This window comes from Pituophis catenifer, unplaced genomic scaffold, assembly GCF_029215685.1.
Source record: "Pituophis catenifer annectens isolate HBS135680 unplaced genomic scaffold, rPitCat1.0.hap2 SCAF_1, whole genome shotgun sequence".
Lineage (NCBI taxonomy): Eukaryota > Metazoa > Chordata > Lepidosauria > Squamata > Colubridae > Pituophis > Pituophis catenifer.
In genome coordinates this window covers 337,705,576-337,777,462 of record NW_027256881.1, presented here as the reverse complement: position 1 = coordinate 337,777,462, position 71,887 = coordinate 337,705,576, and the positions used below count along the sequence as shown (strand labels likewise).

The 71,887-nt window shown below is 44.9% G+C and overlaps 1 protein-coding gene across 1 annotated transcript; it reads right to left on the bottom strand.

The window, feature by feature from the left end:
- Positions 1 to 25,032: 25,032 nt before the first annotated feature.
- Positions 25,033 to 53,529, bottom strand: MEF2B (myocyte enhancer factor 2B). The gene is made up of 8 exons (XM_070931826.1): positions 53,463 to 53,529; positions 51,501 to 51,704; positions 45,696 to 45,824; positions 42,408 to 42,588; positions 35,103 to 35,242; positions 31,661 to 31,766; positions 31,323 to 31,413; positions 25,033 to 27,661 (listed from the first exon to the last, which is right to left on the bottom strand). The coding sequence occupies exons 1-8, from the start codon at positions 53,514 to 53,516 to the stop codon at positions 27,355 to 27,357; spliced, it is 1,212 nt and encodes a 403-aa protein (XP_070787927.1). The 5' UTR covers positions 53,517 to 53,529; the 3' UTR covers positions 25,033 to 27,354.
- Positions 53,530 to 71,887: the final 18,358 nt, after the last annotated feature.

The following is a 71,887-nucleotide window of genomic DNA, read 5'->3' as shown; positions in this document are numbered from 1 at the left end:
TGGCCATCGTGGCTGGAGTGAAGCGTTTCCACGAATACCTCTACGGAAGACGCTTCACCATAGTCACAGACCACAAGCCTCTCCTGGGACTCCTCGCAGGCGACCAACCAACCCCGACCTTCATGTCCCCAAGAATGACGAGATGGGCCATCTTCCTAGCTGGCTACTCCTATAGGCTCGTGCACCAGCCAGGCACAGCCATAGGGAACGCTGACGCCCTCAGCAGATGCCCGTCGAAGAAGCCGGTCGAGGACCCAGCCCCCACGCTCCACCTACTTCACATTGATGACGACGCCAGCTGCCCGGTGTCATCCGCAGATGTGGCCGTCCACACCCAAAAGGACCCCACACTCCACCAAGTGAAGTCCTGGATCCTCAGAGGGTGGCCAGCGGAAAAGCCAGAGGAAAGGTTCAGCCCGTTCGCCAGGAAACAGGAGGAGCTGTCCACCATAAAGGGCTGCCTGCTATGGGGAGACAGGGTGCTGATTCCAAGCACTCTGCAACGGCGGACGTTAGAGACCCTGCACAAGGGGCATCCGGGCATCGTCCGCATGAAGGCCCTGGCACGGAGTTATGTCTGGTGGCCCTCCATGGACAGAGACATTGAACAATGGGTCTCCAGATGCGACCCGTGCCAAGAAGTTCGCCCAGCGCCGCCGCAATCCGAAGTCGCGAAGTGGGAGACCCCCAGCAACCCCTGGTCGAGGATCCACATCGACTTCGCGGGTCCGATGCAAGGGCGACACCTCCTCATCGTGGTAGATGCTTTCTCCAAATGGCTCGAGGTGGTGCCCATGGCATCTACCACAACAGACGCAACGATCCGAGCCCTGCGCCGCCTTTTTGCCACACATGGTCTACCGGATGTGCTGGTCTCAGACAATGGCCCCCAGCTCACATCCCTGGCCATGGAGTCCTTCCTGGCAGGACTGGGCATCCTCCACGCCCTGTCCGCCCCCTACAGGCCGGCCGGAAACGGACAAGCCGAACGCATGGTCCGACTGACCAAAGAGGCCCTCACCAAGATGGGCCCGGGGGACTGGCAAGAGCGCATAGACAACTTCCTCCTCACCCAGCACATCACGCCACACGCCACCACCCACAAGAGCCCGGCCGAACTGTTGATGGGCAGAAGGTTGAGGTCACCCTTGGACCGGCTGCACCCCCAATACAGCCCGGAAGTGACCGCAACCGCCAGCCGCCCGCTTCGCGCCTTCAGCAACGGAGATTCAATCTTCGCGCTAAATTTCAGCGGCTCTCCTAAATGGCTGAAAGGGAAGATTGCCAGCACAACCGGCCCCAAATCCTACATCGTCGAGTTGGAAGATGGACAGTTCACGAGACGCCACATCGACCAACTCCGAAAAAGGTGGGGGGGAGCACATGAAAACCAGCCTGACGAGGGAGGCCTACAACACCCCGACGAGGTAGGCCTCCAACACCCCGGCGAGGTAGACCTACCACACCCAGACCAGGTAGGCCTACAACACCCCGACGAGGTAGGCCTACAACACCCCTGCGAGGCAGAGCAGCACCACCCCGACAAGGTCGGCCCAGCCCACTACCAGATGCTGTCACATCGACAGCCCAGCGAGGTAGACCGGGGCCAACCGCACGGGGGATGGCACCACCAACCCAGCCAGGTGGGCACCGGGCACAACAGGGCCAGGGACCACCAACCCAGCCCGCAAGTAGACCGGTACCTGCCCAGAGGAGGAGCGGCGCACCCCACCAGTGACAGCAGCCTACGCCAGCCCAGCCAAGGAGACCACGGTTCCAGGCGAGTAGACCGGGACCCATCCAAGACGGGCACCCCCCAACCCATGGGCAAGGGTGGCACACGACTCCCCGGCGAGAGGGACCCCCGCCCATCACAAGAGGCAGCCAGGAAACAACACCCCGACCCGGATGACCCCAGGCACCACCCGACGGTAGACCAGGGACTAGGGGGAAGGGAAAGCCGACAACAACCCGGCCAGGTAGACCTGCACCACCCCGGCAGGGGAGACCTCCGCCGCCCCGCAGAGGTAGTGCCGCAACAACAGCCCGACCAGGTCGACCACCACCGACCAGACGGGGTAGACCAACGCCAGCCCGACCTAGCAGGCCAACACCACCCCTGCGAGGTCGGACAACGCAACACAAGCCAGCACCACCCGCAGCCGGCGGGCCGGTCCAGAGGGCACCAAACAGAACCACCACCCACCCGGCACCAGGCCGAACCGCAACCGAACCGCAGCGCCCGGGAGACCAGGGAGGAGCAAACGATGGACTTACCGAGACTCAGACGCTCTTCCCGGGTCGGAACCGAGCCACCGAGACGAGGCGACAGATCCACAGGCCAGGAAGAAGACCATCAGAACCAGCCATCCAAGGTTTGCGGTCCGGCCGGAGGCGCTGGGGGTGACCCCGCTCACTCGACAGCCGAACCAAGCCCGGTTCCGGAGAGGGAGCCGGGAGACGACAGAGCCCCGTCCATCCAGGTCGGAGACGGAGAACAAGTGAGACTGCGCAGGTCAGCTAGGGTGCCGAGGCATCCGACGTACCTGCGCGATTACGTGACTTTTGTGGACGAGATTTGACAGTCCAGACTAAGGGGGGAGGAGTGTTATGTCCTTATAAGGACATCCGCCCTGATTGGCTGCCAGCCATCGGGCGGGAGATTTGAATCCCTGTCTAGGGGCGGTGCGTCTGCCGGGAGCGAATATAAGGAGAGCTCCGGCAGCGCGCCAGCAGTCTTCTTTTACTTGTTACATTGTAAATAAAGCTGTTACATGTATCGAGCTGGTCACGTCTTCTGTTCCTGCGCCTGATCTAACAACTACTTTCAGTGAAAAGCTATTTGATACTTCCTAGTTTGATATTTGTTCTGCACATAATCTATCCACTTTTTCCATTCACATTCATAAGTCTCTTGCGAGCGGTCTTTTAAATATGCTGAAATCTTCGCCATCTCAGCAAAACTGGCCATCTTCAAAGTCCATTCTTGAACAGTAGGCAAAGCTTCATTTTTCCAATATTTACCTATCAACAGTCTCGCTGCTGTAATCATATACAAAATCAATTTTGTTTCATCCACTGTAAAACCCTTAACTATACCCAAAAGAAACAATTGTGGAGAAAATTGAATTTTTTTCTTCAAAACATTCTGCATGACCCACCAAATTTTTATCCAAAAAGCCTTAACTTTCTTACAGGTCCACCAAATATGATAATATGTAGCATCTGTACAATCACACCTCCAACATTTTGGCTGAACATTAGGGTACATACACGACAATTTCTTAGGATCTAAATGCCATCTATAAAACATTTTGTAAAAATTTTCCCTCAAATTCTGCGACTGTGTAAATTTAACATTCTGAACCCAAATTTTCTCCCATGTTTCCAACATCACTGGTTCTTCAAAATTTTGTGCCCACTTAATCATACAGTCTTTAACTAGTTCAGTTTCTGAGTCCCTTTCTAACAAAACGTTATAAAGTCTTTTAATATGCATTGGGCCTTTCTCTTTTATATGTCTAACCAGCTCTTCCTCATGCAACATAATACCAATTTTTTGGTCCTCTTTCCATCTCAATTGTAGTTGATTATATTGAAACCAAGTTAAATTAATCCCTTCGTCCAACAGTGTCTGTAAAGTCTTCAGCTGCCATCTGCCCGCATCTGTAAAAAGAACCTCTTTGTATAAAAACCCCCCGAGTGACATTATATTTATATTCCACATAATATGACCAAGATCCAGCCATAGCGGTATTTTATAATCCCATTTGAATCGGTGCTTCTTCCAAACTCTCATCAAAGAATCTCTAAGTATATGGCTTTTGAATACTTTATCCACTTTGTTGTCATAGAATAAATAAGCATGCCATCCAAATTCAAGGTCAAAACTTTCTATATTCAGTATTCCAGTCTTTTTCCTTCCAAACCAATCACTTGCTGAGGTTAAAGCTGCTGCTTCGTAATATAACTGTAGGTTTGGAAGTTTAAGACCTCCCCTTTCTGGAACATCTTGCATAATTTTCAATTTCACTCTCGGTTTTTTCTCGTTCCAAACAAACTTATTCACTCCAGTTTGCCAAGCTTTCAATTGTTTATCACTTTTAAGCACCGGAATCATTTGAAACAAAAAAAGAAATCTTGGCAAAACGTTCATCTTAACTGCTGCTATTCTCCCAAGTAAAGACAGCTGCAGTTTTTTCCACATCTCCATATCTTTCTGTACAACTCGCCACAGTACTTCATAGTTATTTTGAAACAATTTAATATTTAATTCTGCAACCTGAACTCCTAGATATTTAACCTTTGGTACAATCTCAAAACCTGCCTTATTTTGAAGTTCATGTCGTCGATCTTGTGTCATATTTTTAACTATCATCTTAGTTTTTTTCTGATTCAATCTAAAACCTGATACTATACCATAATCTTGTATAATGTCTTTCATCTGGATTATTGATTCCATCGGCTGTGTTAGGGTAACAACCAGATCATCTGCAAATGCCCTTATTCTGTAATCCTCTTGCCTTATCACTATACCTTTCAAGTTATTCGAATCCCGTATTGTGTTCAACAAGACTTCTAATGCTAAAATAAATAACAATGGGGATAACGGACAGCCTTGTCTGGTCCCTTTTTCAATATTAAACTCTGATGTCAAACTTCCATTAATAATAATCTGTGCCTTTTGTTCTTGGTAAATTGCTGAGACCGCCTGTATAAATTGGTCTCCAAATCCCATTTTTCTTAAAGTCTTTAGTAGAAAATTCCAGTCCACTCTATCAAAGGCCTTCTCCGCATCCAAAAAAACCAGCACTGCAGAGATCTGTTTATTCTTCTCAAGATATTCCAATAAGTCTATAACTTGCCTTACATTATCCTTCATGTATCTGCCTTCTATAAATCCCGCTTGGTCATCGTGAATCACCTCTTGGATTACTGGCATCAGTCTGTTGGCTAATACTTTTGCATAAATTTTATAGTCATTATTTAAAAGAGATATTGGTCTATAATTTTCTGGTTTTTTAGGACCTACTTGTTCTTTTGGTATCAAAGTAATATATGCTGATTTCCATGATGGGGGTATTTTACCCCCTTGTTGTATATTGCAAAATAAATCTCTAAGTTGTTCCACCATTTCTGCTTGTAAAGTTTTATAATATACTGCAGTCAATCCATCTGTTCCAGGAGCTTTAGCTGTTTTCAATTGTTTAATTGCTGCGATTATTTCCTCAACAGTTATAGGATAGTTCAATCTTTCTTTTTGTTGGCTAGTAATTTTTGAAACTCTTTTCTCTTCTAGATATTTTTCTATAAGTCCATTCTGTATATCATCTTTAGCATATAATTTAGTATAATAGTCTACAAAAACTTCTTTAATCAATTTTTGTTGAGAAATTTCTTTCCCTCCAATATCAATACTCTCAATAGTCCGCAAGCTCTGCTTCTTCCTTAAAGTGTAGGCCAACCATCTTCCCGGTTTATTAGCATTACAAAACATATTATGTTTCGCATATTGTAAATTTGTTGCAGCTTGCTCCGCCAAGAGCATTTGAAATTGATCTTTCAAAAGTTTTATAGCACCAGATATTCTTTCATCTGTTGGGTTTTTAATGAGTAGCTGTTCCTTATTCTTTATTTCTACTTCCAATTCGGATCTTTTCTTTTGTCGATTCTGTTTGTGTTTAGAATTCATATAGATGAGTACCCCTCTCATATACGCTTTACTCGCATCCCATACAATTTCAATTGGGGTACCCTTGTTCAAGTTCATCTCAAAAAATTCTTTCATCTGTTTTTTAAGTTCTGTTATATTTTTTTCATATCTAAACAAATTTTCATTTAGTCTCCATGACCTTCTCTCAGTCTTTCCCATCCCAATTTCTATCCATACAGAGCTATGATCGGTTAAAGTTCTTGGAAATATCTTTGTTCTTTTTGTTTTAACAAGTAAATCATCTGATAACAAGATAAAATCAATCCTGGAAAAAGATCTATGTCTATCAGAGAAAAAAGTATAGTCCAATTCTTTTGGGTTATAAATTCTCCAAATATCTTTTAATTCCAAATCTTCTTTCATGTCAAAAAAAGTCTGTGGTAGTCTGAGCCTTACTTTCGCCAAACTCTTTTTATCTAGTTTAGAATCGATTACTCCATTCCAGTCTCCCATTATTAAAATAGATCTGTAATCCCATTGCAATATTTTATTATGTAAAGTCTTATAAAAATGATCCTGTTGTTGGTTCGGAGCATAAATTCCAATCAAAAGAATTTGACCGCTTGCCGTATGCAATTCAATTGCGATAAACCTACCACCTTCATCTGCTTCTATGATTTTAGCAGACAATCTTTTATTTACATAGATAACCACACCGTTCTTTTTTTCCGAGGTTGAAGCTATAAAATGTGTTCCTAATTTAGAGTTTATCAAGTATTTATGATCTTGAGTTCGAATATGAGTTTCTTGTAAACAAATTATGTCATTATTAAATTGTCTCAGGTATGTAAATAACTTCTGCCTTTTTTGTGGTGAATTTAATCCGTTAACATTCCAAGATAAAAGCCTAATTGTCATCTTGACCTTTCTGAAGCGATGAGCTGCCTTGCCTCGCTTCTTCTGAGGTCTTCGGCCTCGCTCCCCCCATGGCTTCACTTTGTGTGGTGCTTTTAGCTCCCCTTTTATGTTGACTTTCTTGTTGTTGTTTTTCTTTTATTTGCTTGGAAATTGCTCGAGTTATGCGCTGGTCCTTAACTTCAGGGATCCGAGCTAGATCCAAAGCGGCATCTCTTGTTGACAAAATTGGTGAAGATTCTAACAGGGATTCCTCCATAAAACCTCCTCCTCCAACAGCTCCCTGCATTTCCACTAATTCCATCTGCTTGGACTGTTGTTCCCTCTCATGCTGAGGTTGCTTTTCCTTGTCACTTTTTGTCTCCAACATTGTAGATGTACGTGGGGATGATGATCTTTCTTTAAGAATATTATAATAAAAATATTCCGCCTTCTGAAAAGTATTCAATCGATGGCTCTCTCCATTATATTTCAAAATTATACCAGTTGGGGCATCCCACCGGAATGGTATATCTTGCTTTTGCAATTCATTCACTAGAAACCTATATTCTTTTCGATCTTTTAACATCTTAGGTGGTAATTCCTTGTAGATTCCAATTTGAGCTCCCTCCACTTGCACAGAGGAAAGAAAGGATCTTTGCAAAATATCATTTCTTATTCTTCTGTCAGTAAAATATATCACCACATCTCTGGGCAATTTTCTTTGTCTAGCCACCCATGAGTTCACTCTGTATATTTTATCTATTTTATAAACCACGTCTGCTGGGTCAATTTTTAACAATACAGCCAGGGCATCCGAACAAATCTGTCTCAGATCTTGCCTATCATTCTCTTTTATTCCTCGAAGCCTTATAGCAAATTCCATGGATCGAAACTGTATCATTGTAATTTCATTTTCAACTCTCTGCACTTTATTGTCCACATCAACAATTTTAGAATCAGTATCCTTCATTTTAACATTAACTTCTGATTTAAATTCTTCCAGTTTGGAATCCACTTTGGTAATGGTTTCTGCCAAATCAGAAACCACATTTGACAATTTGTCAGACACCTTGTCATAATTTTCTTTCATTGCCTCTTTAAATTCATTAATTTCTTTCTTCATTTCCTGTTGTGATTTTTGAAATTTATCATCCAGAGCCTGGGTAATAAAATCTTTCAAACTTTGTACATCAAAATCCTTTCCCTCACTCTGCTGACTGGGAGGGGGCTGCTGTTCCGGTTTGTGAGTGGGAGATCCCTCCCCTGCAGCCTTTGCTTCCTGTTTCTTTGAAGCCATTCTGCCACGTAAATTAACTTTTCTGAAAAAAGGAAGTCTTTTTTTTCCCCCTTTGCACCTCCACAAAGTCCTTTAAAAAAGTCCCCCAGATTTGATCAAGTTAGAAATTAAGTAAGCTGGAGCAAGCTCAGGTTTATTTTAAAAAGGAATTTTTCTTCCACTCTTCTCTGTTCGCTTGCTACAAGCAATGCTACAATGTAGCTTGTTGAAATAGCTTTGTGAGATCACTCTCCCTTTCAGCTCGTTAACACTGGAGCGGCGCCATTTTTTCAAGCCGTTTCCGCTCGCTCTAACTTTTCCCAAATCAAAAGTTCAAAAACAGGAAAATACTTGCAGTTTCTTGATTTAGGGGTTGAGGTTGTGTTATAGCAAAATTATTTTTTAAATGTTTGCTGCAGCCGGCTTGCTCTGACAGGCAGAGTCGTCCCACGCCGTCCGGAGTCTCCGCAAGTTAAAAGGGAGCCGCGCCCGTTTCCTCCCCAGTAGCAGACTTCTGGGGGTTCACAGGGGCTCAACCTGCCTCTTGCTTCCCTCTTCTCCTCAAATCCTCAGGATTTTGGAGTTTTCAAGCCGCTCCCCTCACTCGGAGCGGCTCTACAGGCGGCGGGGCTGGCGGTCCTTCAGAAGCGACCGTCTTCGCCGGTGGCAGACAAACCCGGAAGTCGCATTACATTCTTGATTAAATTATCTTTCCATTGATATATAATTTTATGGTACTACTCCAAAAAAAAAGTGGTGTTATGAGCTAGTTTTAGAAAATACACTTTTCCCAAAAGGTTTCCACAATTTTGGCCACTACTGTAATTAAAGTTTCCTGAATTGATTAATTCAGTGTTAGGGTTGAATGACAGCTGTCTTTCAGTACTTGAAGGGCAGTCAGAGAGAAGAACGCTGTGGTTGTAACTGTACAGGTAGTCCTCAACTTACAACAGTTCATTTAATGACCATTCAAAGTTACAATGTCACCAAGGAAAGTGACGAAAGGCCATTTTTCACACTTATGACCATTGCAGCATCCCCATGGTCACGTGATCCAAATTCAGAGACTTGGCAACTGATACCCATTTATGACAGTAGCAACGTCCCGGGGTAATGTGATCCCCTTTTGCGACCTTCTGACAAAGTCAACAGGCAAACCAGACTCGCTTAACAACTGTGTAACTAGCTTAACAACACCAGTGATTCACTTAACAAGTGTGGCAGGAAAGGTTGTAAAATGGGGCAAATTTAATTAATCATATTTCATATCAAATGCAGGGGTGAAATGCTCCCGGTTCAGACCGGATCCCCTGATCCAGTAGCGATGGCAGTGCGTGGTTCGGAGAACCGGTAGCAAAAATCCCTGCGCACCCCCACCCCCCCCCACACCATGCCCAGCTGAGCCGCATGATCATCAGAGGCTTTTTTTTTTTTTGTACTTTTAAAAGCATTTTTTCTACAATCTCTTCTGAAGAAAAAATGCTTTTAAAAGTTAAAAAAAAAAGCCTCTGATGATCGTGCGGCTCAGCTGGGTTCGTCAGAGGCTTTTCAAAGCACTTTTTTCTGCAACCTCTTGGCCGAAGAGGTGGTAAAAAAAATGCTTTGAAAAGTCTCTGACGATCCCAGCTGAGTTGCCTGATCGGCAGAGAGGCTTTTCAAAGCATTAGAAAAAATGCTTTGAAAAGTTAAAAAAAAAAAAAAAAGTTGGCCACGCCCACCCAGTCACATTACCCCCACCCCCACCACCAAGCCACGCCCATAGAACTGGTAGTAACAAATTTTACATTTCACCCCTGGGCAAATGTCTCACACAGCAACAGAAATTTTGGGCTCAAATGTGGTTGTAAGTTGAGAAAAAGCTTTCGGGTGTTCAGCAACGCAGGCCAACACATTTACGGCTGTTGGAAGGATCCTGCGCTCACTTGACCACTTTTTACAATGATTTTGCTGAAAAATGAAAACTGGATGTTGCTGCGCCAGAGTGAAGGCTGGGTTTGCTTAATGGCCATGGTTTCCATTTTACAGTTGCTCTGTTGCTTATTGACTGCTGCCCAAAAAGGTCATAAAGTAAGGTTGATCACATCATTGCCTAGATTTCCCTGCGTGCCATCACGAGCCGCTGAATGAAAAACAGGATACAGGCAGTCCTCGCACTTACAACCATTCACTTAGGGACCATTCAGAGTGACAACAGCACTGGAAAAAGTGACGTACGACTGTCTTTCCCCCTTACAACTGGTGCAGCATCTCCGTGTCAGGTGATCAGTGTTCAGAGACGCTTAGCAACTGGCCTGTGTCTTGCTTAGCAATGGGGGTTTTGGTTATGGTCGTAAGTCAAGGACTACATATATAAATCTCATAGAGCTGCCCTCCTCCGGGTGCCGTCGGCCAGACAATGTCGGCTGGCGACCCCCAGGATGGGGGCGTTCTCTGTGGCCGCACCAACCCTCTGGAATGGGTTACCCATCGAGCGCCGGATGGCTCCCGATCTCCGCACTTTCCGCGCTGGCCGGAAGACATGGCTTTTTCAGCAAATTCCCTGACCGACTATGAGGCTTTTAACTTTGGGGATTTTAAATTCGGATTGGTTTTTAGTATTTTATTGTTGTGGTTTTTATTGTGTGAGCCGCCCCGAGTCCTACGGGAGAAGGGCGGCATATAAATTTTAATAATAAAATAAAATAAAAAAATAAATAAAGACCTTTGGGAGCCCTTGGAGGGAAGCTGTGCTGTGATTCCTCCCCCATCCCCGGGCAGGATTTGTTTAACAAATAAACAGAGAGGAGAGGGAGAGAGAGAGAGAGGAAGAAAGGAAGAAAGGAATAGAGAGAAAAGGAAGGAAGGAAGAGGGAAAGAAGGAAGAAAGACAGAAAGAGGGAGAGAAGGAAGAAAGACAGGAAGAGGGAGAGAAGGAAGGAAGGAAGGATGGACGAAAGAAAGAAAGAAAAAAGAAAAAGAAGGAGGAAGGTAGGTAAGTAGGAAGGAAGGAAGGAAGAGGGAGAGAAGGAAGGAAGGAAGGAAGGAAGGAAGGAAGGAAGGAAGAAAGAAAGAAAGAAAGAAAGAAAGAAAGAAAGAAAGAAAGAAAGAAAGAAAGAAAGAAAGAAAAAGAAAGAAAGAAGAAAGAAGGAGGAAGGTAGGTAAGTAGGAAGGAAGGAAGGAAGAGGGAGAGAAGGAAGGAAGACAGAAAGAGGGAGAGAAGGAAGGAAGGAAGGAAGGACGGAAGGAAGGAAGGAAGAAAGAAGAAAAAGAAAAGAAAGAAGGAGGAAGGTAGGTAGGAAGGAAGGAAGGAAGGAAGAGGGAGAGAAGGAAGGAAGGAAGAAAGGAAGGAAGGAAGAAAAGAAAGAAGGAGGAAGGTAGGTAGGTAGGAAGGAAGGAAGGAAGAGGGAGAGAAGGAAGGAAGACAGAAAGAGGGAGAGAAGGAAGGAAGGACGGAAGGAAGGAAGGAAGGAAGAAAGAAGAAAAAGAAAAGAAAGAAGGAGGAAGGTAGGTAGGAAGGAAAGAAGAAACAGGGAGAGACAGAAGGAAGGAAGAAAGGAAGGAAGGAAGGAAGGGAGGGAGGGAGGGAGGGAGGGAGGGAGGAAAGAAGGCTCCTTCAATGTCCCTAATTAATCAACGTTCTTAATTAATGCCTTTGGATCTCACTAGCTTCTAATATGGGAGCTGCTGAAGATTTTCCAGCAAGCTTTTTGCCTTGCACCAGGGTCTCTGTTCTTCTGTCCTAAGGGAGAAGGAATTATGGGGTTGGTGGGTTTTCGTGCCTGGGAAGGGGGTTATTCATCCTGGTGACAGTGGGGCTGCCAGGGGTCTTTCCCTCCCCTCCCACCCTCTTCTCGCCCCTTGTTCTAATTACAGACCGGCTGAAATGTATGCTAATGAGGAATAACGGCTGCTCTCTGAAGCTGCAGTTAGCAAAAGAAGCCAGTTTATCATCGGGGTGGCTGCCAAGACAAGGCCTGGGTCACAGACAGCCCTGCCCCTATTTAACTATTTAATAATCGCTCCATCATCTATCTATCTATCTATCTATCTATCTATCTATCTATCTATCTATCTATCATGTCTTTCTGTCTGTCTCTCTCTCTCTCTCTCCTATCTATCTATCTATCTATCTATCTATCTATCTATCTATCTATCTCTATATATAAAATTTATATTTCGCTGATAAAGAAATAAAGGGAGACTAATATAGATCTATTTCAAGCTATTTAGCTCTCATCAGCTAGCCATACCCTTACTTGGATTCGAACTTGGGCTGCCTGCATATCTATCTATCTATCTATCTATCTATCTATCTATCATCTATCTATCTATCATCTATCTCTATCTATCTGTCATCTATCTATCTATCTATCTATCTATCTATCTATCTATCTATCATCTATCTATCTATCTATCTATCATCTATCTCTATCTATCTGTCATCTATCTATCTATCTATCTATCTATCTATCTATCTATCTATCTATCTATCTATCTATCTATCTATCTATCATGTTTTTCTGTCTATCTCTTTCTCTCTCCTATCTATCTCTATCTCTATATATAAAATTTATATTTCGCTGATAAAGAAATAAAGGGAGACTAGTATAGATCTATTTCAAGCTATTTAGCTCTCATCAGCTAGCCATACCCTTACTTGGATTTGAATTTGGGCTGCCTGCATATCTATCTATCTATCTATCTATCTATCTATCTATCTATCTATCATCTATCTATCATCTATCTATCTATCAAATTTTCATGTTTCTAGACTGCCCATCTCCCTCAAGAAAGGGGTCCTATGCGGTGTACAATATAATCAAGATACAATGCAGCATATAAAGTTAAACCCTGAAATCTTAAACTGAATTTAGGATTAAACCTTTTAAAATTATGATATGATGCAGGGGTGGGTTCTACTTACTTTTTCTACCGGTTCGCAATGGGATCGTTGTTCTATTCTTTTTTTTTTTTAATTTGATTTATATGCCGCCCTTCTCCAGAGATTCAGGGCGGCTTACAATGCGTTAAGCAATAGCCTTCATACTTTTGTATATTTATACAAAGTCAGCTTATTGCCCCCACAAACTGGGTCCTCAACTGGGTCTTCTACTTTCACTTACTCAGGAAGGTTCCACATCCTTTTAAACTCTCATTTGGGTCACCCTGAGGATGAAGGTAAATCCCCAAGTGGCCTCAACTACTCTCAGAAACCTAACAACCCACCCTCAGAGTGCTAACGACCAGAGGATTGCAAAGAGTATAAATCCTTCCATTCCTCACCAGTCAGTTAGAACTGAAGAAGCTTCTGGGATGAGAAGTGAAACATTTTCAAAGAAAAAATAAAACAAGAAAATCCAGTTGAGATTTTGGAAAAGCACCTTTATGTGTGGTCAGAATGAACTCCAAAGATCCCCCAAAATGAGATGCAGAGGCTCACCCCTTCCCCAGTATTAAACCATTATTTACTTAACAGTGGTTAATTGAATAAACCGAGTTGCACAATGTGTTAGGTTATAAGTCATGATTTACAAAGTATAAGGAGTCCTTGATTTACAACAGTTTGTTTAGTGACCATTCAAATTTAATTTAATTTAATTTAATTTATCGCATTTCTATGCCGCCCAACTCCCAAGGGACTCCGGGTGGCTTACAGCAAAAAATAATACAACAAAGATCATAGGAAAATTATTAAAAAACATTTTTAAAACATTTTTAAAACATTAAAAACACATGCACACCATTCATGGCCGGATCTCGCAAGATTGCGACAGCGAGATTAATGGCCCCAGGCCTGCCGGAAAAGCCAGGTCTTCACCGCTTTCCGGAAGGCCAATAGGGTGGGGGTGGTCCGGATCTCAGGAGGTAACTGGTTCCAGAGAGCTGGGGCACCCACAGAGAAGGCCCTCCCCCGTGGGCCCGCCAGCCGGCATTGTTTAGCTGACGGGACCCAGAGGAGACCAACTCTGTGGGATCTTACCGGTCGCTGGGAGCTATGCGGTAGAAGGCAGTCTTGAAGATAACCTGGCCCTGAGCCATGTAGGGCTTTAAAGGTAATAACCAACACCTTGAATTGTGCCCTGAGATCAATAGGAAGCCAGTGCAGCTCACAGAGAATTGGTGTAATGTGGGTGTATCTAGGTGCACCCATGACAGGTTGCGCAGCTGCATTCTGGACCAACTGTAGTCTCCGAACACTCTTCAAGGGTAGCCCCATGTAGAGCGTGTTGCAATACTCTAACCGTGAGGTGACAAGGGCATGAGTGACCGTGAGGAGAGCCTCCTGATCCAAGTAGGGTCACAATTGTTGGACCAGGCAAACCTGTGCAAAGGCCCCCCTAGCTATAGCTGCAAGATGTTGCTCTAATCTTAGCTGTGAGTCTAGGAGGACACCCAAATTGCGAGCTCGTTACTAACGGCAATGAAAAAAGTGAGTTACGACCGTTCTTCACACTTATGACTTTCACTGCATCCCCGTGAACAGGTGATCAAAATTCAGACGCTTGGCAACTGGTTCATACGTATGACCGTTGCTGTGTCCCAAGGTCATGTGACCCCCTTTTGTGACCGTCTGACAATCAAAGTCACTGGGGAAGCCAGATTGACTTAACGACCTTGTTACTAACTTAGCAACTGCAGTGATTCACTTAACAACTGTGAAAAGAAAGGTTGTAAAATGGGGCAAAAAAACTCACTTAACAGAGGTCTCACTTAACAACAGAAATGTTGGGCTCAATTGAAGTCGTAAATTGCAGATTACCTGTAGTAGTTGGATTCACATTGCACCAGATTGAAGGAAATCACCTTATGATTTGCCATACACTATTGAGCCAGGGGTGAAATGCTCCCGGTTCAGAACAGATCGCCCGATCTGATAGCGATGGAGGCTGGTGGTTCAGAGAATCCCTGCCCCCCCCCCCCATGCCCAGCTGAGCCGCACAATCATCAGAGGCTTTTTTTTTTACTTTTAAAAGCATTTTTTCTACAACCTCTTCGACCGAAAAAATGCTTTTAAAAGTAAAAAAAAAAAAGCCTCTGATGATCGCGCGGCTCAGCTGGGATCGTCAAAGGCTTTTAAAAGAAAAAAACCCCTTTTTTTCTTTTAAATGCCTCTGACGATCCCAGCTGAGTTGCCTGATCGGCAGAGGCTTTCTGCTGATCAGGCAACTCAGCTGGGATCGTCAGAGCCTTTTGAAAGCATTTTTTGAAAAAATGCTTTTAAAAGTAAAAAAAAAAAAATGGCCACGCCCACCCAGTCACATTACCCCCCCAAGCCACGCCCACAGAACCGGTAGTAACAAATTTTAGATTTCACCACTGTATTGAGCCCGACAAGAATTCCAGAGCAGAGATGGTATTTTGAGGTGTGTGTGTAAAGGCAAACACTTTTTAGTTCAACAGTTAAGGCCAATGAAAAGTTTCCAGCTTAAGAAAAGGACCTCATTGGATATAAAGACAGGTTTTTTTTCTGATCACAGAAACTAGAACTAACCACCAGACCAGAATTTCCATTGCTAAGCAAGGTGGTCGTTAAGTGAGTTGTGCCCGATTTTATGACCTTTTTGCCACAGTTGTTAAGCAAATCACTGCAGTTGTTAAGTGAATCATTTGGTCATTAAATGAATCTGGCTTCCCCCGTTGACTTCCCTGGATATTGCCGTTGTTGTAAATACATCCCAGTTATCAAGCACCTCAATTTTGATCAGGCGGCTGTGGGGATGGCTGCAATTGTCATAAGTGTGAGAACCAGTTGTAAATTCCTATTTTAACTGCCATTGTAACTTTGACCCGTTGTTAAACAAATGCTCATAAGTCGAGGGACTCGCTGTACTGAGCTTTTGTTTAAATATAAGGAAAAAACCTTCCTAACTGAAAAATCCATTCAATAGTAAAACTTCAACTCAGGGGGCTTATGGGTTCTCTATCCCTGGAATTGTTTAATTAGATGATGGTTTATGTAGTTGTCCTGCCCAATCAGATACCTGAACTAACAAAAGAGGACATGGACAATTGGGAAGGAGGGTACACACAAGTTGGTTAACTTACTTCGCATCGGTGACAAACATTACAGTGAAAAACTGTAGAAAAAAAAATACTTAGGCTAAATGTGTATTTTTGAGCATTAGATTGTTTTTTTCAGATGTTCTTAAAAGACAAAAGCCCCTCCTTGAGCCTTGGTAGTACAGTGGTCTAAGGCAACCTGTTATTAAGCTGGTTATTAAGACCAGCTGCCGGCAATTACTGCAGGTTCGAATCTCGCCAAGGCTCAAGGTTGACTCAGCCTTCCATCCTTTCTAAGGTAGGTAAATTGAGGACCCAGTTGTGGGGGCAATAAGCTGACTTTGTATAAATATACAAAAGTATGAAGGCTATTGCTTAACACATTGTAAGCCACTCTGAGTCTCCGGAGAAGGGAGGCATATAAATCAAATTAAAAAATAAAATAAAATGGGAGGTCTAGAAATACAAAATATAAACAAACAAACAAACATAATAAATATATAAAAATAAACAAACAAATAGATAAGTAAACAAATAAAACTTGAATATATATACAGAAAAAAACCCCACACATATATATAAAGTGTTTTTCTGTCAAAGCATCTGGTCTATCCCAATATGTGGCAGGGAGCATCCTGCTTCCCTTTCGCCTTTCAGCTCCAATCCAGGAGCCCTCAAGCAGTCGCATTCACGACAAACCATTTTATACCAAATTTATATTTGCTGATAAAGAAATAAAGGGAGACTAGTATAGATCTATTTCAAGCTACTTAGCTCTCATCAGCTAGCCATACCCATACTCAGATTTGAACTTGGGCTTATATATATGTATAAGAAACCTTCCGCCAGTAACTGATTAAGATCTTGTCACTTTCAGGCAGCTGGAGAAGCCATCCGAGGCTACTAATCGACTAAATTCAGGTCAGAAAGCACAGCTTGCTAACGTGCAATTAACACTTTTTAGCAACTGCTTTGAAGCAGAGAAAAGCTGCTCAGGAAGAGATGCTCAAAACGCCAGATAATATTTGATTTTTTTTTTTAAAGCTATGTCTGCTGGATAAAGGACATGAGGACAAAAAGGAAGACTTGTCCTTTTGCCTGACATCCAGTAAACCCTATACACAATATAAAACAATATTGTTGAACCTTGGCAACTTTAAGGTGTGTGTGGACTTGAACTTCACTGCAGAATCTAGAGGGGCATTGCTGGCTGAGGTTGGTATATATCCAGTGGTGAAATTCAATTTTTTTTACTACCGGTTTTGTGGGCGTGGCTTGGTGTGGCTTGGTGGGCGTGGCTTGGTGGGCATGGCAGGGGGATGATACTGCAAAATCTCCATTCCCACCCCACTCTGGGACCAGCCAGAGGTGGTATTTGCTGGTTCTCCGAACTACTCAAAATTTCCACTACCAGTTCGCTAGAACCTGTCAGAACCTGCTAAATAGCCCCCCTGCATTATTAGAGCAATGTTTCTCAAACTCAGCAACTCCCAATTGGATTTCAACCCCCAGTTCCCAGCTGGGGAATTCTGGGAATTGAAGTCCACACGTCTTAAAGTTGCCAAGGTTGAAAAACAGAGCTTGAGGGTCTCTGCCTCAGCCGGTTTATAAACGTATGAAGAGCAGTTAATAAGAGAGCTACTCACACTACGGTCGTCTGTCATCAATCAGATTTATGTTTTAATCAATCTAAACATTCCCACCCAATCCAAGGATAGCATCTAGGGATGAATTTGGGGTCATATATGGAAGATACAAGCAGGCCGATAGACTCTGTAGTCAGAGATGTCATAGGGGTCAAAAACAAAATCAAGATGGCAGTTGTGACCACATAAAATGCCACCTAGAAGAGCCCCAGAGAAAGATAGGCATCCAATAAATTTAACAAATAAATAAAAATAACTGCCATTTTCTATACAGTGTGTCATTTATGTGCCACGTGCGTAAAAACATGTCAATGTTATGGTGTAGTTACAGCCGCCATCTTATACTTCCATTTTACCTTAAGGTAGTCCTCAACTTACGACCACAACTGAGCCCCAAATTTCTGTTGCTCAGTGAGACATTTGTTAAGTGAGCTTTGCCCCATTTTATGACCTTTCTTGCCACAGTTGTTTTTTTTTGTTTTGTTTTTTTAATTTGATTTATATGCCGCCCTTCTCCGGAGACTCAGGGCGGCTTACAATACTTTAAGCAATAGCCTTCATTCTTTTGTATATTTTATACAAAGTCAGCTTATTGCCCCCACAAACTGGGTCCTCATTTCACCTACCTTAGAAAGGATGGAAGGCTGAGTCAACCTTGAGCCTTGGAGAGATTCGAACCAGCAGAAATTGCAGGCAACTGTGTTAATAACAGGGTGCACTAAACCCTTGTACTATCAAGGCTCTTGTTAAGTGAATCATCACAGTTGTTCAATTAGTAACACGGTTGTTAAGTGAATCACTGCAGTTGTTAACTTAGTCACCCAGTTGTTAAGTGAATCTGGCTTCCCCATTGTCTTTATCTGTCAGGAGGTCACAAAAGGGGATCACATGAGTCTGGGACACTGCAACCGTCATAAATATGAGCCAGTTGCCAGGTGTCTGACTTTTGATCATGGGGAGTCTGAATTTTGATCACGGGGTGCTGCTGCAACGGTCGTAAGTGTGAATAGTGGTCATAAATCCCTTGTTTCAGTGCCGTTGTAACTTTGAGCTGGTCACTAAGCAAACTGTTGTAAGTCAAGGACTCCCTGTATTCTGGCCAGCCCCATAGATACTATTGTACAGGTAATTCTCGACTTTAAAAAATTCATTTAGTGACAGTTCAAAGTTACAACGGCACTGGAAAAGTGGCCTGTGGCCATTTTTCACCCTTATGACTTTTGTAGCATCCCCATGGTCACGTGATTAAAATTAAGACGCTTGGCAAACTGACTCATACTTACGGCCATTGCTGTGTCCTAAGGTCACGTGATCACTTTTTGCCACCTTTTGACAAGCAAAATCAATGGGGAAGCCAGGTTCACTTAACAACCGGGTTTCTAACTTATCCACTGCAGTGATTCACTTAACAGCTACGGCAAAAAAGGTTGTAAAATGGGGCAAAAGACCCACTTAACAAAGATCTCACTTAACAACAGCCATTTTGGACTCCATTGTGGGCGTAAGTCGAGGACTACCTGCATATACTTGGTTCCACTTCAACAAAAAAATTTAAAAGCCAAATTAATCTTGAGAACTCCTGTGGCTTACAAATAATAATAAATCCTATTGAGCATCATTTCCATGAGATCCCCTTTTTCTCAAGGACCGTTTACAAAACGATCAAAGTGAAAACCGCTCTGCGAAAGAAAGCGGAGGGTCCACAACGTGCGAAAAAGGCCTCCGAGACAGAGGACGAAGAAGGGGCGCATTGGATGTGCTTCCCTGCCATTGTTTTAGAGGCATGGAGGCTACCTTCCCCCTTTTCAAGACCGTTTCTTCTCACAGTCCCCCCGCGTGAGCATCCCCGACCAGACAAGGCGCGTTAGTTGCCCTTCGGGGCCTTCACCTCCCTTGCCAACCTTGGCTTTATTTAGTGCCTGCCCCGTTGCCATGGCAAAGCCGGGCTTCCCAGCGCAAACAACAGCACGCACCCGAGGGGGAGTGTGGGAAAAGGCCTGATTTGAATATATGCTAATGACAGGCATGCAAATGGAGGGGGGGGAGGCCATCAATCAGCAGAGGCAACCCTTTTTCAGTTAGTGAGGAGCAGATTGGCCGCCAGCGGGCCCCCCCCCTTTCCCTTCTGCCCTTTGGAACCCCCCCTCCCCCCCCCCGCTAGGTTGAGATCAAACAGAATGCCAGGCGGGCATTTGCACAAAAACAGCCCCCTCTGTCTCTGCCCCCCCTCCCCAAAGCCCACGGTGGTAATCAGAAAGCCGTCTGGATGGCATCATCACCCATCATAGGTGGCATTCATATCCTTCCCCCCCCTCCTTGCACTGGGCTGTTTGTCTCCCCCCATTCAAAACTGCCAGGATGGTTTTCCAAGGGAAGAGGGCGAGGGCAGGGAGGGCAATGTTAGCAGGCGAGGCTCTTGGGCTGCTTATTGATGGAGGATGCGGCCTGAGAACTCACGGCGGGGTTTTCTCACGACGGACGTTTTGTTCTTACAAAGAGCCCGTGGGAGGTGGGCAAGGCTGCCAGGGAGGGAGGGGAATGCAAGGTTGTCTGCAGAGATGCTCTCATGTGAGACCCTCCTGGCCTTGGGAGGATGGGACTGGCATAAGGAAAGCCAAGCTTTCTTTTAAAACAGGCACACAATGGGCAAAATACCTTCCTTCCTTTCTTTCTTTTCTTTCATTCTTTCTTCCTTTCTTTTCTTCCTTTCTACCTTTCTTCCTTCTCTTTCCCTCCCTCTCTTCCTCCATCCCCCTTCCTTTCTTCCTCCCTTCTTTCCCTCCTTCTCTTCGTCTCCCTTCTTTACTTCCTTCCTTCCTTCCATCCATCTCTTTCCCTCCCTCCCTCCTTTTTCTTTCTTTCTTTTTCTTTTTCTTCTTTCTTTCCCTTTCATTCTTCCTTCCTTCCTTCCTTCTCTTTCCCTATCTCTCTTCTTCTGTCCCCCTTTCTTCCTTCCTTCATTCCTCCATCCCTTTCTTTCTTTCTTCTTTATATGCCGCCCTGAGTCTTCAGAGAGGGGCAGCATATAAATTGAATTAATTAAATTAAATTAATTAAATTCTTTCCCTTTCTTTCATCCTTCCTTCCTTCCTTCCTTCCATCTCTTTCCCTCCCTCCCTCCTTTCTTCCTGCAACGGTCGGTTGTGTGAAAAACGGTCAGGAGTCACTTTTTTCAGTGCTGTTGTAACTTTGAACGGTCACTAAATGAATGGTTGTAAGTCAAGGACTACTTATACCTACGGTTCTAACAAACATCATTCCAAGCATTTGGGGTTGCAATCTTGTGTGCCCCTAAAGCAAAGGGAACTCGTAGGATTAAGTGTACAAGATCAGGCTGGATTCTAAGTCAGTCTCTTCTTTTATGTGGATGACAAAGATGAGCATTGAAAGATTTGGGGGTTACTATGTGTATATCTGGAAAGAGTGGCGTGGTGGCCAAGTGGTGAAGATGCTCGCCTTCCACTTGAAAAGTTGAGAGGTCAATCCTAAATAGTAGATATTTCTCTCCTAGGGCACAAGGAAGAAATATTTGCTGTGAACTCCATGTAAGGTGTCAAGAAGGGCATCTGGCTGGTAAATGCTCAATTCCATCCAGTCGCCCTGATTCTACCCCGAATTAAGGGATTACAGGGCCCTAAAAGGGGTATCTAGTAAGGACAATCCCAGATTGCATCAAGGACGATCAGCAGAGGTTCAAAATGGAAGGAATATGAATTACAACTTAAATGGCCCAAATCTCACAAGACAGATAAATTTCCATGAGATTTAGGGCATGGATTTAATCTTGAGTATCTATGCTGATCCTTGAAAGATCCTATTTATTTATTTATTTATTTATTTATTTATTTATTTATTTATTTATTTATTTATTTATTTATTTATTTATTTATCAAAGGTCTTCCCATTTATTAAATAGAGGAAAAGAAAGTATTTAGAAGCAAGAAGCAAGGGAGTTGAGGAAAACTATTATTCCTTCTAATTCTTTTTTGATCTAGCCCTCTATTAATTCTTGCTGGGACGAAGCAACACATTTTGGAAAGAAATGCTAGATTGCATCCTTGGCAGACAACTGTCCCCTTGGTTTCCCGTGGCGGTTGTAGATTTACAGAACATCCCATTGTTTCGTGGCATTTCAAAGGTTAAACTTGTCGGCTGCGTTCACACAAGCTTAATCTGGTTACTGAACTATGCTGTTTTCTGGATCCGCAAAGTGCACTGAACCATAAACTCACCAGAGGCTGAGTTTGCACAACATACTGGATGAGAAAATGTGCAAATGTATTACCTGACGTAGCTGACAGGGCTGTTCAAATGTGGCAACGTTATTTTCTGGGTCACGTCTAATTCTTCCGAATTAGGCATCCTTCCTAAATCCTCCCTTTTTGAATTGATCTGTGGATGTTAGAACTTGTTTCCGAAATTGTGTGATTGTGATGTTTGGACTCTGCCCAGCTCCCAAATGTTTTAGCTCCCAAATATTGTCCACAGCCCCTCACACTGAGGAGAAAACCTGACTCATTTTTCAGTCCTATCCCGTTTATCTGTGTCTTATACCCAGGGGTGGGATACAGAAATTTTAGCAACCGGTTCTTTGCCCGGTTGCTGGGTGGGCGTGGCTATGGTGGGCGTGGCCTACTTGGCCTCCTTCACCATGGGGGTGGATTTGCCCTCCCCAGACTCCGGAGGCTTTGTTGAGCCTCCGGGAGGGCGAAAACGGCCTCCCCTGGGCTACGGAGGCCTTCTGGAGGCCGGAAATGGGCCTGTTTTTGGACTTCCGGTACTACCAATAGGCCCGTTTTCTGCCCTCCCAGAGCCTCCGTGTGGGCCCTGCACTTAACTGGCATCCAAAATGGGCTGTGTGGAGACTCCTGGGAGGGGTGAGGCGGGGTGGGCGGGATCAGCCAGTCCTTGCGAAAACCGGTTCGCCGAACCAGATTAAAATTAACATCCGGTTCCAAACCGGCTGAATCCCACCCCTGCTTATACCTCCAAAAGTGACTAATGACCAGTCTTCAAACTTACAACTGTTGCTGCGTCGACCTGGTCACATGATCAAAATCAAGGCACCTGGCAATCGACCTGCGTTTACAATGGGTTGCAGGTCAGGTGATCCCCATTAGTGTCCCTCACCACCTACTCCCATCAAGCAAAGTCAAATGGGGAAAACCAGATTCGCTTAACAACCGGAAGATTTGCTTAACAACCATGAGAAAAAAGTTCATAAAAACCGGGCACAATTCACTTAACAACTACCTTGCTTACCGATGGAAGTTCTGGTCTCAATTGCAGTCATAAGTCGAGGACTACCTGTATGTTAGCATGTAGATTAAAAACACCACAAGAAGGCAAAATAATTTTGATGCGACTATGTGTTGTCAGCCTTTACGCCTGATCTGTTATCAACGTGCAGGATTTTATGGTTGTGTATGAAGAATTTTAACGCAATCATGTAAATGATGGCAATAGCACTTAGACTTGTATATTGCTTCATAGTGCTGTACAGCCCTCTCTAAGCGGTTTATAGTCAGCCTATTCTTATTTTACCGACCTTAGAAGGATGGAAGGTTGAGTCAACCTTGAGCTGGTCAGAATCGAACTGTCGAACTGCTGGCAGTCAGCAGAATTAGCCTGCAATACTGCATTCTAACCACTGTGCCACCACGGCACAGTAGTTAAGTGAAACTGATTTCTCCATTGATTTCGCTTGTCAGAAGGCCGCAAAAGGGGATCACATGACCCCGGGACACTGCAACTGTCGTAAATATAGGGCAGTTGCCAAGCGCCTGAATTTTGATCACATGACTGTGACGAACTCTGCAAATTTGAAGTGTGAAGACCAATCGTAAGTCACTTCTTTTCAGCGCTGTTGTAGCATTGAATGATGGATACGCAAGTGGTTGCAAGTCAAAAACTATCTGCATTTTATAACAGTCACAGAGTTGGGACCTTGGAGGTCATCTAGTCCAACCCCCTGCTCACGTAGGAAACCTATACTAGGGATTCGAACCGCCGACCTGCCGACCTTTCTGATCGACAAGCTCAGTGTCTAAGCCACTGAGCCACCTAGCCAGACTTTTAAGTCCTTGCCAGCCACAGAAGCTCCTTAGGGGACTTTGGGCCAGTTTCTCCTCCTTAGCCCAAGGGCCACATCAGGGTGGAAGTTGTAGGTGCCGGACTGGGTGCAGGGAGACCTAGATTCTAGTCCTCCTTCAGCTACAGAAGCTCCCTGGCTGACTTAGAGAACCAGTTACACCGAATGTATCTCAAAATTCAATTTACAAGTGACCGCTTAAAGTTACAAGAGCACTGAAAAAAGTGACTTATGACCATTTCTTCACACTTATGACCATTGCAGCATCCCCATAGTCATATGCTCAAAAGTCGGATGTTTGGCAACTGACTCATATTTACGACCGTTGCAATGTCCCAGGATCACGTGATGACCTTCTGACAAGCAAAGTCATTGGGGAAACCGGATTCACTTAACAACTATGTGACATACGAAGGATCCCTGACCTCCGCGCCTTCCGTCGTGCTCTGAAGACCCTATTATTCCAGCAAACCGGTCTGACAGGATAAAAGATTTTAACTGGGTTTTGATAGGGGTTTTAAACAACAATTTTAGCTGGGGGTTTTAAATTTGGCCAGTGATTGAATTATTTTAATAAGTTTTTAAATTTTTGTCTTGTATACTGTTTTTACCATGGCTGTTTACCACCCTGAATCCTTCGGGAGCAGGGCAGTATATAAATATAATAAAAGTAAAGTAAAGTAAGTGACTAAGTACTGACTCACTTTACAATTGTGGCAAGAAAGGTCATAAAATGGGCCAAAACTCATTTAACCATTTTTTTCCCGCTGAGCAACAATATCCCAATTTTCCTCCTGGAGTTAAAAAGCTCACCCTCCGTCAATGTTACTCCAGAATGTAGCTACTCCATGATTTACGACCAAAGCTCCATTGTGGTTTTAAGTCAAGGACTAGCTGTATTCTGGAGAAACATTGACGGAGGGTGAGCTTTTTAACTCCTGGAGGAATATTGGGATATAAATGTAAGGAATGAATGTAACATCCTTGTAGCTTTTAAAATCTGCGTTGCAAGGGGCTTAATGGATCGTGGTTCCGTCACAGGCTTATAATGCATTCAACTATCAAAATAAATCCAATTAATCTGGAGAAGCAGGAACTATTTATTTATTTTAATTTGATTTATATGCCGCCCTTCTCCGGAAACTCAGGGCGGCTTACAATGTGTTAAGCAAATAAATAGCAAACATCGCCATCTAGTGGTAAGGGCTGAACTAGCCACCACCATCACACAAAATTTGAGATTCAATCTGGTTAGCGGTTACCAGATTAACCCATTTAAAGAATATACTGACTAAATGCAGCCCCAAAACCCATGAAGACTTAAAACCAGCAGAGTTTAGCATGCGGTATGAATGCTAAGTTTATTATTGACATGGTGAAGCATGTCGTAGGAATGCAACATGTAGGAATGTAGCCAGGAAGTCAAAAGCAATTTCTCCAAAACAAACAGAAAAAAGAAAACCACAACACAAGAACTGAGAGACCAGAATTATTTGAAAGGCGTTTATTTTTATTTCCAACTGGAATGCAAACCTTTAAAAATGGTCTACCTCTCCATATGCAGATGCCACGTTCTCAATCGCTCGGGCACCAAAAATGTCCATTTTGCATTGGCTCTGACACTGCAAATCCATCCCTCAAGCTATTTATCAGAGAAGCATAAAAAGTGACACATTTGGGATCTGCAGACATTTGCCGCCATCCACCAAAGTTCCCTAACGCACAAAACTGTCAGTGAAAAAGCAGGAAAATGAGCCTGAAAGATCTCTCAAAAGCGTCTTTGACCCGCTTGTCAAGGTCTGCGTGAATCCTTAGAAATGCTTTTTTTTTTAAAAAAATGGCAAGATTGCTTCTGAACATGAACAAAGTGCCTTGTCTAATTACAGGGGTTGGCAACCTCCTGGGGTCTGGCACGGCCGTACATTGTAACTAGGGTCACAATGCGTGTAGTAAGGTTGAAAAAACAGGTACCGTGTTTCCCCAAAAATAAGACCTACCCGCAAAATAAGCCCTAGCCTGATTTTTAGCATGCTTGTAATATAAACCCTACCCCAAAAAGTAAGCTCTAGTTAAGGTCATCAGCGGAGGGTTGCGACCAGCACTGGAGGTGGTGAGAGCATGGGGGCCGATGGTGTCCGGCAGCAGCCGCAGCCTGCACAATGCAGGTGAGTTGATTACCTGTCCAAGCACGATGCAGAGGCAAGGGAGAGGCATGTGATCCGGATGCGCCACGCAGGATGTGGGAAAGCCAAGAGTCGGTAGGCTGGAGAGGCCGGGTGGCTGCGGGAAGCTCATCTTCGCATGACAGCAGATGAAGGCAGAGGTGCGGGGGAAAGGCAGTGCCGCGTGGGCTGCATGAAAGCCAAGTGATATGAAGACTAGCCTCCCGCGGCCACCTGCCCACTCTATCCCACTGTCTCTTGCCTTGCCTGCTCTGTTGCGACTGTGAACAAGCAGAAGAAGTGGGCCGGTGGCTATGTGGCATCCTGCTGGATGGGGTGTTGGAGCTGCCACTACGAGGCAGTTGTTGGGACTTGGATGGCCTGGTTGCGGGGCCCTGAGGTAAGTCCGTGTGGGACGCATGGGGCACTCCACTTCCCCGTTTCGCGGCGGTGACACTGGCACACCGCACAGCCTGCTACCCCATTGCGACAGTGAGCAAGCAGAAGTGGGCCTCCTAAATATGGGGGGGGGGAAGAAGACACCCCCCTGAAAATAAGACCTACTGCTTATTTTGCAGCCCCCCAAAATATAAAACCGGGTCTTATTTTCGGGGAAACACGGCAAGAGTTACCTGTGGACAGAGGAAGATTTGTTTGTACATAGGGATTTGAGAAGTTGTGCAGCTCTTTTTAAATTGATAAGATACTTCAACAGCTTAATTCTACTTCATATAGAGATAGTCCTCAACTTATGACCACATCCGAGACTAGAATTTCCATTGCTAAGCTAGGCAGTTGGTATAAGTGAGTCATACCCAACTTTATGACTTTTTGTGCCACGGTTGTTAAGCAAATCACATTGAAGTGAACCATGCAATCATGAAGTGAATTTGGCTTCCCTCACTGTCTTTGCTTGTTGGAAGCTGGGCCGGGAAGGTCACAAATGGTGATTATGAGACTTCAGGATTCTGCAACCATCATAAATGCATGCTAGTTGCTGGGCACTCAAATTTTGATCACATTTTTTTTTTAAAATTTGATTTATATGCCGCCCTTCTCCGGAGACTCAGGGCGCCTTACAATGTGCTAAGCAATAGCCTTCATCCTTTTGTATATTTATACGAAGTCAACTTATTGCCCCCACAACTGGGTCCTCAATTTACCTACCTTAGAAAGGATGGAAGGCTGAGTCAACCTTGAGCCTGGGGAGATTCGAACTTGCAGTAATTGCAGGCAGCTGAATGTTAATAACAGGGTGCTTTAGACCACTGTACTACCAAGGCTCCTTCCCCATGACTGTGGGGAATGCTGCAATGGTTATAAGGGCAAGGACCCGTCATAAGTCACTTTTTTCAGTGTGTCGCTAAACAAATGGCTGCAAGTCGAGGACTACCTGTAAATGAATGTAAGTTGAGGACTTTCAAATCTGCTGCCAATAACCTGCTCTCTGTTCTACCAACTGATTTTTTTCTTTTCTGGGGAGGCTTTTCCTGCATGTACGATTCTGCAATCAGTCGTTTCCCTACTTTGGCCCTATTATGATCGATAGGTGAACGCAGGTGATTGGCATTCACTCCTTCCCTCTTGCCCGTACGCCTACATACAGCCACCTCCACTGAGCACATGCGTGAACAAGCCGAGCCTCCAGGTTACTTCTGCCACTCCTCTGCGGCAGACACCGGCAGGCGATGGGAGGGAACACTGGATTGCTTCGGTTCTTCTGACGGAGGCCGGGAAAGAAGGAACGAGTAATGATAGCCCTTGATATAATCTTCCTGAGAGGGGAGGTCCGTGGGGACATTGCAGAGGTTGGAACGCACAGATGTGGAGAGCTGGGGGACAGCCGAGGAACAGCTGGCTGTGGGGGAGGCCCGCTCCGACTTCACACTGATTTGGGTGTGCAAGGAGGGTGAGCTGGGGACTAGGGAAGCCTGGTCACAAATCCGACTTGCTGTTCTGTAAGGAAAGAAGAAATAGATTACTGTATTTTTCGGACTATAAGACACACCAGAGTATAAGACACATCAAGATTTCGAAGAGGAAAACAAGAAAGAAAAAAAAGTTTTTGCCCTCCCCAGCCCCCAGGAGCACTCTGCAGGCCTCCCAAACCCTCTGCGAGTCCCATTTCTGCAAAGAACAGGCCCGTTTTTTGCAAAAATGGGACGCGCGGGACGAGGTTTCAGGAGGCCAAAAACAGCTGCATTTGGTGTATAAAATGCACCAACATTTCCACCCTCTTTTGGGGGGGAGGGAAGTGCATCTTATACTCCAAAAAGTATAGTGTGTGTACAGGTAGCCCTCGATTTCCAACCACAATTGGGAGCAGAATTTCCATTGTAAGTTGTCGTATTTGAGTCAGATCCAATTTTATAACCATTTTTAAGATGCGGTCAAAAGAATCGTCATGGTTGTTAAGCGAATTTGCAGTTGTTCAGTGAATGCCATGGTCTTAAGTATGAACCCATTCTTCCAAATGGACCCCATTTGCTGAAAATTAGCAAAAAAGGTCACGAATCATGATCAGGACCCTGCAACTTGTCACAAACACAAGATAGTTACCAAGCACCCAAATTGTGATCACATGATCACGGCGGTGCTGCTATGGTCGTAAGTGCAACAACTGGTCGCAAATGTGAGGACCAGATTTTTTTTTTTCAGCAACGTTGTAATATTGAACAATCACTAAACAGATGGACGTAAATCAACAATTACTTGTATAAAGTATAAAACTTCAGAGAAATCTGTTTATATTCTGAATTTTCCAGGAAAAGATGCACTTTTCTTTTAAAGCATGAGATGAATCAAGCTAGTCTAAGTGAATTAGCTCTTTAAAAATCCCTTCACACAAACCATTGTTCCTTTATTAATGTCAAGTCCTGGTGTTGACCAGCTTGCAAAAATCACTCTTTTCAGTTTTGTCCCAAATGTGCTTTTTTTCAGGAGGCAGTTGGAGTTTCTTGATTTTTCTTTGAAGACGTTTCGCTTCTCATCCAAGAAGCTTCTTCAACTCTGACAGGATAGTTGTTCTGTCCCCAACCACACGCACACACACCAACAGATGTTCAAGAGTTAAAGACCAAACCAGCCGGCAAAATCCTTTTCCTTATGATAACGGAACTTGGCAACAACTTAGTGGCTGCCTGCCAAGAGTTTATTATTTACGAAGAGGAGAGATAACTTCTCCCCACTTCTGATACATCAAAAGAAACAGCTCAATAATTACAATCAAATCCAGAGATAATTCCAGCAAAGTCTAAAGCAAAAGTCCGGCAACGCAGAATGGCGTGGAAGCTTTCAGCTTTGTTCGTCACAAGGTTTGACTGGCCACCACGCTCCCTTTTATAGCTTGTGGGGTGTGGTCCAGTGACTCAGCCTAATCTCAGGCACGCCTTTTCTTCTGTTGCACGCGTTTATCTCTGCGACGCTGGCGTGGATCCAGCCAAGACTCATTACTCTCATCACTGTCCATCTGTGGCTTCGTGGACGTGCTTGCCCTTCGGCGGACACCGAAGGCATTGCCAGAGAGGAGGGTCCTGGAGAGGGAGGCCTTGCCAACTCCTCTCCTTCACTCTCGGAGTCCTCTCCTGCCGATGACACAGGCTCAGGTAACGAAGCCACAACAATAGTGGGGAATGGAAGGATTTATACTCCTTGCAGACAGCTGGTCATTTGCATCCTTTTAGAGGGTCATTGAAGCACTATGTCCTCAAGATCACCCGAGTAGTGCTTGTGGTTTCTGTAGGTGACCCTGAGGACACAGATAAACCTCCAAGTGCTTCAAGGATGCAAATGACCAGCTGTCTGCAAGGAGTATAAATCCTTCCATTCCCCACTATCCTGTCAGAGCTGAAGAAGCTTCTTGGATGAGAAGCGAAACGTCTTCAAAGAAAAACCAAAAAGTTCTGTTGCCTCCTGAAAAAGCATCTTTGGGACAACCATGACCTGGATGACTGAGAATCTCTACAGCCTTTTCAGTTTTGCATCACAATCAGATTCCAGCTTTTTGGGATGCAGGAATTGCTCATTGTGGATACTGAATGTGGCCACAAGATGGCAGCAAGATCTTGCTAATAATATCTGGCTTTGCATCCAATTGATTGGAGAAATAAATCATGGATGTTTGTTTTTAGAACTTCTCATGGCACACACAACAGCGCGTGCCTTTAGCCTCAGGAAGTGTCCAAGATTCTCCTCATCTAAACAGGAACACCTGGATTTCAGATTATCTACTAATCACAGTCTTGGAATTAGCCAGGCATTATAAGAGGAGGGTTGGATTAGAACACAGCACAAGTAGCAAACGCTTCAGAGCAATGGTGAAATTCAAATTTTTTTTTACTACCGGTTGTGTGGGTGTAGTTTGGTGGGCATGGCAGGGGAAGGATACTGCAAAATCTCCATTCCTTCCCCACTCTGGGGCCAGCCAGAGGTGGTATTTGCTGGTTCTCTGAACTACTCAAAATTTCCGCTACCAATTCTCCAAACTACTCAAAATTTCCGCTACCGGTTCTCCAGAACCTGTCAGAATCTGCTGGATTTCACCCCTGCTTCAGAGCCATTGCTTCTATTCCTGGGCAACATTCAGCATTGAATCTGCCTTGAATCTGCCGTTGAAGGCAACCAGAACATACAGCATACCCCCAATCTACTAAATTGAACTGTACCGAAGTTGATGAGCTGTTTATCTGCAAAGGATAAGACGGAGAATGCAGATGGTTGAATTTAGCCATGCAACTGTCTATCTACTAACCGTACAGGCCCGAACATTGGGGCAGTTTTGCAACTTAAGTCCTTGCCTGGTTGTAATACAAGAGATGGCACAGACTGTTGCCCTCTGTCCACAAGCTTTTCTGGTTTGATTTTAGGTGGATCGCAGAACTGTCACACAACAGCTGAACCAGTGGTGAAATGTAAAATTTGTTACTACCGGTTCTGTGGGCATGGCTTGGTGGGGGTGGGTGGGTTAATATGACTGAGTGGGCATGGCCAACTTTTTTTTTTAACTTTTAAAACCATTTTTTCTACAATCTCTTCGGCTGAAGAGGTTGTAAAAAAAATGCTTTTAAAGCCTCTGACGATCCCAGTTGACTTGCCTGATCGGCAGAGGCTTTCTTTTTTCTTTTTTAAAGCCTCTGATGATCCCAGCTGACTTGCCTGATCAGCAGAAGCTTTTTTTTTAAAAAGCCTCTGACGATCCCAGCTGACTTGCCTGATTGGCAGAGACTTTTCTTTTTTTTTTAAAGCCTCTGATGATCCCAGCTGAGCCGGGTGATCATCAGAGGCTTTTTTTTTACTTTTAAAAGCATTTTTTCGGCCAAAGAGGTTGTAGAAAAAATGCTTTTAAAAATAAAAAAAAAAAGCCTCTGATGATTGCGCGGCTCAGCTGGGCAATGTGGGGGGACAGGGATTTTTGCTACTGGTTCTCTGAACCACCCGCTTCCGTCGCTACCAGATCAGGCGATCCGGTCCAAACCGGGAGCATTTCACCCCTGAGCCGAACTCAGGTTAAGAAACCAAACAAGACTGACATGTCAATTGAGCATGTTGTATGGAACATTAGGCACAAAGGGGTTTCCATGCAGTTGTTGGTCGCTCTTTTCAACACGCCAATTCTTACCCCGGCATTGGATATTCTCGGTGATGCCAAGCCGCCGTGGTGTTTCCTTGGAAGCCGAAGGGGTGTGGGGTGCTTTCCCCCAAAGTATATTCTGAAAGTCAAACAATGGAAAAACAAGAAGACGAATTGTTGGCGCCAATATGCTGACTCTATAAAGGGCTGTAAAGCACTGTGAAAGCGGTATATAAATCTAAGTGCTGGTACTACCAGGGTGAGGAAAATTTTCAAAGGACTTAGAAACTTAAGGAAACATAGGGGCCAAAGATCATTAGGCTTGGCCTTGGACATGATGAGAGGAGGTACTTTATCCACAACTAGAAACCCTGGGTGGACCATACCTGATGGGGTGGAGGAGAGGAAGGGGTATCCTGATAGCCCACGTCCAGGGAGACTTCCAGCGGGCAATACGGGAGCCAGGTTCTGAAGCCCAGGATACAACGGGCGCTATGGGGAAAGAAAATCAGGTTGAAATCACCTCCTGTAATATTTTTCATCTACTAACCCATCTTTTCAATAGTGCAGGGGTCTCTGTTCTGCCCCAGCTATGGTTCCCAAGAAGTGTAGCACACACACACAGCTCCAAAAACTCCGTTTAATACAAACAGACCCCTTTCAAAATGCAGGCTTTAACCACAAATGTCCTTATCAGCCTGCTATGAATTACAGAGATTAAACCAAGTCCGACAAGGGTTGGCAATCAGCCCAGAAACCAAGTTGTAACAAAAAACTCACTCTCAAAATGCTCTGCGTAGGACCAAACGTTGTTTCCAGCAACATTTGCCAGCTGTGTGCGAACTTAAATAGGCTAAGGCAGTGGCCAATTAGCCCCAAGCCTTACTCTCGAGGAGACCTCCTCCTGAGTAGCCACTCCTGCCTTTTGGCAGCCCTGCGTGCTCGAGCATTGAGAAGAGGCTCCTCCACTTCACTCTCTTCACTTGAAGGAGCCTCTGGAGGTTCTGAAGGCCCTGGCTGAGTCTCTGCCTCTGGCACCACATCCTCTTCAGCCTCCTTGCTGTCCGACTCGAGTGCCGGCTGCACAGGCTGCTGGCGCGACACCACACCAGCCTCCTCGTCGTCGGGATCAGCAACAATCCACGCAGGCCGCTGGCGGCCCACAACAGTCTCCAACCTTGGCAACTTTATGACTGCGCATGCGCTGGCTGAGGAATTCTGGGAGTTGAAGTCCACAAGTCATAAAGTTGCCAAGGTTGGAGACCCCTGCAATAGAGGAGAGTATCTGCAGCACCGAGGTCGAACTGTGGAGTTGTTGGTGTCCCCTGAGTTTGGTTGTTTCCTTGAAGACATTTCATTACCCAACTAGGTAACGTCACCAGTGTCAGGGAGGGTGAGGTTTGCTCCCTGTTTTATAGATATCAGTTTGCTTTGCCAGTTTTGGCGGAGATGTGGCTTCCTTCGCACCCAATAAAATGGCCAATTTTGTTCAAAGTGTGATCAATACACATTGGTGTATCGGTACAGGCTGCCTGTTGTGGCCTGTTGGCCGTCGGCCCCTCCAGAAGCTGAATCAGAGGAGGAGGAGTTATAGGAGTCAGGGTCAGCATCAAGGCAACCTGAGAGCTCCGAGGGGGAAGAGGGAATGGAGCTGGCAGAGAGAGAGAGAGAGAGACAGAGGCAGAACCTGGGCAGTCCATCAGTCCTCAGATGTAGAGTCAACACCCCCAGGTCTGGAGGTGGCTAATGAGGAAGAGGCGGAACAGCTGGGTCCAGTGCCTGAGGCGCAGATGCATAGAAGGCAGAGGAGAGGAGAGCAGTGGAAATCTATGGGCCAATCCTTGGGACAGAAGAGCCACCACTGCTAGCGAAGCCCCACCCTAGCTCTGGGGATAAAAGGCAGGGGGTGGAGAGGAATAGATGGGGCAGACAACTATTCATCTCCCGGACAGACTTGTTAGCCTGCGTCGAGAGAGAAACTTTTTGCTGAGGCTGCCGGCACTCCTAATAAAGGAATCTTTGAGTTAACTTCAGAGGGTTTGTCGTGTTTGGGGAGCTGGGTCATAACACCGTCCTTGACTGTAATTGAGACCAGAATTTCAGAATTACAATTCTAAGTTGTGGTGTTCATTAGGTGGGTCAGCACCAGGGATGAAATCCACCAGGTTCTGACAGGTTCTAGTGAACCGGTAGGGGAAATTTTGAGCAGTTCGGAGAACCGGCAAATACCACCTCTGGCTGGCCCCAGAGTGAGGAGGGAATGGAGATTTTGCAATACCCTTCCCCTGGAGTGGGGTGGGAATGGAGATTTTGCAGTATCCTTCCCCTGCCACACCACCAAGCCACACCACGCCCACAGAACCGGTAGTAAAAAAATGTGGATTTCACCACTGGTCAGCACATAACTGTATCTGATTTTATGACCCTTTTAGCAGTAGTTATTAAGCGAACATTAAGTGGTTGTTAAGTAAAGGCTGCTGTCTTTAAACAAATCCTTTATACCCAAGGGGTATTATTTTTGTCAGAAATGAGAAACCAGCAAATAAATGGGCAAAAATTGCATTTACATGACCACGGGACACTACAAACGGTCATAAATACAAATACAGTTGCCAAGCACCAAAAATGCAATCACAGGACTGCAGGTGTGTGTGTGGCTGCCAGAACTTCAAAAACAGGTCATAAGTAGTTGGGGTGGGGGTGGGGGGGGCACTATGATTTGGAATGCCTGCTAAGCAACCAGTTGTTCAACGAGGACTACCTCTAATGCAGAAGAGATATATCCTATATCCAGGATATATCCTAAGGGTGAAATCTAAAATTTTTCCCTACCGGTTCTGTGGGCATGGTGTGGCTTGGTGGGCATGGCAGGGGAAGGATACTGCAAAATCCCCATTCCCACCCCACTCTGGGGCCAGCCAGAGGTGGTATTTGCTGGTTCTCTGAACTACTCAAAATTTCCGCTACCGGTTCTCCAGAACCTGTCAGAACCTGCTGGATTTCACCCCTGGTATATCCTGTAAGAAAGGAAACGGGAATGATTGCCAAGCGTCCAAATTTTGATCACGTGGCCCTGGGGATGCTCCAACAATCATGTGAAAAACGGTAATCGTAAGTCACTTCTTTCAGGGCTGTTGCAATTTCGAAAGGTCACTAAATGAATGGCTATAAATCGAGGACAAAGACTTGTTTGGATCATCTGATTCTCATTGGCTCAAAGTTGACTCCAGCCTTCCATCCTTCCGAGGTCGGTCAAATGAGGACCCAGATTATTGGGGGCAATAGGCGGACTCTAAAACGCTTAGAGGGGGCTGTAAAAGCACTGTGAAGCGGTATATACCGTATTTTTCAGAGTATAAGACGCACCTTTTCCCCCCAAAAAAGAGTGTGAGAATCTGGGTGTGTCTTATATTCTGAATGTAGCCCCGCCCAGCTTCTCAAACGGAGGTTTCAGAGGCTGAAAAAAGCATCAGAAAGGAAGCTTCAGGAAAGAAGCCCCCAAACAGAGCCTCAGAGGCTTTTTTTCTGAAGCTCTGTTTCGGAGGCTTTCAGAGGCAGGAAATTTTTTTTTTTCTGAAACAGAGTTTCAGAGGCAGAAAAAAAAGCAAGGCACAGAGCTCACAACCAAGGAACCTGTCACTAAAATTCACCTCTGGGACCAGCTGATTGGGGGTATTCCAGGAGGCCGATCTACCTGCCAATCAGCTTTTTTCTTATTTTCCTCCCCAAAAACTAAGGTGCGTCTTATACTCTGAAAAATATGGTAAGTCTAAGTGCTATTGCCATCTACCCCACCCAAAAACAGAAGGATATTGTTGAGTTACTCACAGTGGATGCTAGATTGTTCCTGCTTGCAGAAAGCTGTCCTTCCACCCGACGGGAGTCAGACCCCAGGTAGAGCGGAGGAGGCGTTTTGCTCGACAACACCCGGCTGAGGTTGCTATGGGAGAAGATTGAGTACCCGATACCTGCAGAGTCAGAAAAGAGATAAAATTCAGGCTAGTGACAGCCCAGAAGACCCACAGCTCCTGATTTCAGAGTAACAGATTAACAGAGTTCGAAGGGACCTTGTAGGTCATCTAGTCCAACCCACCCCCAAGCAGGAGACCCTACACCATTTCTGACAAATGGCATTATAGTCTCTTCTTGAAAGCTTCCAGTGATGAAGCTCCCACAACTTCCGAAGGCAACTTCTGTTCCATTGGTTTATTATTCTTACTGTCAGAAAATTTCTCCTTATTTCTAGGTTGAAACTCTCCTTGATCAGTTTCCATCCATTATTCCTTGTCTGGCCTTTGTGTGCCTTGGAAAATAGCTTGACCCCCTCCTCTCTGTGGCAGCCCCTCAAATATTGGAAGACTGCTATCATGTCTCCCCTGGTCCTTCTCTTCACTAGACTAGCCATGCCCAGTTCCTACAACTGTTCTTCATATTCTCACCTTTAAAGCGCTCCATGGCATAGGGCTGGGATATCTGCGAGACCGCCTGCTGCTACTGATAACCTCCCACCGGCCAGTACGCTCGCACAGAGAGGGCCTCCTCAGGGTGCCGTCGGCCAAGCAATGTTGGCTGGCGGCCCCTAGGGGGAGAGCCTTCTCTGTGGGGGCACCCAACCTGTGGAATGAGCTACCTCCTGGAATATGACTGATCCCGGACCTCTGCGCTTTCCAAAAGGCCCTGAAGACTTATTTATTCCAACAAGCTGGCCTAGCTTAAATGGTTTTAATGGGGTTTTTAAATTTTTGATTTTACTGATTCTGGGTTTTAAATTGGGAACTTTTCGATTTTGCAGATTTGGGATTTTAAATTGGAAATGCCGATGATTTAATTTATTTTAGTTTTTTCTTAACTTTTGTACTATATGTGTTTTAAGTTTGGCTGTCCACCGCCCTGAGTCCCCCTGGGGAGAAGGGCGGTATATAAGTTGAATTAAAATAAAATAAAATAAAATAAAATATGTTTTAGCCTCCAGTCCCCTAATCATCTTTGTTGCTCTTCTCTCTGCACTCTTTCTAGAGTCTCAACATCTGGTGGGCTACAGCCTGTGGCCCATCACCAAAGCCCCATTCCTAGATCCCCTGCCTTACCACGATACTGATATGCAGTAGTATGGCTTGTCGCTCAAGAGGGCAGGAAACCACTCTTTAAATAATTATTTAACATTCTGGGAGTTGAAATCCACAAGTCCTAAAATTGTCAAGATTGGACACCCCTGGGCAGTCCCAGTTCCTTTTGGTCTTCTTCATAGGATTTAGATTCATAGGATATAGGATTTATCCAGGGGTGGGCTTCGAAAATTTTAACAAGGGGTTCTCTGCCCGGTTGCTGGGTAAGCGTGGCCATGGTGGGCGTGGCTTAGTCGGCCTCCTGCACCATGGGGGGGGGGCGTTATCCTCCCCGGGCTCTGGAGGCTTTCCTTGAGCCTCTGGGAAAGCAAAAACAGCCTCCCCAAGCTCTGGAGGCCCTCTGGCGGCCGGAAATAGGTCTGTTTCTGGCCTTCCCTGTTAGAAAAGTTTTTAGTTTACGTTGTAGAGGTCAATAAGATCTTGGAATGTCCCAGCAGCTACAATTAAGCCACAGTTCTTTTATCAAGAAAAACTTTGTTTATTTAAAATCAATAAACTATTTACATTTTAAATCACAGAACATTGTATCTTGGTCTTTATTTATTTCTGAGGTAAATACACCCAGGCTTATGGTCATGGGTGATTTCAACTTGCCATCCGTTGGTGAAACGTCTGGGATGGCTCGGGAGTTCATGGCTTCCATGACGGCCATGGACCTGACCCAGTTAGTTCATGGCCCCACTCACGGGGGGGGACACACTCTAGACTTGATTTTTGTCTCTGGCCAGTGGCTGAGTGATCTTGTTATAGGGGATATAGATATGGAACCCTTGTCATGGTCAGATCACTCACTCCTTCGTCTGGACCTTCGTACCGCTACACCCCGCCGCAGGGAGGCGGACCCAATTAGATAGGTTCCAGACGGAGCTTGGGCCAATTCCTGATGATCTGGCACACGACTCGGCCGAGGACCTAGTAGCTGCCTGGGACCGGGCGGCTGGTGGGGCCTTGGATCGAGTCGTGCCTTTGCGGCCTCTGACCCAGTGTCGATCCCTCGCGGCTCCTTGGTTCACCGAGGAACTGAGGGAGATGAAACGCCGGAAAAGACGCCTAGAGAGCGGTTGGAGGGCCAGTCGCGCTGAATCTGACCGAACACTGGTAAGGTCGCATATTAAGACCTACCTAGTGGCGATAAAGACGGCAAAGTTCAATTACTTTTCCGCCTCTATTGCGTCATCAGGGAATCGTCCGGCCGCCCTGTTCAGGGTAACCCGCTCCCTGCTCCACCTGGGAGCGCGGGAGGATCCCTTGGAAGGCAGGGCGGAGGATTTCGGACAATACCTGCATGACAAAATCGCTCAGATCCGGGGGGACTTGGACTCTGACTGGGTAGATCAGGGCAGGGTGACGAGGAATAGTCTTGAGAATGTTATCTGGGAGGAGTTTGATGCTGTGACTCCCGATGATGTGGACAGGATTTTGGGGAGACTTAGTGCGGCCACATGTTTACTGGACCCGTGTCCCTCCTGGTTGGTACTGACCTCCCGGGAGGTTACACGAGGCTGGCTCCAGGGTGTTATCAACGCTTCGTTGAGTGAGGGTTACTTCCCTGCGGCCTTGAAGGAGGCGGTGGTGAGGCCTCTCCTCAAGAAGCCGTCCCTGGATCCAGCAATATTGGCCAACTACCGTCCTGTCTCCAACCTTCGCTTCCTGGCGAAGGTTGTTGAGAGTGTGGTCGCGCGACAGTTCCCGCAATTCCTGGAGGAAACATCCTATCTGGATCCGTTCCAGTCTGGTTTCAGGCCTGGGCACAGCACGGAAACGGCATTGGTCGCGTTGGTTGATGATCTCTGGAGGGCTCGGGACAGGGGTTGCTCCTCTGTTCTGGTCCTGTTAGACCTCTCAGCGGCTTTTGATACCATCGACCATGGTATCATGCTGCACCGGTTGGAAGAGTTGGGGATGGGGGGCACCGTGTTACGGTGGTTCTCCTCCTTTCTCTCCGACCGGTCGCAGTTCGTGTTGGCAGGGGGGCAGAGGTCGACCTCGAGGCCTCTTATATGTGGAGTGCCTCAGGGGTCGGTCCTCTCGCCCCTCCTGTTCAACATTTATGTGAAGCCGCTGGGCGAGATCATCCGTGGCTTTGGGGTGAGATACCATCAGTACGCTGATGATACTCAGCTGTACATCTCCACCCCAGGCCACCCCAACGATGCCCTTGAAGTGATGTCTCAGTGCCTGGAGGCTGTACGGATCTGGATGGGGAGGAACAGGCTCAAGCTCAACCCTTCCAAGACTGAGTGGCTGTGGTTCCCGGCATCCCGATATGGTCAGTTGACTCCATCACTGACTATTGGGGGCGAGTCTTTGGCCCCCACAGAGAGGGCTCGCAATCTGGGAGTCCTCCTGGATACGCAGCTGTCCTTGGAGGAACATCTGACGGCTGTAACCAGGGGGACCTTTTATCAGGTTCGCCTGATCCGCCAGTTGCGGCCCTTTCTTGATCGGGATTCCTTGTGCACAGTCACTCATGCCCTCGTAACCTCTCGCCTTGATTACTGCAATGCTCTCTACATGGGGCTCCCCCTGAGGAGCACCCGGAGGCTCCAACTGGTCCAGAACGCAGCAGCGCGGGTAGTGACAGGAGCAGCGTGGCGCTCCCATGTAACACCGCTCCTGCGTGAACTGCACTGGCTCCCGGAGGTCTTCCGGGTGCGCTTCAAGGTGTTGGTTATCACCTTTAAAACGCTCCATGGCATAGGGCCTAGCTATCTTCGAGACCGCCTACTGCCACCGACGACCTCCCACCGACCCGTGCGCTCCCACAGAGAGGGCCTCCTCGGGGTGCCATCAGCCAAACAATGCAGGCTGGTGACCCCCAGGGGGAGGGCCTTCTCTGTGGGGGCACCTACCCTCTGGAATCAGTTGCCCCCTGAGATAAGGAGAATCCATGACCTCAGTGCCTTCCGCCGTGCCCTTAAAACTTTCTTTTTTCAACAAGCCGGGCTGGCTTAATTTCTTTTTAAGGGTTTTTTAATTGTTCTGTTTTGCTTATCGTTTTAATTAATGCGGCCAAATCTATATATATTTTTAAATGTGTTTTAATATTTGTATCTGATGTTTTTATCTGGCTGTTCACCGCCCTGAGTCCTCAGGGAGAAGGGCGGTATACAAATTCAAAAATAAATAAATAAATAAATAAATAAATAAATAAATAAATAAATAAATAAATAAATGTGCCTAGAGCAGTGGTTCTCAACCTTCCTAATACCACGACCCTTTAATACAGTTCCTCATGTTGTGGTGACCCCAAACCATAAAATTATTCCTAAAACCATTGAAAATATGTGTTTTCCGATGGACTTAGGCGACCCCTGTGAAAGGGTTGTTCGACCCCCAAAGGGGTCCCGACCCACAGGTTGAGAACCACTGGCCTAGAGCATAATCCCTTCTTTCTCTTTTCTCCTGTGTGTCTCCCCTGTCTCTTCCCAGTGTGTGTGGCTAAAGGGGGTTATATTTATAGGGTGGCTAAGCCACTCCCCCTTCAGTCCCTTAGACAAAATGGAGGGAAAGTATAAACACAAAACCATCCTTCCAGTGTAGACAGTGTGGTTCAGTGGCACTGTTTCAGATAATTATCTGACATTCCCGAACTTCCAGTAGGCCCGTTTTTCACCCTCCCCGAGCCTCCGCATGCGCCCTGCACTTACCTGCATCCAAAACAGGCCGCGTGGGGACTCCTGGCAGGGGTGGGCAGGGCCAGTCAGGAGTGGGATTTGGGGGTTCTCCGAACTGCACAGAATCTTAGCTAGAGGTTCTCCCAAACCCCTACGAACCACCAGCAGCCCCACCCCTGGATTTATCTCTATTTTTGTTCTTTTTCTCTGCATGCTTTCCAGTTTCTCAGTGTCATTCTTACATTGTGGAGATGTGGACCTAGGATTCCAGCTGCAGTCTGACTAGTCAGAGGGAAGCTGTCACCTCCCATCATCTTAACATTATGCAGGTAGTCCTTGACTTACAACAGCTCATTTAGTGACCGTTCAAAGTTGCAACGGCACTGAAAAAAGTGACTTAGGACCATTTTTCACACTTATTTATTTATTTATTTATTTATTTATTTATTTATTTATTTATTTTTCGTATTTCTATGCCGCCCACTCTCTGAGGACTCTGGGCGGCTTACAACAAAGACAGTATACTAAATAGCCTATTGCCCCCAACAATCTGGGTCCTCATTTTACCCACCTCGGAAGGATGGAAGGCTGAGTCAACCTTGAACCGGTGAGATTTGATCCGCTGATCTGCTGAACTAGCAGTCAGCTGAAGTAGCTGCAGTACTGCACTCTAACCACTGTGCCACCTCGGCTCTTACGACCTTTGCAGCATCCCCCATGGTCACGTGATCAAAATTCAGATGCTTGGCAAGTGGTTCGTATTTATGACCTTTGCTGTGTCCTGAGGTCATGTGATCCCCCTTTTGTGACCTTCTAACAAGCAAAGCCAATGGGGAAGCCAGGTTCACTTAACAACCAGGTTACTAACTTATCAATGGCAGGGATTCACTTAACAACGGTGGCAAGAACGGTTGTACAATGGGGCGAAACTCACTTAACAAATGTCTCATTTAACAACAGAAATTTTGGGCTCAATTGTGGTCGTAAGTCGAGGACTACCTGTACCTCTGTTGATGCAGTCCAAGACATAAGTCGAGAGCGACCTATTGTCAGGCCTGGAAGCCATCTTTTTCGTTGGAGCTTCAGGCCTGCCACATTTCCTACTGTGAGGGGGGATTATATGGAGCCAGGGTGATATATAGTCATAATAACATTCCTTTCTCAGAGAGTCAAGGACATGTTGCCCTGCACCTGGAGGGATATGACTGGGAGGCATCTCCAGTTGGGACGGTGCTTTGATTGGACCATGTGCTGGTCATGTGGGTGTTGGGCAGGGACTTGGACTTTCCTTTGGATGGGGAAAACCTGGAAACTTCCATATTCGGGTTTTGTGCCAATATGACATCTCTAATAAAATGAAACTTTGAGGAAGCTCAAGCCTTGGAGTTTTCTTTCATTGGGGGTGTTACTTGGAACCCTGACACCTGTACTTGGTCTTAGGCAGGGGTGGGTTCTAAATTTTTTTACTACCGGTTCTGTGGGCGTGGCTTATTTTGTGGGCGTGGGTTGATGGTCATGTGACAATTATTTAGGATTTAGCAGAGGTACTGGTCTACCAGGCTTTTAACTGCTTGCAGAACTGTACCAATCTACCCAATTATTTTTGCAGGCACTGGTCTACCCATTTATTTTTGCAGGCACTGATCTACTCATGTATTTTTGCAGGCACTGGTCTACCCATTTATTTTTACAGGCACTGATCTACTCATGTATTTTTGCAGGCACTGGTCTACTCATTTGTTTTTGCAGGCACTGGTCTACTCATTTGTTTTCTTTTAAGACTGATCAGCTGTAGGGCAGCCCTTTGAAGCCCCGCGGCAAGAGTTTAAATAGTTTTTTTTCCCTCTAGCCATCAGCTGGGACTCAGGAGGCAGCAAAAGATTGGGGGTGGGGCCAAATAAAAGGTAAGAATAACGTGGGGAGGGGTGCGGGGGGGCAGAACCGGTTTGGTGACATCATATCGTCACCGCTACCGGCTCGGGAGAACCGGGCCGAACCAGTAGGAACCCACCACTGGTCGTAGGTTGAGGATTACTTGTACTCAGAGAGGTGAAACCCAAAGATTTCCTACAGGCTCCTATGGGAATGACACAGGGGTGAAATCCAGCAGGTTCTGACAGGTTCTGGAGAACCGGTAGCGGAAATTTTGAGCAGTTCGGAGAACCAGCAAATACCACCTCTGGCTGGCTCCAGAGTGGGGTGGGAATGGAGATGTTCCAATATCCTTTGCCCAGGAATGGGAAGGGAATGGGGAGTTTTGCAGTATCCTTCCCCTGGAGTTGGGTGGGAATGGAGATTTTGCAGTATCCTTCCCCTGCCACGCCCACCAAGTCATGCCCACAGAACCGATAGTAAAAAAAAAATTGGATTTCACCACTGGAATGTCATACCTGGTCCAAGGGTTGCTGGGGATCGCATCGAAGGGAAGGCTGGCTTGGGAACAGTTGGCTTGAACTGCTGAAGACGGCTCTGTTGAACAGGAGATTCACCTGAATTGCTTGCCCCACCTTCACCTCCGGATGGGGGAGTTCCCATGGATGCCCCCTCGAGGCTAGACAGGGAAGCGGCCGACTGCAAGGAAAAGAGAACATCAAAAATGATCATGAGGGGAAAAGTTGATTATTTGGGCTCTTTTGGGTTAGAATGGAATGAGCCTGTTTGCTGAGGACATCCTGGGAAAACCTGTTGAAAATCTCCTTCTATATCAGGGGTGTCAGCATTCCGAGTAACGCACCCATTGAAAGCACAACTCCGAGGCAGGTAGATTCCTGAAAGGATATGCTTATTGGATACATCATATCGGCACAGCCGGTGAAAACCAACTCTGACAGTTCCCGCAGTTTTCACCTAATTAAACGAATCAAACTCCCCCTTCCCAGGTGTCACCGGTCACATTGTCCAATGAAGATGGAAGACAGGCTCTTCTCCTCTTTCAACGGCCACCTGTTTCAATGACCTTGGTTCCCACAAGAAAACATTTTGTTTCGACTGGAGCCGGGCTATCTACTTCCCTCCTCCCTTCCCCCTCTCTGGCTTTGTGGCAACTATGAGGCAGCACAAGATGGCTTCAGCCAGTTTCGCTTCAGAGTTGACAAGGGGTGCCCAACCGTGGCAACTTTAAGAGTTGTGGACTTCAACGCCCAGAATTCCCCAGCCTTTTGTTGTTTGTAAAGTGAAGTATAGCACATTCAAAATTAAGCCTGTGTCAGAAACTTCGCGCCTGTGCTTTGCAATTGTTCAATGCCAGTCAGCCATGGACCCCGGAGGGTGGAAGGGAGAGTGGACGCTAGGGGGAAAGTGAAACTGATGGAAAGAAACATGCCTCAAGGCCGTTTCTCTGGGAGAAGAAAGAATGCAGCCGCAGGAGTGACTGCTTCAAAAATGTCTCTTTTAAAACTGATTGGACATTGGGGTGGGGTGGGGGGGAGACAGGAATGGGAAGTGTTTGGAAGGGAAAAGTTATACCTAGGGATTTGGCCCATGAACCTCAGTTCTGGTTTTGCTTTACTGTATATCATTAACCTTTATCACTGCTAATATCACTGCTTTACTGTACTGTAATCCACTTGACCTTTAGTAAACGATACCTTTGTCAACAAATGGGAGTCAAGGATGGTTCTTACTTGAAGGTGCATGTTGAGGAAGGACTGGCAGCGTGGATAAACACAGGAAGCCCTCGAGTTACGACCACAATTGAGCCCAGCATTTATGTTGCTAAGTGAAACACTTGTTAAGTGAGTTTGCCCCATTTTACAACTCTTCTTCCCACAGTCGTTAAGCGAATGACTGCCGTTGTTAAGTTAGTAACATGGTTGTTAAGTGAATCTGGATTTCCCTATTGACTCTGCTCGTCAGAAGTTCGCAAAAGCGGATCACGTGACACACCCCCCCCCCCGGGACACTGCAACCATCATAAATATGAACCACTTGCCAAACATTTGAATTTTGATCACGTGATCATGGGGATGCTGCGACGGTTGTGTGAAAAGTGTGAAAAATGGTCATTTTTCAGTGCCGATGTAAGTTTGAATGGTCACTAAATGAACTGTTGTAAATTGGGGACTACCTGTACTTTCAATCTGGACTCAATTCAATGTGTATTGGTCAATCCAAAAAGCTCACATGGAAAAACCTACAGGGATTTACGTATAAAATTCTCCTCATCTGTGCACGATATACATTTTTCATATGACTTGCAACTTCTGGCAAGCAATTTCTCCCCCAACAATGCGTTCTATCCTTTATGGCTACCAATATATGCATTTTAAAACATCAGTTCCATTTATACTTTGAAACTGGTGAGTCAGTTGCCATATTTAGAAAAATAAAAAGTGAGCACATTTCTTGGCCAGCCTATTGAAAGTCTGTTCCAATCTGGCTGGAAGCATTTTTTTATGACAATTCCGGAAGTTTTCCAAGCTGAGTTTGGAACTGTTCCAATCCAAAATGCTCAAAATAGTATCTGAATCCTTCCACTACTCAGTCAAAACAATCCTTTCTGGGAGATAAGGGCTTGGGCAGATATTTTGGGAACTAGGCAGTGGAAGAAAGAAATACCCAATCTGGGTATTTCTGGAGAGATACCCAGATTGAACAGCCAAGAAGCAGATTCTGACAGAGATACAAGATCCAGGAGAGGAATTTGGGGGGCAAGTTAAAAAAAAAAAAGCATAGCAATTAAAGTACTGAAGCGGGCATGGGACGATGGATAGATGATTTTTCTTCTCTGTTGTTGTTTTGATTTGCTTTTCCTTTTCTCTCTCTTTATTTTATTTTCTTTTTTTTTAGGTAAGTGACATGATTAGAAGCTAGGTAGGATAGAAAGAAAATGTTTTTTAGTAAAAGGTGATACGATTAAAAGTTGGAATAAGTGATAGAAATAAGAGAAGGGGGAATGTTAGTGTATACTTTTATATAATAAAACAAAAGTAACACTAAGAGAAAACATGGAATAATCGAATAATGACAGATTGCAACTTATTATAATTGTGTATCATTATTAGAAATATATAAGTTGATTGAATCTAATAATAATGATTAATTTTACTAGTTTTATTTGTATTAGAATGTTGGACACCCAGGTGACAGACTGTTCATGCATTGATTTGATATGTTTGTAAAAAATAAAAAACTTAAAAAAAACACAATCCTTTCCAAATGTTTGACAGTAGTTTGCATTCAACCTATTTGGCCCACCTCTACTATATATTTTTAAAAAAGCATTTCGAAGCCATCTTTAGGGGCAAATGAATGGAATATTCATAGCAAGACCTGTACAGGTATTTCTTAACTTACAACCATATTTGAGCCCAACATTTCTGTTGCTAGTATAGTGAACTTTGCCCCCGTTTTACCTTTCCTGCCACAGTTGTTAAGTGAATCACTGGAATTGTCAAGCCGGTTACACAGTCATTAAGTGAATCTGGCTTCCCCATTGACTTGGTTCGTCAGAAGGTCGCAAAAGGTGATCATATGACCTCGGGACACTGCAACCGTCATAAATATGGGTCAGTGGCAAACATCTGAATTTTGCTCATGTGACCATGGGGATGCTGCAACAGTCACAAGTGTGAAACACGGTCATAAGTCACTTTTTTCAATGCTGTTGTAACTTCAAACAATCATTAAATGAACTGTTGCAACTGGAGGCAGTTTTTTTCATCCAAAGCAATACTCACACTAAGTTTTGGCCGGACTAATCTAAGGTCCATGCCTTCATCAAGCTGCCTCAGTTTCTCAGCTGGGTCCAAAGCATCTACGAGATCCATTTCTGCACCTTCGAAGCCCAAACCTTTTCGTTTCAGGGTCTGCACAGATTTAAATACATTAATAATATATATATGTGAAATCAAACAAATATAATGCCATTAAATAAAGCCAATCTGAACTGCAGTTGAGTTACGTGCCAAATTTGTGTTTGGTTTATACACTTAATCTTCGATTTATGACTGCAACTGAACCAGGAATTATAGTTGTAACTCGTAGTAGTCATTAAGTGGGTCACCATATGACCACACCTGATTTTATTATTTTTTATGCAGTGGTCATTAAGTAACTGTGGTTGTTGTTAAATAAATGTTGCTTATTTGTAACCTATGACTATCATTAAGTGTTGTATCTTATGATTCTTGACGAATGTATCTTTTCTTTTATGTACACTGAGAGCATATGCACCAAAGACAAATTCCTTGTGTGTCCAATCACACTTGGGCAATAAAGAATCCTATTCTATTCTATTCTGTTCTGTTCTGTTCTGTTCTGTTCTGTTCTGTTCTGTTCTGTTCTGTTCTGTTCTGTTCTGTTCTGTTCTGTTCTGTTCTGTTCTGTTCTGTTCTGTTCTGTTCTGTCATTACCTGTATTCCCCAATAGATAGAAAGCCTTTTAAAGATTTACAACATTCATTTCAACAGAATAACAGAGTTGGAAGGAACCTTGGAGGTCTTCTACTCCAACTCCCTGCTTAGGCAGGAAATCCTATACCTGTGATGGCGAACCTATGGCACGTGTGCCACAGGTGGCACACGGAGCCATATTCGTGGGCACGCGAGAGTTGCCCTAGCTCAGCTCCAGCATGCATGTGCACGCTGGCCAGCTGATTTTTGGGCCTTCTGTGCCCACCGGAAGTCGGCAAACGGGCTGTTTCCGGCCTCCAGAGGGCCTCCGGTGGGGTGGGGAAGGCTGTTTTCGCCCTCCCCAGGCTCCTAAAAAGCCTCTGGAGCCTGGGCAGGGCAAAAAACAGGCCTACTGTGCCCACCGTGCAATCACATGCCAAAAGTGGGGGGAGCATGGGGGGGTCGCACGCGCATGCGTGGGGGGGCAGGGCACATAGAATTATGGGTGTGGGCACATGCGCGCGCAACTATCCTGCACTCCCCCAGCTTTTGGCACGCGATGGCAAAAAGCCATCACTGTCCTATCCCCTTTCAGACAAATGGCTGTCCAATCTATGTCATTGGTTTTGGTGGGAGTAGTTTTGGAGCAGTCTTCACATACACTGACAGGGCAAGCCACTAGAATATAAACTGAGAGCAAACCCCACTCCTTACTAGCACTGATGCTGTTACCTAGTTTAGGCAATGAAACGTCTGCCAGAAAATAACCAAGCTCAGAGAACACTCTCTTTTCAATCCTGAGCTACAAAGATTCTACTTTAATGGTCATTAAGCGAGGAGCATCTATTACAGTGGCTTCAACATGTCTGTGTTTCTAACACAGAGGAGCTAAATGGAAGGGCAAATTATACACGAACACACATGTATAGTTTGCCAACTTTAAGAATGCAGACCTTAATGCATGAAATTCATTATTTTAAAAAAAGATGGATTTGATATTGAACGAAGAACAGTGGTGAAATCTAAAATTTGTTACTACCGGTTCTGTGGGCGTGGTTTGGTGGTGGTGGGTAATGTGACTGGGTGGGCGTGGCCATTTTTTTTTTTTACTTTTAAAACCATTTTTTCTACAACCTCTTCGGCGAAGTGGTTGTAAGGCTTTCAAAAGGCTCTGACGATCCCAGCTGAGTTGCCTGATCAGCAGAGACTTTTTTTCTTTTAAATGCTTCTAACAATCAGGCAACTCAGCTTGGATTGTCAGAGGCATTTAAAAGAAAAAAAGGGTTTTTGTCTTTTAAATACCTCTGACGATCCCAGCTGAGTTGCTTGATTAGCAGAGGCATTTAAAAGAAAAAAAGGGTTTTTTTTCTTTTAAAAGCCTTGGAGGATCCCAGCTGAGCAGTGCGATCATCAGAGGCTTTTTTTTTTTAACTTTTAAAAGCATTTTTTCGGCCGAAGAGGTTGTAGAAAAAATGCTTCTAAAAGTAAAAAAAAAGCCTCTGATGATTGTGTGGCTCAGCTGAGAAAGGGAGGGGGGCAGGGATTTTTGCTACCAGTTCTCCGAATCACCCGCCTCCATCAATACCGGATCGGGCGATCCGGTCCAAACCGGGAGCATTTCACCCCTGACGAAGAGAATATTTTTAGCTCAAGACTGGACTGTGGGGCTGTTGACAATCTCTAAGGTTGGTTGTTGCCACTTATTTGTCAGTGATGACAGGAATAGCAATAGCACTTAAGACTTATATACCGCGAGACTTCCGGGTTGGCTCCGCAGCACCATTGACGGTCTTTTTAGACCGCCGCCCCCGTGATTCCGTTGAGCCGTTCTGACAGCGTTAATCAGCTGTCAAACGGCTTGAAAATCTCCCCTTCGGGAAAAGAAGGGGAGGAGAGCAGGTGGGTGAGGGTAGAGCTCCCTGAAAACCCCTGGATTAATTCCAGGGGTTAGGAGGGTGAGAGCTCCCCGTTCAGCCCACTGAAGCTCCGGATCCGGGGGGACTCTGTTTTTTTTTTACAGAGCTAGGTGTTGCGTCCAATTTCTGCTGTCAAACAGAAGATTAAATGATTTCAAAAAAGCAGGCGGAACAGAAGCAGGAGGACAAGCTTTTTGCAAGTATAACACTTAACTCCGGGGATACAATGTTTCTAATTGGATTTTCTGAGCTGGAAGTTAAGATGGCGTTTCTTTGTTGCGATTTTAAAAGGGAAAGTTAGAAAAAGTTTTTGCTAATAGACTCGTGCTCAGAGACTGGCTTTAAGTTGCTGGAATAGATTTTGAAGAGCTGTTTGGGAAAAGATTGTTTATAAAGAAATTGCTGAATGCTGCTCAAAAGGATGGCTCTGACTTTATGATTTTATGGCTGTGGGAAGAAAGAAAATTTCTTTAAAATAAAATGGCTTCTAAGAAAGGAGATCTTGAAAGTGCTGGATGCTATTTGGAGGTGTCAGAAACGAAACAGTTGTCTGATTTACAGAGTTGTAAGGATTTTGATGCAGAACTTACAGAATTTATAAAAGAAGCCATGAATAATCATACTGCAGCTATAAGTAACCAAATAGCAATTCTTAAAGGGATAACAACAGAAATGACTGAGGAAATCAAAACAACTACGGAGCATGATGACAACTCAGGAGATATTGCAGCAGAGAGGGTGGAAGAATTTTCTCAAGAATTTTCGAGCTTACTCTCTGCTCTTTTCGGAAAAATTGATAGAATCCTTCAAAATTATGACTTGGTTTGGAAAAAAGTAGTAAATGACCAGACTTTCGAAGTTTCAGAAGATGAAGGAGACTTGTCAGTGGCATCTATACATTTAATAGAAAAGAAACAATTGAACTTTTCTTCACAAACTCTTGACAAACTTTGGTTTTACAGACGAAGGAATGAACTGATTTATATAAGCATGAAGAGGCGATTTGGGGGCTCTAAATCAGAGGAAACTTTTTTAAAAAGGGGACAATTTTTGCAGTTATATCAACCTCAAATTAAAATGAAAAACCTCCTCAAAATAGAAGTAGGAGGGATGCAGAAAGATTGGAAAAAATATAAAAAGAAAGCAAGAATGGAAGATTAACCTTTTCTTTTGGCTTTGTAGTTGTTCTACTCATGGTTAAAAATGATTATGTTGTAGGTATTATAACTACTGAGGGGGGAAAAGTATAAAGTTAAATATTGATTTTTAAATATGATGTACTAATGGTTGATTAATCCTTTTTGGTGTTTTAGTTTATGTATTAATGGTTAATTATGTTGTTGATTATCTTTTAAATTTTAAAAATTGGAGGGAGGAATAATGAAGGGGGGAAATTTAGAAACTTAAAAAATGTAGAAATTTAATTAGTGAATATCTAAGGTTTATTTTTTGTTATGAGATTTCAAAATAAGAAACCAAGAATGGAAGATTAATTTTTTTTTTTTTTTGGCTTTGCAGTTGTTCTATTCATGGTTTAAATTGATTATGTTTTAGGTGTTATAACTACTGAGGGGGAAAAAGTATAAAGTTGAATATTGATTTTCAAATATGATGTATTAATGGTTGATTAATCTTTTTTGGTTTTTCTAGTTAATGTACTAATGGTTAATTATAAAAATGTAGAAATTTAATTAGTGAATATCTAAGGTTTATTTTTTGTTATGAGATTTCAAAATATCTGAACTTTGAGAAAAATAGGAGGGGGAAAAATGTTTTTAGGTTTGAATGTTTAAGATTTGTTAATGGTTTTAAAATTCTTAGAGTTATTGGATTACATGTTACTTTGTGTTTATATAAAGGGAGGTTGATGAAATTGTAAAAGGGGAGTTAAGGGGTCTTGGGAGTTATTAAATCTTGCAGTTAGCTAGTTTATTTTAGCGAATGTTTGGTGAAATCTATGCCCTGTTTTTGTTCTGGGAAGTCGGGGGTGGGGGGTGGTAAAGAGGGGTTGAAGATTGAGTTTACCAAATTGATTTTTTTTTCTTTTTTTCTGATGATAGTATGAATGATTGTTTATATTGTATACTTGTTTGATCAGAAAATAAAAACTTTTTTATTAAAAAAAAAAAAAAGACTTATATACCGCTTCCCAGTGCTTTTACAACTCTCTCTAAGTGGTTTACAGAGTCAGCATCTTGCCCCCAATAATCTGGGTCCTCATTTTACCAACCTCGGAAGGATGGAAGGCTGAGCCAACCATGTGCCTGGTGAAGATTGAACTGCTGGCAGTGAGCAGAGTCAGCCTGCAATGCTAGCTTTCTAACCACTGTGCCACCACAGCTCTGACGTTTACCTGGTGGCTAGCACTGATACCTTATTTGGGTAATGAAACGTCTACAAGAAAATAACTAAGATTAGAGAGCACCAAGAACCCCACAGATGGTTTCTGATGTCCCAAAATCCAACGAGCACTTTGAGGAAGCTGAATTTCAGGAGTTTGTAGAGCTTCTCAGTCATCCAGGTCATGGTTGTCCCAAAGGTGCTTTTTTTCAAGAGGCAACTGGACTTTCTTGTTTTTTCTTTTGAAGATGTTTCGCTTCTCATCCAAGAAGTTTCTTCAGCTCTGACAGGATAGTGGGGAATGGAAGGATTTATATTCCTTGCAGACAGGATACAAATCAGGGGTGAAATCTACTTACCTTCCCTACCGGTTCGGAAGTGCACACGTGCGCGGGAAACCCTCTGCGCCAGGGGTGGGTTCTACTTACCTTTACTACCGGTTTGCATCAGGAGCGCATGCGCAGATCACCTATGATGGCGCCTGGGTCGGTGGGTGGAGCCTCCTGCCAGTTTTACTACCGGTTCTTGAGAACCAGTCCGAACCGGGGGCAACCCACCATGCTCAAACCCTTCTGTGCATGTGCAGAGGGTAAGAAACAGGTTACTTCCTCCTTAAAACCAGGAAGTAACGACGACCGAGCAGGTGGGCGGAGCCTCGTGCTGCCATTGCTACTGGTTCTCCGAACCACCCGCCATCATCATTACCGGTTCCGCCGAACCGGTCTGAACCAGTAACATTTCACCCCTGATACAAATCCTTCTATTCCTGTCAGAGCTGAAGAAGCTTCTTGGATGAGAAACGAAACGTCTTCAAAAGAAAAAAGCAAGAAAGTCCAGTTGCCTCCTGAAAAAAGCATCTTTGGGAGTGAATTTCAAGAGCCCTCCCATGTTTTACCTCCAGAATATCCGAGTTGGTTCGGCTCTCGTGGGGCTCGCTGTACTCCGTGTACTTCAGGAGAACCTTGTCCATGTCTGTGCTGGCATACTGGAAGAGCCGGTTGGTGCTGTTGAAAATGATCAGGGCGATTTCACAGTCACAAAGGACGCTCAACTCATAGGCCTTTTTCATCAACCCGAATTTTCTCTTGGTGAAAGTGACCTAAAAACGGCAGGAGAAACAAAATACAGGAAGTCCTCGACTTGCAACCACAACCGAGCCCCAGACTTCTGTCGCTGAGCGAGACACTTGTTAAGTGAGGTTGGCCGCCTTTTACGACCCTTCTTGCCACGGCTGTTAAGTGAATCATTGCAGCTCTTAAGTTAGTAATACAATTGCTGAGTCAATGTGGCTTCCCCACTGACTTTGCTGGTTTGAAGGTCGCAAAAGGGGAATCGCATGAGCCCCGGGACGCTGCAACCGTCATAAATATGAGTCAGTTGCCAAATGTCTGAACTTTGATCACGTGACCATGGGGATGCTACAATGGTCGTAACGGTGAAAAACAGACGTAACCATCACTTTTTTTCAACGCCCTTGGTAACTTTGAACAGTCACTAAATGAACTGTTGTAAGTCGAGGACTACCTGTAAGAAGAAGGGCAGATTTGGCCAAATTGCCACTGGGGCCAGGAACTATACTCATCTGGCACTCAGTTTCTGTCAACTCAAAAGCTCTAGTCCAGAGGTGTCAAACTCAAGGCCTGAGGGCCGGATCCGGCCCGTGAGGTGCTTAGATTTGGCCCATGGGGCCACCCTGGAAATGGCAAAGGACCGGCCCACGGTGCCTCTGTGGGTGAAAACAGAGCTCAGAGGGTTGCAGGATGCCATCACAGCCAAAAACTGAGCCATGCCCCCCCTGCCCACGTCCCCTGCCCCCCCCCCGGAGGTCAAACACAACCCTGATACAGCCCTCAATGAAATCGAGTTTGACACCCCTTACTCTACTTCCTCCTTAAGCCCTCCGTAATGTCATTCAGGTCCTTCTTTTTCCTGCTCTTCCTTTGCTTCAGACAGTTTTGGGCCTGCATTCCTCAGCCGTGGAGCTAAGGCAGGCCGCTGATGGCTGTTGACATAACTGTCATCTCTGCCCCTGAGAAACTCTGGTTCTCGAGTTAACTCCCGAGGACAAAATGAGAACTGAAAAGGGTGTAGATTGAGATATGTCTCATGTTATCCCCAAACAATCCTGTGAGAAAGCTGGACTAAGAAAAAAAGTATTACCCAAAGTCACTTAATGTTTGTGGTTAAGTGGGTGGCATGCAACAAGTATAATGAGTCAGCAATTTTTAAAACCTTTTCCTTTCTGATAAAGCTCTTTATCTTCTTCTTTATCTTTCCTCTCTTCCCTTTTTCCTTTTCCCCTTTCCTTTTTTTCCTTCCTTTCTTTTCCTCCCTCCCTCCCTTTCCCTTCCTTCTCTTTTCCTCCTTCCTTCCTTCCTTCCTCCATCTCTCCCCCTTCCTTCCCCTATTTTCCTCCTTCCTTCCTTCCTCTCTCTCCCTTCCTTCCCCTCTATTCCTTCCTTCCTCTCCCCTTCCTTCCCCTTTTCCCTCCCTCTTTCTCTTCCTTCATCCCCCTTCTTTCCTTCTTTCCATTCATCTCTCCCTCCCTCCCTCCCTCCCTTTTTTTCTTTCTTTCTTTCTTTTTTTTCCTTTCTTTTTCTTCTTTCTTTCCCTTTCATTCTTCCTTCATTCCCTCCCTCCCTCCCTTTCCTTCCTTCCTTTCCTTTCTTCTTCCTTTTCCCTTCCCCTTCTTTAAGATGGTCCTCCTCTGACAGCCACTTGACTTTTTCAATGGCTATTTCAATTTAAAAAGTCTCCCCAAGTTGGCTACAGATGATGGGAGCTGTAGTCCCCTGCAGAAAAATCTGGTCAGAGGGCCATCTGATTGCTAGTCCCCTTCTGCTTAGGAGGCACTTACTTGCCGGTTCCGTTGGTCCAAGATTCGGCTAATCTGTATCTTTTTTCGGCCCATTGCAGTCCGGGTGGGTGGGTGGGTGAAAGAGCTTCCCTAAGATGGAAAAAAAAGGGGGGGAGTTATTTGTGTATTCAGGAGTTTTTACAAGGGCAAAAAACAGATTTGAAGTCAGAGTTGAATCTAGTTCCAAATCAGCTTCATCATCACGGCTCCTACTCTGTGAATCTGGAGATTTTTCACATTTTCTGGAAGTCCAAGGGATATTTTTAGCTGTTGCATGAACTGCTGATCCTAAAGGAGAGAGAAAGGAGTCACGTAGCCACGAAGTCCATTTCAAATCACTTTAAAACCATGATTGCAAAATTAGTCTGTAACCTGGGATTACTCCAACTCTGGAGGCACCAGACCAATAAGCCTTCTCATTCTGACCTGCTGCTCACAAACAAGCCTCAAAATCAGCAACAGTCAGTTTTTCCATTCCTCTGCCATCAATAAAACATGATTTCAATGGGCTGCATTAAAATAAGCGAGTACATAAAGAAACTTTTAAAAAAAGGACTGCCTTAGGAAGCTGGCAACTGGCAGTGACGATTGCACTGTCCCAGGCTCATGTAACCTTCCCAGCCGGCTACTGACAAGTAAAGTCAATGGCGGAAGCCAGATTCGCTTAACAACCACAACAATTCACTTACCGACTGCAATGATTCACTTAACAACGGTGGCAAACAAGGTCGTGAAACGGGGCGAAACTCACTTAACTGTCTTGTTTAGCAACGGAAATTTTGGGCTCAATTGTGGTCATAAGTTGAGGACTACCTGTATACTATAACTATTACTATGCAAGTAGTCCTTGACTTACAACAGTTCGTTTAGTGACCATTCGAAGTTACAACAGCACTGAAAAAAGTGACATACTGTATGTCCGTTTTTCACAGTTTGCAGCACCCCCCACGATCACGTGATCAAAATTTGGATGCTTGGCAACTGGTACCTATTTATGACTGTCTCCCAAGGTCCTGTGATCCCTTCTTATGACTTTCTGATAAGAAAAGTCCATAGCGAAGCCAGATTCACATAACAACCGGCTTAGTAAATTATCAACGGCAGTTGATTCACTTAACAACTGAGGCAAGAAAGGTCGTGAAACGGAACAAACCCCATTTAACAAATGTATCCGTTAACAACAGGTATCTTGGGCTCAATTGCGGTCGTAAGTCGAGGACTGCCTGCATTACACTTTCAGCCTCTGAGAATCCAGCCCTTAACGGCACGACCACGGAGAATCCGAAATCAGCTCTTGTCGCTTTCAAGGACTTTTCCATTCATGTTGGTGAATTCCAAGCGCTGGTGTATTTTCATTTTCCTGCCCTGCTGTTTTGCTCTCTTATCTTCTGCCTCTTAAGCATCTCGGATTATATTTAGCTGATCAGAACTAATTTTAAAGAGATGGAAGGAAACGGTGACCAACTTCCCATGACCCCAATGTAGAGGGTTCAATGTGTCATCACCCACGCAGGGCACCAAAAGGTGCATTCAAGAGAGACGGTTGTCCGAGGACCGTGATGGGAAGGGGAAATTGAAAAAAAAAAATTCCCATGGGGAAGCCCCTTCCCCCCCAGCCTGTTCCCAGACAGAAAACATTTAATTTGCAAAAGGCAACCATCTCAGTTGTTTAGAAGCAGTCACAGTGATTTACCAACAGGGCACCGGTTGGAAACTGAGGCAGACTGGCAACAAGGACCAACAATTTCATGCTGGAATAGTTTTCCGCTGCCTCAGAGACAGAAAACGCTGCAGATGTGTTTGTGTCTTTTTTTTTAAATGCACTTTTCCCCCCCAATGTCTTGCTTATTTTTTTGTTTTAGTAAAAAAAACACCTCTTTTTTCTTTTGGAGTTTTGTATTTTAACTTTTTGAATAAATATAAAAAGTTGACAGCAAAAATGAACTACAGGGAGTCCTCGGCTTACAACATTTTGTTTAGTGACCGTTCGAAGTTACAACGGCACTGAAAAAAGTGATTTACGACCGTTTTCCACACTTAGAACCGTTGTAGCATCCCCATGGTCATGTGATCAAAATTCGGACCCAATGGGTTCAGATTTATGACGGTTGCAATGTCCCGGGGTCATGTGATCCCCTTTTATAACCTTCTGGCAAGAGAAGTCAATGGGGTAGCTGGATTCACTTAACAACCGTGTTACTAATTGAACAACTGTGATGATTCACTTAACAACTACGATCTGGAACGAGCTCCCCCCGGAGATACGGAGGATCCCGGATCTGCGCACCTTCCGTCGCGCGCTTAAGACTTTTTTATTTCATCAAGCTGGCCTGGCCTAAATCCTCTCCCCTTTTTAAAAGTAAATTTTAATTTGTTTTTAAATTATGGGGTATTTTAAATTTGTTCAGCCAAATTATTTAATTCATTTTTATTTTATTTTAAATTTTTGTATTTATGTGTTTTTATCTTGTGGCTGTTCACTGCCCTGAGTCCTTCGGGAGAAGGGCGGTATTGAAATTTAATAAAATAAATAAATAAACAATGGGAAGAAAAGTCATAAAACGGGGCAAAACTCACTTAACAAATGTCCCGCTTAACAACACAAATTTTGGGCTCAATTGTGGCCATAAATCGAGGACTACCTGTATTTGTTACATTTAGCTTTAGCTAAAGTAATGAGTTGTTATGATATCCAGACTGGAAAAAAAAAAAATCTGAAAAAAGATGGAAAACATTTCACCTCACTATTAGGAAAAGGCCTTTGTTTGTTTTTTATCTTTCTGGCATAAGGAAATCAAAATAGACTTGGCATCTCTCTAATTGCCTTAAACCAGTGGCCTCCAACCCAGGGGTGGGCTGCTGTGGGTTTGTAGGGATTCGGGAGAACCTCTAGCTAAGATTCTGTGCAGTTCGGAGAACCCCCAAATCCCACTCCTGGCTGGCCCCGCACACCCCACCTTGCCCCTCCCAGGAGTCCCCACACGGCCCGTTTTGGATGCAGATAAGTGCAGGGCACGCACAGAGGCTCAGGGAGGGTGAAAAACGGGCCTACCGGAAGTTCGGGAAGGCCGGAAACAGTCCCGTTTTCAGCCTCCAAAGGGCTTCTGGAGCCTGGGGAGGCCATTTTCGTCCTCCCGGAGGCTCAAGAAAAGCCTCCAGAGCTCGGGGAGGGCAAAAACGCACCCCCCCCAGCCGTGGTGCAGGAAGCCAACTAGGCCACGCCCACCATGGCCACGCCCACCCAGCAACCGGGCAGAGAACCCCTTGCTAAAATTTTTGAACCCCACCCCTGAATCTACCTACACACTGCAGCTTCCGTAAAAGGAGGAAGAGAAGGAGTCTCAGCTGTTCTGATGCTTTTAAAGCAGGGCTGTCTGAAAACAGAGGGGGCTCCATCAAAATATTTACAAAGGCCGAGGAATAAGCCAATCAATCGAAGGTATCAAAAAGGTGAACTTAACGTTTGCCACTGCTTAGAAAGCAATAGTGAGAATAAAGCTTTAGCTCCATTCTGCCCCCAGGAAGACAATACCGGGTAGAGACCTGATTGGTTGGCAAATCTTATGTAAAAAAATCCAGAGGTTTCATCAGCCACGTCTTCCCTAGAAAGCTCATTAAGGGAAACCGGAAAGCAGCACTGATTTCTCATCTGCCAAGGGCTAATTATGGAATAAAAATTAATATTATAGATTTTAATGGACCCAGCTCCAAACAGGGAGCATGCCGTATTTTCTCAGCTACAGAATTCGGCTTTGAAATAATTTTTATAATACCCTGTTTCCCCAAAAATAAGACCTCCCCTAATAATAAGCCTAATCGGGCTTTTGAGTGCATGGCAATAAGGCCAAGCGCTTATTTCAGGGTTCAAAAAAATGTAAGACAGGGTCTATATTTTCAGGGAAACACGGGAGGTATGAAACTATTAGGTTTCTCATCTTTCTGATGCTGAGAGAGAGCTGCGCAATCTGAATCAAGAATGGCCTTTGGAAAGTTGATCTTTCTCCAAATTTTTGACTCCATTTTGGAACTGGAGTTTCTTATCCTTTGGTGAGGCTGATTTTGTATGGTGAGATCCTCAATATTCCTATTAAAATCATTAATACTTGCATCCTAATATCTTGTGTGTATCAATACATCGCATACCCCTCCTTGTTGATATAATATAAGCAGCATCAGTACAGGTAAACCTTGAGTTGCGACCACAGTGGAGCCCAAAATTTCTGTTGTTAAGTGAATCTTGTCCCGTTTTATGACTTTTCTCCCCACAGCTGTTAAATGAATCACTGCAGTTAATAAATTAGTAGCCTGGTTGTGAAGTGAATCTGGTTTCCACATTCACTTTGCTTGTCAGGCGGTTGCAAAAGGAGATCTCATGACGCCGGGACACTGCAACCGTCATAGGTATGAGCCAGTTGCCAAGCATCTGAATTTTCATCACATGACCATGGGCAGGCTGCAAAGATCGTAACTATGAAAAATGGCCATATGTCACATTTTTCAGTGCTGGTGTAACTTTGAACGGTCACTAACTGAACTGTTATAAGTCGAGGACTTCCTCTAAAGGGAGTCCTTGCTTTACAACAATAGTCGAGACGAGAATCTCTCTTGCTAAGCAAGGTGGTTAAGCGAGCCACGCCCGATTTTACGACCTTGTTGCCACAGTTATTAACAGAATCACTACAGTTGTTAAATGAATTATGTAGTCAATAAACTAATACAGCCTTCCCCAATCACTTTGCTTGGTGGAAGCCAGTTGGGAAAATTGGAAATGGCGATCACATAATCCCGGGGTATGTGCAGCCGTCATAAATACATGCCTGTTGCCAACATACAATAGCAATAGCAATAGCAATAGCACTTAGACTTATATACTGCTTCACAATGCTTTTATAGCCCTCTTTAAGTGGTTTATAGAGACAGCCTATTGCCCCCAACAATCTGGGTCCTCATTTTACCCACCTCGGAAGGATGGAAGGCTGAGTCAACCTTGAGCCTGGTAAGATTCGAACTGCCAAATTGCAGGCAGCTGGCAGTCAGCAGAAATAGCCTGCAGTACTGCGCTCTAACCACTGTGCCACTGTGGCTCTGATCAAGTGCTTTTGCACGAGATACACTGCATTAATAAACACTGCAGACAAAAATAATTTTGATCACATGACTGTGGGGATTCTGCGACACTTGTTAAGTGTGAGGAATGGTGGTAAGTCACTTTTTTCGATGCTGTTTTAACTTCGAATCAACTCTAAATGCTTGGTCGTAAGTCAAGGACTACCTGTACGATATGTCGGCCTGCAAGGCGTTCTCTTGATTAGAGACGCCAGCTTGCATAGAATAGTGAAAGGGTGTCAAACTCAAGGCCTGGGGTCTGGATGTGGCCTGCGGGGTACTTAGATCTGGCCCACGGGGCTGCCCTGAAAACAGCCAAGGACCAGTCCATGGTACTTCTGCCTTGGTAGTACAGTGGTTTAATGCACCCTGTTATTAACACCAGCTGCCTGCAATTTCTGCAGGTTCGAATCTTACCAGGCTCAAGGTTGACTCAGCCTTCCATCCTTTCTAAGGTAGGTGAAATGAGGACCCAGTTTGTGGGGGCAATAAGCTGACTTTGTATAAATATACAAAAGTATGAAGGCTATTGCTTAGCGCATTGTAAGCCGCCCTGAGTCTCCGGAGAAGGGAGGCATATAAATCAAATTTAAAAAAAAAAAAAAAGGGCTCCTAAGCTCCGTTTTCGGCTGCCACGGCCTCCTGCAACTCTCTGCCAGTGAAAATGGAGCTCAGGAGGGCTGCACACTCACATTTGCAAACCAGTAGTGAAGGTAAGTGAATACCATTCCTGGACTGGACACCATCAAAGCTGACACCAGCCAGAGCATAGATCAACTCAAAGTAGTAATACAAGATCAGAAGATGTGGAGAGATCTGGCCCCACAGAATCGCCAATGGTCAGACAAGACTGAATGGATAACGTCATCATCAGCGTTCCACAAGATGAGGTTAAGACTAAGGGGACATACAGGTAATCTTCCACTTACGACAGTTCCTTTAGTGACCATTCAAAGTTACGACGTCGCTAAAAAAAGTGACTTATGAGCATTCTTCACAGTTATAATCTCTGTAGCAGCCCCATGATCAAAATGTGATCAAAATTCGAATGCTTGGCCACTGGTTCATACTTCTGACCGTTGGACCATGTCCCAAGATCATGTCATCACCTTTTGCGATACTTTTGACCGTGTCCCAGGATCATGTGATCACCTTTTGCAATCTTTTGACAAGCAAAGTCAATGGGGAAGCCTGATTCAATTAAAAACTGGTTTTCTAACTTATCAGCTGGACGGTTTCGCTTATCAACTATGGCAAGAAAGGTCATAAAATGGGGCAAAACTCACTTAACAACAGAAATTTTGGGCTCAGTTGTGTTCGTAAATCGAGGACTACTTGTAACATTCACGCAAACACCGACAATTTTCTGCCTTTTGAGCTTGGCCCTCTCATCAAGAAAACTGGATACTGTTGTGGTCCGCCCGCAGCCTGCGGAGCTGGCAGCGGAGTCGGACAGCAATGAGGCTAAGGAAGAACATGGGCCAGTCCTGGAGGCTGGGGAAGGCCCAGATGAGGGCTCTGCGTCGGAGGCAGAGATGGGGCCAGGGCCATCGGAGAGTGATGTGCGGACTTCGGAGCCTCCAGAGGCTGACAGTAGAGAGGCAGAGGAACAGGAGGAGCCTGTTCCTAGTGCACGTATGAGAAGAGCTGCCAGAAGGCAGGAGCAGATAAAGCAGAGAGGACCACTCAGGAGTAAGGCCAAGAGATGATTGGCCCCTCCCATAGGGCTTAAAAGACCAGCAACGGCTCTTGGCCTCTTTGCCGGAAAACAACGTTGAGAGAATTGGTTCTCGTTTCACTGTATTCATTTCTTGTCGGCATCTTCTGCTTCTGAACTTTTGCCAAGAAAAGCCTTTGGCAGTTTGCCTAATTATCCCAAGGTCAGGTGATAAACCGTGGAATGGTGTTTTGAAGAATTTGCTTTAATTTAGTTTGGACTACGCTGAGAATGAGTTAATTCTCAGCTGTTCTAATAAAGTCTGTTTGTTTTCGAACTTTTTGTATTTAATACTAACTATTTGGGCCTGGGTCACAATAGATACTTCTTTAACTAGAACCCTTAAAACTTTGAAAACCCTTGGACTAGGCCCGTGACAACGAATCTATGGCACGCATGCCGGAAGTGGCACGCAGAGCCATCTTTCCGGGTATGTGAGCTGTCGCCTGTTGCTCTTCCGGGTTCCTGCGTGCCGGCCAGCTACTCTTCACGCACATGGGAGCGCAGGAAACTGGAAGAGCAGCTGCCCGGCGAGCATAAGTGCACCGGGAAGATGATCTTCCAGTTTCCGGCACGCATATGTGCACCGGCCAGCTGGTCTTCGCACACGCATGTGCACCAGAAACCAAAGACCAGGTAGCCGGTGAGCATGTGCATGCTGGAAACCAGAAGATCATCTTCCCGGGGAGCGCATGCACGCCACGTGGCTGCTCTTCCAGTTTCTGGCACCGCTTATGCAGTGGTGAAATCTAAAATTTGTTACTACCAGTTCTGTGGGCATGGCTTGGTGGGGGGGGTAATGTGACTGGGTGGGCGTGGCCAATTTTTTTTTTTTTTTTTACTTTTAAAACCATTTTTTCTACAACCTCTTCAGCAAAGAGGTTGTAAAAAATGCTTTCAAAAGGCTCTGACGATCCCAGCTGAGTTGCGTGATCGGGAGAGGCTTTTTTAAAAAGCCTCTGCCGATCAGGCAACTCAGCTTACATCGTCAGAGGCATTTAAAAGAAAAAAACCCTTTTTTCTTTTAAATGCCTCTGATAATCCAAGCTGAGTTGCCTGATCGGCAGAGGTTTTTTAAAAAGCCTCTGCCGATCAGGCAATTCAGCTTGGATTGTCAGAGGCATTTAAAAGAAAAAAAGGCTGTTTTTTTTTCTTTTAAAAGCCTTTGACGATCCCAGCTGAGCTGCACGATCATCAGAGGCTTTTCTTTTTTTACTTTTAAAAGCATTTTTTTGGCCGAAGAGGTTGTAGAAAAAATGCTTTTAAAAGTAAAAAAAAAAGCCTCTGATGATTTTTGAGGGATTTTTGCTACCGGTTCTCCAAATCACCCGCCTCCATCGCTACCGGATCGGGCGATCCGGTCCAAACTGGGAGCATTTCACCCCTGCGCTTACGGTCCCGTTTTGGCACTTGCTGCCAAAAAGGTTCGCCAACACTGGGCTAGGCCTTTCTTCGAGTCCTCTAGTAGGCTTTGCATTTTACAGGTGATATAGAAACACTGGAGTGGGTTCAGGAGAGAGCTACCAGACAAAAATGGCTCTAGGAATGAAGTCCTATGAAGAACATAGGCTGCGTTCAGTTTGCAAAATGGAAGACAGAACACAGAATAATGACACAGCTGGAAGGGACTAGATCTTCTAGTCCAATGCCCTGTTTGAGCAGGAGACCCAGATAAATGGCTGCCCAGTCTCTTTTTGAAAGCCTCCAGTGATGGAGCACCCACAATTTCTGAAGGCAAGCTATTCCGTTGTTTGATTGCTCTCACTGTTAGGAAATTTCTCCTTTAGTTTTAGGTTGCTTCTCTCCTTGATTAGTCTCCATCCATTGTTTCTCGCCTTTTGGTGCTTTGGAAAATACTTTTTTTTTAAAAAAGTATTTTCCCCCCCAAAATGTATCATCACCCCTAGTCTTCGTTAGACTAGGCATTCCCAGGTCCTGCAACCATTCACTCTCTAGAAACTTCTAAAAAGCAGTTCCAAGGAGCCTGGTTTAGCTCAACAGACAGAAGCACTGTAATTTAACACCAGCTGTCTGCAATTAAAGTAAGATCGAATCTCGCCAGGCTCAAGGTTGACTCAGCCTTCCATCCTTTCTAAGGTAGGTAAATTGAGGACCCAGTTTGTGGGGGCAATAAGCTGACTTTGTATAAATATACAAAAGTATGAAGGCTATTGCTTAACGCACTGTAAGCCACCCTGAGTCTCCGGAGAACGGCGACATATAAATCAAATAAAAAGAAAAAAAAGAGGATAATTCGTTCTCCATTAAAACAAAAAACAAGACCGTGACTTTGGTTGAAATTGAAAGAAAGCTAAGCCAGGCTGAATAATAGGGGGAACTTCCTGTTGAAGGGTCCTTGGTGCTCTCTGAGCTTGCTTCTTTTCTTGCAGATGTTTCATTACCCTAAGTGACCCTAAATTCATTACCACAAACTAAGAGACATCATCAATGCCATGACAATGTTACCTAGTTTGGGTAATGAAACATCTGCAAGAAAACAAGCAAACTCAGAGAGTATCAAGGACCACTCATTTCAACCCTGAGCTACAAATATTCTCCTTTATTGGTATACAGTGAATTACTTACTACCATGTTTCCCCGAAAATAAGACCGGGTCTTATATTAATTTTTGCTCCAAAAGACGCATTAGGTCTTATTTTCTGGTTAGGTCTTATTTTCGGGGAAATATGCATCCGTATGGCTGGCGATCTTAACTGGGGATTATTTGGGGGGGTAGGGCTTATATTACAAGCATACTGAGAAATCATGCTAGGGTGTATTTTCCAGTCAGGTCTCATTTTCGGGGAAACAAGGTAGCACTGATGATGTTACCATGTTTCCCCAAAAATAAGACCCTGTCTTATATTTTTTTGAACTCCAAAATAAGCGCTTGGCCTTATTTTCGGGGAGGTCTTATTATTTTGGGGCGCGTGGAGCAAGATGGGGCTCCTCTTGCCATCTTACCTGATTTCTAGCTCTGTGTTTAAATATTTTCAGCGAGGGCTTATTTTCAGGGGGAGGCTTATTTTAGCGCATGCGCTCAAAAGCCCGATTGGGCTTATTATCAGGGGATGTCTTATTTTCGGGGAAACAGGGTACCTACCTGGATAATGAAATATCTGCAATAAAACAAGCAAGCTCAGAGACCACCAAGTACCCCTCATGTCAATCCTGAGCTACCAATATTCTCTTTTATTGAAGCTTCCTGTTGGTTAGAGCTGTGAAGTACAGGTAGTCTTCAATTTATGACCATTCGTTTAAAGACCATTCAAAGTTACAACAGCATTGAAAAAAGTGGCTTGTGACTGATCCTTGCATTTATAACTATAGGAGATGACCAGGCTGAGCCCGAGGGAGGGGTCAGGCATGTCATCAGTCTTGAGTCCCTTCAGGTCCGCAAGAGATCTAAGTCCACCTTGAATTCCGTTGACTCTTTCTACCGCCCATTGTTAGTAGTTCAGATTCTTCTAGAGAACTAGCATGGAATAAACTTGTACTCATGTGAACAGCCGTACTTCCTGATTTCTTGCACCTGATAGTGAATGTCACAGCGCCCCTGTGGTCATGTGATCAAAATTCAGGCGTTTGGGAACCAGCACTTATATGAGAAGATTGCAGTGTCCAGGGGTCAAGTGATCACCACATACAATCTCCCCAAAGGATTCCAACAAGCAAAGTCAATAACAAAACAACAGGGATGGAAGGGGCCTTGGAGATCTTATAGTCCAACCCCCTGCTCAAGCAGGAAACCCTATGCCAGCAATCTGCGGCTCCAGAGCCGCATGCGGCTCTTTGGGCCCTCTGCTGTGGCTCCCTGTTGGGTGATCCCACCACTGGCTGGGCCCGCCCCTTGCCCTCCCCTCCCAGTCACTCCTCGCCTGGCCTGAAAAGGTAAAGGCGACAGCAGGTGATGGAGAAGCAGCTGGGGCAGAGACAGAGAAATACAGAGAGAGGGGGAGAGAGAGAGAGAAAGACAGATACAGAGAGGGAGTCATGTGACTGGTGGAAGTAAGTGACGTCGAGTTGGCCACATCCACTCAGGTTTTGTGGCTCCCGGTGTTTTCTTTTCTGTGGGAAATGGGCCCAAATGGCTCTTTGAGTGTTTAAGGTGGCAGACCCCTGCCCTATACCATTTCAGACTGGTTGTCCAATCTCTCCTTAAAAACCCAGTGTTGGACCATTCGCAACTTCTTGAGACAACAGGGGAAGTTAGATTTGCTCAAGCGATTAACCTTCACTTAATGACTGCGGCAACAAGATCGGAAAATTGGTGCTTAGCGATGGAAGTTCCAGTCTCAACTGTCGTCATAAGTCAATGGCGACTTGTTGTGGAATAATATGTCATTGGTAGACTCCTGCTTTGGAGACAGTCAATCAGAGGCTGGATTCCCACCCCACATCATGGACCTGATCAGTTCTGGGAAAGACTAAAGACAACAATGGCAGCCATGTTTACTGAAACATAACCAATGTACTTTCACTAAAGAATTGCCTCTTGATCAGTTCTGGGAATTTTATTTTTTTTAAACAACAGAATTGGTGGCCTTTTGAAAAAGTTTGAAAACCCCTGATTTAGTTGACACCTTTTCTGACTTCCTAAAAAGGATGTGAAAGCCGCAGTTGATAAAAGCGATGATGGGTAGCGGAGTCTCTCTAAGGGACCAGTGGGTGACAACCATGACACTAAGAAAAAGGGAAAGGGGTCTCCAAATTTGGCAACTTTAAAATTTGTGGACTTCAACTCCCAGAATTCCTCAGCCAGTCTTGTTGCTGTGGTCATAAAGTTGAAGTCCATGAGTACAACAGAATAACAGAGTTGGAATGGACCTTGGAGTTCTTCTAGTCCAAGTCTTTGCTCAACTAGGAAACCCTACATGCGTGATGGCGAACCTATGGCACGTGTGCCACCTGTGGCACGCGGAATCATGTTGCCTGGCACTCCGGCTCAGCTCTCAGCCTCTCTAGGAGACTCTGGAGGCTGGGGACAGCAAAAAAGTCACTTCCTGTCTAACTGAAAGTTGGAAAACGGGCCCTTTCGGGCCTCCGGAGGACCTCCGAGGGGGTGGGGAAGGCTGTTTTCGCACTCCCCAGATGCATAGAGAGGATCTGGAGACAGGTGAGAAAGAAAAAGAGGCCTACTGGGCCATCGCGTGCCAGGAGTGGGGGTCCCGTGTGCATGCACAGGGCGGGGCACATAGAATTATGGGTGTGGGCACACACATACGCGAACCTCCCCCGCACCCCCTTCCTGGTACATGATGGCAAAAAGGTTAGCCATCACTGCCTTATATCATTTGAGACAAATGGCTGTCCGATCTTTTGTTAAAAGCCTCCAGTGTTGGGAGTGACCCCAATTTCTGGAGGCAGGTTGTTCCATTGATTAATTGGAAAAGGAAATTTCTCCTTAGTACTAGGTTGGTTCACTCCTTGATCAATTTCCATCCATTGCTTCTTGTTCTGCTTTCAGGTGCTTTGGAGAAGAGATTGACCCCCTTTTCCTTGTGGCAGCCCCTCAAATATTGTAACACTGCTATGATGTCACTCCTAGTCCTTCTTTTCATTAAACTAAACATAACCAATTCCTGCAACCGTTCTTCATATGTTTTTGTCTTTGGTGCTCTTCTCTGCACTCTTTCTAGAGTCTCAACATCTGGATGCCGTATTCCAAGTGTGGCCTTATAAAGGCATGATAGAGTGGTATAAACACGTCACATGATCTTGATTCTATCCCTCTATCTTAAAGTTGCCAAGTTTAAAGATCCCTGATCTAGAGTTTGAATGAAGATGCTCTAATCTGCTGGCCTGGAGTGGATGAGGATATGCAAGGAAGTCAGAGGGTGGGCTTAATTGTATATGAAGGGGCTAAAATGTAGGTCAGGAGAACGGAATTGATGCCATTTGGGTTATTAGTGGTAAGTATTAATGTAGGAATCAGGGGCACTATTCAGCAGGTTTTGACAGGTTCTGGAGAACCAGTAGCGGAAATTTTGAGTAGTTGGGAAAACTGGCAAATACCACTTCTGGCTGGCCCCCGAGTGGGGTGGGAATGGAGCAGAGATGGGTTTCAGCAGGTTCTGACCAGTTCTGGAGAACCGGTAGCAGAAATTTTGAGTAGTTCGGAGAACCAGTAGTAAAAATTCTGACTGGCCCCGCCCCCATCTACTCTCTGCCTCCCAAGTCCCAGCTGATTCAGAAGAAATGGAGATTTTACAATATCCTTCCCCTGGAGTGAGGTGGGAATGGAGATTTTACAGTATTTTTCCCCTGCCACGACCACGAAAACATGCCATGCCCACCAAGCCACACCCACAGAACCGGTAGTAAAAAATTTTGAAACCCACCACTGGAATGGAGATTTTGCAGTATCCTTCCCCTGCCATGCCCACCAAGCCACACCCACCAAGCCACACCATGCCCATTAAGCCACCCTCACAGAACCGGTAGTAAAAAAATTGAATTCCACCACTGGTAGGAATCCACAAGATGATGTTTAGTGGCATGTTATGCTCCAATGAATGGTGAACAGGAGGACCGGATATACATTTTGGGGGATTTTGCGGTACATTTTGTGCAAAAAACCCCAATCAAATTAATCTACCAGATACATACATGCTGAGGGACTACAGAAAAAGAGATGGCACCATTGAGAGACCTAGGTCTAGTAATATGTACATACGGGGAGTCCTCGAGTTGCAACCATTCATTTAGTGTCTGTTCAAAGTTACAACGGCACTGTAAAAAAATGACTTATGAGCATTTTTCACACTTACAACCATTGCAGGATCCCCATGGTCACATGATTAAAATTCGGAGGCTTGGCAAGTGGCATGTATTTATGACGGTTGCAATGTCCCGGGGTCATGTGATCCCCATTTGCGACCTTCTGACAAGCAAAGTCAATGGGGAAGCCAGATTCACTTAACAACCATATTACTAACTGAACAACTGCAGTGATTCACTTAACAACTGTGGCAAGAAAGATCATAAAATGGGTCAAACGTCACTTAACAAGTGTCTTGCTTAGCAATTGAAATTTTGGGCTCAATTGTGGTCGTATGTCGAGGACTACCTGTAGAGGAAAATGAATAAATATTGATCTAAAGATGCAATTAATTAGATCGTTTATGAAAGAGTGAATTATGATGCTGCACAAGTGATACGAGATTGTGGAAGTCGAACAGACCCACTTTTGGTGGTTCCAGGACTGAATCTAGAGAAAAAAAGGATCACAGAAGAAAAGAAAAAAAGAGAAAAATTTGAGACATGGAAGAGAAAAATTACTGCAAAAAAAAAAAAAAAAAGTGAGACAAAAAATATCGTGCAATGGGTACAAAGAAAAATCACGATGGCAGAAGAATGTAATGTAGTTTTAAAAAGAGCAAGGACTGTTACGATTACAAGAGGTTCAGAAAACGGAGAGAAATTCTGAAGAAAACAAAAACTTGTTTTGAAAGTCATTCTTAGCAGATAAACAAGAAGAGTTCAGCGGAATAAATGGAAATTTTTAAAAGCATGAAACAATTTGGATAAAACCACTGGCAGAAATACTGTAGATATTTGCATGGGGACAATAGTAATGAGTTTGCATTTTGTGCGATTCAGTTAACAACTGCAGTTGTTACAGCACGGCATAACAAGTTGTAAAATCGGGTGCGACTCACTTAATGACCACCTTGCTTAGCAAGAGAAAGTTGGTTCCAATTCTGGCATAAGCAGAATCAATGGTTCTAATTGCTTGTATGCGACAGCCATTACAAATTGGTAATTTTCATTTAAGACCATGAAATTAATTTCTTTCAGAAGCAGCATTTGAAACCACCCGATGCAAATTATATATATATTCCTATTTTTGCACTAGAAGACCTCCAAGTCCCTTTCAACTCTTTTATTGTTATTCAATAAAATCAGTAGTTCTTTATAAGATTTGAATTCGCACTACATACACTCCAGGGGTGAAATGTAAAATTTGTTACTACCAGTTCTGTGGGCGTGACTTGGGGGGGTAATGTGACTGGGTGGGTGTGGCCTTTTTTTTTTTTAACTTTTCAAAGCATTTTTTCTAATGCTTTGAAAAGCCTCTGCCCATCAGGAAACTCAGCTGGGATCGTCAGGGATTTTGCAAAGTATTTTTTTTACCACCTCTTCGGCCAAGACGTTGCAGAAAAAAATGCTTTGAAAAGCCTCTGAGGATCCCAGCTGAGCCGCGCGATCATCAGAGGCTTTTTTTTTTTTTTACTTTTAAAAGCATTTTTTCGTCAGAAGAGGTTGTAAAAAAAATGCTTTGAAAAATTAAAAAAAAAAGCCTCTGATGATTGTGCAACTCAGCTGGGCATGGTGGGGGGGTGCAGGGATTTTTGCTACCGGTTCTCCGAACCACTCGCTGCCATCACTACCGGATCGGGCGATCCGGTCCGAACCGGGAGCATTTCACCCCTGATACATTCCTCCAAAAATGTTGGGCTGGGCTGGAATGCAATTTTGTTTCCTTTACCGTGTATGATTTGTGCTGGAAAAAAAAAACATAACTGAGATAAGTGTAAACTAGCTAATAAAGAGTTCTGAGTTTTGAACAGTTAATCGAGTACTTGATTTTTAAAAAGGGCATTTTTCTCTCTATTTAAAATGCAATGTCAACCCCAAACAAACCCCACTGCCCTGCACTCGCAAGCAAATAAAAAAAACAAGCTGGTATCACAAATACATAGGCATACACAAACTGCTGCCCCTCTATTTGGAAACCCCAAATGTGTCCTTGGAAAACTGCCCAGAGCCTTGTATTCCACCGTTCTCCCTGGTTTGTTGTGCGTTTCTAAACATTTAATCCTGGGAAGAATAATGTGGAAACAAAAGCCGAAAATAAGAGTGTCAGACCAAGCCAAGTTCAAAATAGAACAGACAGCAGGAAACTGCCAGCCCCGGTTCTGTTGTGACCACAAGAATAGGTAGCCAGGAAAGAGACTCTCCCTGTGTTTTACAACAGAGCAAAGAAAAATAATAATAATAATAATAATCTCCTTTCACACAAGCTTCGGTATTTCTCTCTTTTTCTCCCCTTAGAAGCCAAGATGCAGCCAGTGGAGCTAAGCTTGGATTCCTTTTCCCAAGGATGGGTGGACATTTTGGAGAGTCTGTGGCTGCGTTAGCTTTGAGATTGTTGCTTGGTCCAACTTCTGACTTTAGAACTTCTGACACACGGAAAGAAGATTTGGGAGTCACCAAAGAGAAAGTCCTTTCTCCATGCTCAGCCCAGGAACATTTCCTCAGTGGGGTCCTTGGTGTTTTCTGAGCTTGGTGGTTTTCTTGCAGACGGTTTATTACCAAACTAGTAACATCAGTGCTAGGATGGAATAGCGTTTGCTCCAGGGGTGAAAAATCCAGCAGGTTCTAGCAGGTTCTGGAGAACCGGTAGCGGAAATTTTGAGTAGTTCGGAGAACCGGCCAATACCACCTCTGGCTGGCCCCAGAGTGGGGTGGGAATGGAGATTTTGCAATATCCTTCCCCCAGGAGTGGGGAGGGAATGGGGATTTTGCAATATCCTTCCCCTGCCACGCCCACCAAGCCACGTCCACAGAATCAGTAGGGAAAACTTTTGAATTTCACCCTGGTTTGCTCTTATTTTTATATACTAGTGCTGTGATGGCGAACCTACGGCAAATGTGCCACAGGAGGCACGCAGAGACCTCTCTGCGGGCATGCCATCTGTCGCCCCAGCCCAGCTCCACCACGCATGTGTCTGCACCTCCCGCCAGCCAGCTGGTCTTCGGGTCTCTGACGTGCATGCGGGGGATGCAGGTTGGTGCAGGAAGCTTTCCAGGCCCAAAAGGAGGCATGGGGGGGGGCATTGCATGGAACCCTTGTGCCCCGTTTTGGCTTCCAGGTTGGTGCAGGAGACTTTCCAGGCCCAAAATAGGGCACAGGGGGCTCCCGGTGCCCTGTTTTAGGCCTGGAAACCTTCTGCACCAACAGGGTGCATGCATGGGGGTGCTGGGGCGCATGCAGTGGGGGGGGGACATGCATGCATGCACAGAGGGCGCATGCACGGGGAGGGGCACTCACATTGAATTTTTGGGGCTCTGGCATGTGTGCGTGCATTCACATGCGCGCGCTTTGGGCCCTCAGCACCAAAAAGGTTAACCATCACTGTCCTAGTGGCTTGCTCTGTCACTGTTAGTGGGAGCGGTATTGGTGGGTCTTGAGAAGGCTATTGTTTACTCTTAGCTTGCTTGTCTGTGTAGGTTAGTCTGCTCTATTGTGTGCTGCTTCTTATAATTGTGACAGTTGGACCTTAAAAAAGGTAATACAGAAGGACAATTGACTTGTTTAAGCTGTGATGCTGGAGAAGGCTCCTACATATTCCTTGAACAGGAAACGAGACTAATAATTAAATACTGGAACACATAACAACGGACACGCCACTAGAAGGCAAAATCATGAAACTGCATCTCACTTATTTTGGTCATGTCACGTGGGGGAATTTGCTGGAGAAAGCAATTATGTTTGGAAGAGTTAGTGGTAAAAGGAAACCAGGCTGTCAAAGAACACGGTGGCCGGACACATCAAAGCTGACATCAGCTAGAGCACAGAAAAACTCAAAGAAATAGTGCAAGATCAAAGTATAAGGAGACACATGACCCATAGAATCGCCAAGAGTCACAGACGACTGAATGCAGCAACATCCTGTTTGTCTGCTTTGGTAGCTCCTTGATAGGGGTATTGTTTACTTGATTGTTGGTCAAGTGTTAATTTTGGCGTTAATTGCAAAATACTCTACAACAGAGGTGTCAAAATTTGATTTCATTGAGGGCCGCATCAGGGTTGTGTTTGACCACGGGGAGGCCAGGATGGGCTTGGCCAGCTTGATATCACTCATGTTGGGGGCGCCTGTGGCCTGAGCCAAGTTCCATTTTCAGCTGCGACCGCCTCCTGCAACCCTCTGCCAGCGAAAATGGAGCCCCACACACGGCCCTCCCAAGCTCCGTTTTCACTGGCAGAGCAGGGGTGAAATGTTCCCGGTTCGGACCGGATTGCCCGATCCGGTAGCGATGGCGGCGGGTGGTTCGGAGAACCAGTAGCAAAAATCCCTGCGCCCCCCCCATACCCAGCTGAGCCGCGTGATCATCAGAGGCTGTTTTTTTTTAACTTTTAAAAGCATTTTTTCTACAACCTCTTCGGCAGAAAAAATGCTTTTAAAAGTAAAAAAAAAAAGCCTCTGATGATCGCACGGCTCAGCTGGGATCATCAGACACTTTTAAAAGCATTTTTTCTACAACCTCTTTGGTCGAAGAGGTTGTAGGAAAAAAATGCCTTTAAAAGCCTCTGACGATCCCAGCTGAGTTGCCTGATCGTCAGAGGCTTCTAAAAGCATTTTTTTCTGCAACCTCTTAAGATTGTAGAAAAAATGCTTTTAAAAGTTAAAAAAAAAAGTTGGCCACACCCACCCAGTCACATTACCCCTCTACCAAGCCACGCCCACAGAACCGGTAGTACCAAATTTTAGATTTCACCCCTGTGGCAGAGGCACTGTGGGGCAGTCCTTCGCTGTTTCCATGGTGCCCCTGTGGGCTAGGTCTAAGCACCTCGGGAGCCGGATCCAGCCTGGGG

Coding starts and splice junctions, on each gene's coding strand:
- MEF2B (XM_070931826.1), bottom strand. CDS start 53,516: ATGGGCCGAAAAAAGATACAGATTAGCCGAATCTTGGACCAACGGAAC. Junction 35,243..42,407: donor CCCAGCAACCCTTGGACCAG/GTATGACATTCC, acceptor CTGACTCTGCAG/GTATCGGGTACTCAATCTTC. Junction 31,767..35,102: donor GGAACAATCTAGCATCCACT/GTGAGTAACTCA, acceptor CTTTCCCCATAG/CGCCCGTTGTATCCTGGGCT.